The following is a 72089-nucleotide window of genomic DNA, read 5'->3' on the forward strand; positions in this document are numbered from 1 at the left end:
TGCCCTGATCGTGGTGAGATTTGGGAATGTGGGAAGAACTGCCGTGGTCCAGAGGTGCTATGCTGAACGGGTGGTCTCCTTGTTGTACTACTGGATTCCTTTGGGTTCCTTATGAGTGTATTACTTGTTTCATTCTTCTTATCTGGGGGATGTTTTAATCAGTAACTAGAGAAGAAAGATACTACTAAGACAAGGAGGAGATTGCAAGGTTGAGAGATAAGAAGAATAAGATTGGAGAGGACAAGGATGCTACTTTTCACCCAGTCACTGGGTCCTTGGGTGTTTATTTGCTGGAGTATTGATGTGAAAGCCATGTGCAGGTGAACCATGGAAAAACATACCTTTGTATAATTTAGGAAAGATAATTGAAGCAGCTATATTTACCTGCATTTCTTGGAAGTACCAGAATTAATTTATGAAGCTATTACTACAGACTGTGAAGCTTAACTTTCTTGATAGTTTGATTTAGAGGCAATGGTTTAGTGCTTCTGCATGGCAAATTAAATAAAGTCAGCCTAGCTCTGATCCGTTGTTTCTCAAGCTACATTATTTTCTTACCAGAGAAAATCATTTATTAAACTAATGGGAAATAATTGTCCAAGTATATTAGAAGAGACATAATTTCTCCCAGAGCTAATACTTTGTTTAGGATTCAGTTTCAGTTGGTAAGCCTAACTTCAAGCACTAAGTAGGGGATAGGTCAAAAGAGGAAGCTATTCACTAGAAAAAGTGGGTTTTGCAGAATAGAATCAATATGATGGTGATAATAGCATAGATAAACATAGTAATATATAACATCTTCACATCAGCTTTCTTGGAAAAGAATTATTTGGCTTTGGTAATACTTTAAGTAAGAATAATCACTCTTGTAGAGAAGGAAGTCTTTTTAACTCAACCAGTATGTAAGGAAAGTAAGCAAGAGCTGGAGAAAGACAATCATAAGTTGACATAGTACCTAGCATATCAATACACTCTCATATTGGAATCAATATACACATAGAATATATTAAATAAAAATTGAGCAAGGTATTGAATATACCTAGAATAAAGCCATAAGCATGGCTTTATTTCTCTGCATCTAATCCATAAGTTACTCTTTCCACTGTTTCCACACAGATACAAATTATGTCATTTGTTGTACAAAATGAAAAATTGTTCTTTATGGCTCTTACAAGAACGGTGCTAGTTTTAAAGAGCCGATAAATGTTGGTGACAAAAAAGAAATGCATGATGTAATTCAAGGTGAGTGAAAGACTAGAGACTTCACAGACTAAATTCTGGGCACACAGAGGGGGAATCAGACCTCACATTGATTTCCTGGTGTTTTCTTGTCAACAGAAAGCCCAGAATCAGACAAGGCTTCCCAGTCCCAGGAGGCTCCTTGCTGCTGCCCATACGTGCCCTGTGCTTGTCTGTGCAGCACTTGTAGTTTATGCTGTTCAATAGACTGAGAAGAGTTCTGGGCATTCAGTTTATTTAAATCTTGGCCAGCATTTAAGACAAAGATAAAAGAATACCTCTTCCATGGAATCTTCCCTGAGCACCCCAGCAAGAAGGAATTGTTTCATCCTTTGATTGATTACTTGTTTACACCGTTAGATTATTTACTGAATTTCATGTTATATTAAAGATACATGATTGTCCATATTGGGTCTTCAGCCTGAGTTTTCCGGAGTGACAGCCATAGTTTACTTGTCTTTGTATACACTAAAAATTCTTAGTGGTGTAATGTAAGTGTCATAGTCATTCAATAGGTGTTTATCGAATGAGATTCTAGTATGAGTGAACAGTGTCAATTATAAGAGAGCAAGAATTTGTTTTTGTGAATAAAAGAAAAAGTATTACTCAGTGTTGGCAAAGATATGGAGGACCAGATGCTCTCCTAGAATGTTGGTGATATCTAAATCATTGCATCCTTTTTGGAAGGCAATTTTGCATTAGTCATTCAAATTTGTAGCACATAAACATTTTGATCCAGTAACATAACTTTGTATGAATAAGAAGAGTAAGACTTATTAGAGTATGTATACACATGAAAATGTTTCTTCCTATAATGTTTATAATAAAAAACACAAACTACCTAACAAACAAAAAATAAATCAATATCTATTTGGGGACATGAATAAGACTTTAACTTTCTATGTATATATCTGCACCATTTGATTTTTAATAATGAACACATAAAAATATATGAAAATATAGAAAAAAAATCTCAGTTGTTTTGTTCTCACCAAAGGAGCTGCTATTCTTTGGGAAGAATCATTCTGAAATAGAGATGCATCTGCCTTCCATCTTATTCTCCCATTTTATTTTGACACGGAAGGCAAGAATAATCTCAGAATATTGTTTGTAGCATTTCTTTTCCTAAGTACTCTACATATCCACCCAGTGTTTTTCAAGAGTTACCCCCAAGTTAAAGCTGTCAATAGCCCTTTATTTCCCACAGGATAAAATTTGAACATATAGACTTTATGCACAAAGTCCCTCATGATTTATTCTATTCATCTTTCCTCTCTGCCTCTATTTTTTCTCTGGAGCTTCTCTCGTACATTTAAGGTTGGTGCAAAAGTCATTGCAGTTTTTGCCATTACTTTTAATTGAATAAGGCATTGCACCAACTGTTGTCTGAAACTCTCCTTCTATTTCAGCCTTTCGTGATTTTGACATTCTGTTCCTTTCTTTTAGAATACGTGCCTACCTGGTAGTTTCTTCCTTTTCTTCTGTGAAGCCTCTTCTCATGTGTCACCTTCCCTGTGATGGTCTCTCTGACTATTCAGGTGTCAGGAAATCCTCCATTCCTGTTGCTCTCACACCCCTATCCCCCATCTCCCTCTAATGCTATTGTTGCTCTCACACCCCATCCCCCATCTCCCTCTAATGCTATCACATGTTTATAGGTGTGTCTTATCCACTTGATGAATAACCACTGGGGACAAAGGCTTATTCATCTTTATATTCCCAGCTGGCGATGTTTGCACGAACTTTGTAGTTGATAACATGCAATCAGTGGAAATTATGTTTTGCTTTGAAATGATTATAAAATAGTGATCATGGGCTATTGTCTCATTAAATAACTTTTGCTTTACCATGATTTTAACCATTGTGGTGCAAAGGCAAAGACACGGTTCTCTCCCTTAGTTAGGAAGCTGATTCATCATATTTAGATATACGTCATGCCCTTTACTTTGAAGCACGTTCTTTCCTTACCCAGTGATTTTGAAATACAACATTAATCTTGTTTTAGCTCTTTTTCATGAAGACTTTTTCAGGCCATTCTCTAGACCATCACATCGTTTCTTTCATGCTCTCCTGGACACATCACCACTTGTTTTGCTCCAGGCAGTTCTTCACAATCTCCCACCCCTTGGCTAGCCCCATGGCATACAGGACTAGTTTAAAACCTTTAGAAAAGCTGAAAGAATCATTGTGTCCCTATATGTAATATCAATTAAAAAATTACTAAGTAGGGAAGGGAGTAGTGGCTCAAGCCTGTAATCCCAACACTTTGGGAGGCCGAGGCGGGCAGATCATGAGGTCAGGAGTTCGAGTCCAGCCTGGCCAACACGGTGAAACCCTGTCTCTACTAAAAAATACAAAAATTAGCTGGGCATCATGGCGCATGCCTGTAGTCCCAGCTACTCGGGAGGCTGAGGCAGGAGAATCACTTGAACCCAGGAGGTGGAGGTTGTGGTGAGCTGAGATCATGCCACTGTACTCCAGCCTGAGCGACTGAGCAAGACTCTGTCTCAAAAAAAAAAAAAAAATTACTAAGTAGTAAAGCTCAAACTTACATATATGCCAAAATGAAAACAACTTCTTCAAAATTCTCTGATCACAAAAATTAACGGAAGAGCAACTTATTTTTCTCCTATGGCTTTGCTTTCAAAAGTCCTAACACATATCCTAGTCTCCACAGTGATAGTCTTGTATCATTGGTAGAGTATCCTGTTGCAACAGAGGGTTTTGTGGAATTTCCTTTAATATTAGACATTTAAACATTTTCATAATTCTAGAAGAGGAGAGGGTCTATTAATATTCAATGGTTGCCATAGGTTTATATAATTTTGGTTTTGAAAGAGACCTTAATGATCATTATTTCAGCCCATGGATTACAAAGCTTCACTGAGGCAAAGAAATTTTTTTAAAAATTAAAAAATTAATTGACACATAATTGTACATATTTGTGGGGTTTATAGTGATATTTCAATACATATAATGTGTGGTTATCAAATCAAACTAATTAGTATATCCATCACCTCACACATTTATCATTTCTTTGTGTTGGGAACTTTCAAAATTGAGGTGAAATATTATACTTTAAACAAGCAATACAGAGCGTGGACCAGATGGAGCTGGAATTTAAATATTGGGTTAGTTTTGTTTCTATCACCCCACACTGTCTATGTTGTTCATTTCTGTTTTCTGGAGTGTAGGATTGCCAGATTTAGGAAATAAAAATGCATGCAACATTTGGGACCTACCCATGCTAAGAAATTATTTGTTGTTTTTCTGAAATTCAGATTTTACTGGGTGTCCTATATTTTAACAGGCAGACTTATCTGGGAGTAGAGAGAAAAAAATTCTAATATTTAATGAGCACTGAGCTAGTTGTTTTCACTAATATTTCCCTGAGTTCTAACCATACCTCTGCAATTTTTAAGATTGTTTTTATATTTTAATATAAATATCGATGTGTTTTTGTGTTTTTATAAAAGTGGACAAAGAAATTAAGCTTGGAGAGGTCACATTCTCTGTACCAAGAATAAAGCAGAGAAATTAAACTCTGGAGCCGGGAATAGATGAGTTCAAATGTGATTTTCTTTTTGATACTTTGGAATTCTCTTGGGTTTCTTTTATTGCAATATTTGTTTCATTTCCTCATCTTGAGGAGAAAAAAAATCCCCTCCTTTTTTGTGTGCCAAGTATCTTAAAGAAAATCTAGGTTTTAAGCAGGAACTACAGGAGGAAGGCAAAGCCCCTATAGTAAAACAGGGTAGAGTTTGCAAAGAAGTAGAGTGAGATGAGGAGGGTGGTCAGGCAGGAGGTGACTTAGAGGTTTCCTGGGCAGACCGTGAGGATGCTGAGTCAAATCTAGTAGTCCCTTCCTTTCTTATCTTCTCCTTTCAATGTCTAGTCTTTCCTGATTTTAGTAGATATTCCTCAATTTCCACCAGCCAGAGCAAATACAAGTCAAGTCATACTGGTCAGAATGGTAAAAAGAAATTGTTGTCACATCTTTCCTTCAAGGTATGGGGCAAGACATTTTTTGGAGTTTAAATAGACTCTTCTCATCTTTCTTCAGGGAAGATGATCTCTTTTTGTCTGCTTTTTAGGTGGTGAAGCTTCCTTCCTTTCACTCCATGCCCCATACTTGCTTCTTGGAATTGCCGACTGCTCATTCAATCCTCAAGAACTTTTTCATCTCACCCCTTTCTTGTGTTACTGTGTGTGTGTGTGTGTGTGTGTGTGTGTGTGTGGTATGGTTACGTGATTCTGCCCTTGGTAGTTACTGAGATGAGGCTTATTAACCTCCAGATGTCTCCAGGTATTTTTCTCTCTTTTTCTCATTACATGAATTATATCAAAGAAGGAAGGACTCCCCATCAAAGAAACAATATCCTTCTAACCAAACAATCGCAGCCCTACAGAACTGATTTCCAGCTCCCACCATGATGCTACAGATTTTGGGATGCTTCCAGGATATATTTGAATCTGCCCATTGTAGTTTGTTTTTCAGAGTCAGGGCCTTCTCTAAAAGTCATTGTTTGGAACTTGGGCTGCAGCTCTTAACTCTCCCTGTCCCCAAGTCTGTGGAAGACAGTACTTTCTGGTTTTGCTCCATTTTAAACTCAAGATTAAACTCTTAAGCACTTATCTTTGCAGAAGGACCTCCACCTCTGCCTTTTGAAATACTTACTCTCCTAGTTCTTACAGGGAAAATTTAAATCCCCAAGCTTTCAGTCTCTAGGCTTCTTGAGGATCATCTTGTAGGGGGCACAAATTATTAGTTTTCCACTTTTTCTCCTTCAGGGATGCCATATTCTAATTGCCGAGGCCTTGAAGTCATTACCTACAGACCCTGAAGCCTGGAAGTACAGACCTTGAAAGACAAGAGTTCTTACTCAGAAACTATTAAAGCTTAAAGTATGAGAATAGAGTGTTATGCAAATGATTTCAAGTGTGCATCTAATCAATTTTTTCTTCCACAAAGCACTTTTCAATTCTCTTGTACAAATTGAATTTTTCAGCTAAATAATCATTCCACAGACAGGCAGTTATGGTTATTTTCTTCTTTTCTAATAAAGTTTTCCAACTCAGAAAGTATTGTACATACTGCCTGAAATTGTATATTTCTTTCATTTTTACATTTAGAATAGAACAATCACCCCTCTATTTTTTTTTCTTCAATTGATGCAACTCAGTAATTTTTATTGCAACTGGAAGACAATACATCACAGAAACTTTATGGTAGGTCTGGGGAAAAGTGTTATTTACAATAAATGATGAAATAGTTTGTCTTTGGCAATATGATTACATACTAAGAGTGCAAAATGCAGCTATGGATGCCTTCCAAGCAACATCATCAAGTCCTTAGAGTTCGGCTGATCGCGCCTGCCTCCACATTGTTTCTTTAGGTTCACACGAACATAACAGAACATCATATTCTTTCTCCTTTATGGTTCTCCCTTTCTATTCATGATATTGGCAGTTTCATACAGAAAATACAGAAAAAAAAATTGGCTTTTGAAAAATTATTACTCTCTTAAATTAATTTGGCCATGTAGGTCTATTGGCCAGCCAAGGTCAGACGACCCTAAGCATCAATAGTAAACCTCTTGGTCTTCTGATTGCTTTATCACTTTTTTTTTCTGTAAAACAAAACAAAACTCACAAATGTTACAGAATCAGAGTATTAAAAAATGTACAAGTGTATATGCTTCCCAGACACAGAAGGATACATTTTTCCTCCACATTTTCACCTTGGCAGTATTAAGTAGTGAATGACACAGCATGAAACTGGTTACTGAATCAGCTATGAGCTCAGGTGGCCTCAATATACATACTCAAGAAATGTTGCAGTTTAAATAACTGAGAGTGTGCTAAATCTCATCTAAAAAAAGTAGGAGAGGAGCTGGGGAACTCAGGCCACAGTCATGAAAGGATGAATACAATTTCTAGGTTGAATAGATTCACCATATTAAAGTCTTTGAGAATCCAATATGGAATATATCAATTATTTTGCAAAAGGTAGAGAAAGCAGTTCTCAACTTTTGCAAATGAAATACAGTGGAAAAACACTGTTGTATCTATTCCAAAGAAATAGTCTTGATTTCAATTCTAACAAAACAACAGGAAAGGTACCCGTGAGCATCTCACGGTTAAGTCAGAAATGATCATTTACACAGGTCTGTATTTCAGAAGTACAACAGCAAGATGCCGCACCATAGACACATCGGTTTCGGCTGTTAAAAGATGGATCATTTTAAAAACTGTGTTTTCCTTCCTTAATTTTTGGTCATTGAAGCTAGCACTTGTTTGCTGAACTGTGGAAGAACTGCAAGGTCACACACATTATTCATGATAAAGCAACCGAGCTGACAAGTCTGTGCTTAATTCAAGAATAACCAGTAGGAGAGAGAGAAAACACAAGGAGTTGACCACCATCGCCGGTGCTCTCTCAAAGGAAGAGGGGTTAACAGATGAATTCGCAAAGGTAGGCAGATCTATAGAGAACACTGAATGCCATGTGTAAATCTTCATGAAACTCCAGAAACAGGAACACCACACAATGTATATACTTTGATTTACACATTCCGTTACAAAAGAAAAAAAGACACCATTACAACTTTGTAACTGCAATCACCCCCCTATTTAATACCTGTTGGGTATAATCAGCACTATATTTGGTCTGGGGAGTTTGGAAAACGGAAAAGCGATTTCAGCTTTCTTAAATGATTTAGGAGTGATGCAGAGTATAAAATCTCAAATTAAAAGTGAAGCTGAGTCATTCCTGGGTCTGGAGATGCCTACTCTCAGATTGAAGAAATCAAGAGTATTGCAGACCACTGGGACCTGCCTAGGTGGAACTCAGCACGACTCTGGTGCAGCTGGAAAGAAACATTTGGGAACATTCAGATTCATCGTTTTTGGGTGTAACTTGGAGGATATTTGAAAGCACTTCAACGGAATTGAACACTCAGGAGGTGGAGGACAGATGTTTACAGGCCAATGTTAGATGGAGGGGAAGTAAAAACCTGGGTTAGACTCTCTGGCCAGAACTTGAAATATTTTCCTGGTTATTGGCTTGTCCAGTACTTTCTGTTCAAATGTTCAAGGGTCAAACTTGATGTGTCCTCATGTCTTTTCCTGACTTTGGACTCATGTGGATGCAGGAGCCTTGTCCTTATTTCTTCTCTTCTGTCCCAGTGGTTGAAATCAGGCTTTGTAATTTTTAAAATTGGTTATATTAAAGAGATGGGCCAGCAACTTTTGGTCAAGTAAGTACTCTATTTGACTTTCAAACAACTTCTTTGAAACAGATTATCTCAGATCTCTCTTTTAATATAGTAAGTATTTTATGAACTAGGATTAATTCGATCAGGGTCAGTTAAAGTTTCATCACTTCTTTGAGGTTGCTTAATATTTGACTTTGTGTGATCCTACAAGATTATTTTTGCTTGAAAAAGGCTTATCTGAGTACTTGAAGCACAGAAGAAAATGAATAGTTTCTTAACATGGGCATACATATAAATTATATATCATAATTACAAAGAAACTTACATACCCAGGTGAGGGTGAACTTTGGTGGAGTAATTGCATATCTGCAATGCTAAAAGCAATATTTAATAAATATTTAATGAGTAGCTTATTTCTTAATTTCTTTTTCTTAAAGTGTCTTTTTGGAGACAGAGTCTTGCTCTGTTGCCCATGCTGGAGTGCAGTGGTGCAATCTTGGATCACTGCAACCTCCACTTCCCAGGTTCAAACAATTCTCCTGCCTCAGCCTCCCAAGTAGCTGAATTACAGGTGTGTGCCACCATGCCCAGCTTTTTTTTTTTTTTAATTTTAGTAGAGACAGGGTTTCACCACATTGGCCAGGTGGGTCTTGAACTCCTGAACTCAAGTGATCTGCCCGCCTTGGCCTCCCAAAGTGCTGGGATGAGGCATGAGACACCGTGCCAGGCTTTATTTCTTAAATTCATAAGGATGATGATTAACATTTTAGGCAGAACAAGTCTTAATTTTGAGAATATCACAGTTAGAAGCTCTTATTCCTAGGCACTAACATCTAAGCTTAATCAAAACCACTTGTATGTTTTTTTCCAAATGCTCCCTAAGGGGTAGATAAAGCCCCAGTGTGAGAGTGCAGGATTCTGCCTACAGGGTTATGATTGAGCTGGAATGCCAATTTAAATATTCCCACTACAAAGCCCATTTTCTTTTTATTATATGGTAATATGATTCTTCTTCCTAGAAGTCTGATAACCAGGTGACAGATGGAACCAAGCTGTCTGAAAATGACAAACAAATGAATAGATGAATGAATAAACACAGATAGACAGCCATGAAGTTCAGGTATCAATTTAAAGCTACAAAATTGAAAGGTAGAGCGGGTATTTGTCTATATTCTTTTTATAATATGCCATTTTCAATCTATTTTGAATGGCTGAAATTCTTTTGAAACAGTTGTATTTATTGCAGAGGTTATAATTTAGAATTAAGAAAAACTATAGATTTTATTTATTTGGTATTTATGTATTACTCTTTTGTGAAGGCATTTGTATAGAAATTGTCTGTAATACTACATAGAGAAAATAATAGCATAACACTAAACGTTGTTGTGTTAGGCTGTTCTCACACTGCTGTAAATAAATGCTTGAGACTGGCAATTTACGAAGAAAAGAGGCTTAAATGGCTCATGGTTTCACAGCCTGTACAGGAAGCATGATGCTGGCATCTGCTCAGCTTCTGGGGAGGCCTCAGGAAACTTTCAGTCATGGTGGAAGGCAAAGGCGAAGCAGGCAACCTCTTCTATGGCTGGAGCGGGAGGAAGAGAGAGAGGGAGACAGGTTCCAGACGCTTTTAAACAGCCAGATCTCATAAGGAGTGTGTCACGAGAACAGCACCAAAAAGATGGTGCTAAACTATTCGTGAGAACTCCACCCTTATGATCCAGTCACCTCCTAACAGGCTCCACCTCCAACAATGGGGATTACTATTTGACCTGAGGTTTGAGCAGGGACACAGATCCAAACCATATCAGCTGTCATGATTTTGCAATATTTGCCAACATTCTGAATTGCTTAATATGAAACCCTTAAAAATTAGATTGTTTATTATTTGTCATAATCCCATTGAGTCTGGGATAAACGCAGGATAGTTTCAAAGTACATTATTTATGAATATATATGTACAGTAAAGCGTTACTATAAACTATATGTGTATATACATATCTCCATTTGATAATAGCCATTTTTTGCTATTTAAATATATTGAATTCACAGCTTTGAAAATAGGTCTGTTTACATTTAGAACTAATGTAATAGAATTATAGTATTCAATAATATTAAGTAATGGCGAAATAGGGTAGCCTTTGATTAAATGGCAAATCAGGTAAATAAATATGCATTAGAAAAATGAGAAATGGAGGTAGGGAGGAAGAGAAGAACGGAGAGAGAGAGACTGACTCCTATAATGAGTTAGAATAGAGGGACTTGTTAATGACAATGCTAATGATGGTGTTGATGAAATGTTTAATAACAAGTAATTATTAGTGACAATTATTTTATAGTGCATGTTATTTAGCAAAATTATAAGAGAATTTGTTCTATTCCTGAAATTAAAAAAATTAAAATTTAGTGTATATTATAACTTGACATAAGATTCATTTAGTTTGCTTTTGTATTGAGCTTTAAAGAAATTTCCCTAAAATATAAAAACTCTAAATGTTTATTTATTAAGAAAATTATCAGTTCCAAAGGTAGTTTTTCAATGTTTCATTTTAAAAAAGTTAAAAGTACTTTCATTTCTCCTAAAATTTAACAACATTGATGGGAAATGAAGCAATAGAGAGAACTGGACCTCCAACATTTAGCAGAATGTAAATCATTTGAAGATCATTCAGTGGAATTTTTCTGTCAAGCCATACTTTCTTTCTTTGTTTTTAAAGACAGGATCTCACTCTGTTACCCAGACTAGAGTTTAGCGGTACAATCACAGCTCACTGCAGCCTTGAGCTCAAATAAGTCTCCCTCCTGAGCCTCCCAAGTAGCTGGGACTACAGGTGCACACCACCACACTCAGCAATTTTTTTTTTTCTTTTAGAGCCTGGATCTCGCTTTGTTGCCCCTGCCTGGTTTTGAACTCCTGACCTTAAGCAATCATCCCACCTTAGCCTCCCAAAGTGCTAGGATCATAGATGTGAGCCACTATGTCCAACCATACTTTCTCTTGAGAAGTGATTCATTATCAGTGATTTTAAAAAAGAGATAGTAATTAGGTATGACCAAAATTTTACTAAAGATTTAGAGTATTCTTTCTCTCTCTCCCCAACTCCTCATCTTTCTTTCGCTCTCATTCCTTTGTTTTCCTTTCTTTTTTTCTTTTTCTTTTTCCCTTTCTTTGAAAAAATATTCATCATGTGTGTTATACGTAGCAGTTATTGAATGAATGAAAACATGTAAAGGAGAAATAAATGTAGGTCAGAACTATTAAGTATTTTGTGGAAAATTATCTTGGGACTCATCAAAGATAATTTAGAAATGGTCATAAAAATCATTTTAAATTCTACTATTTTCTAGTCATTTTATTCTGTAAGTTGTTGAAAAACCAAAATCTTACAATTGGATTTCATGTGAAATTATCTTATGCTGTTGTCTCTCTTTCAAATGCAAAGTTTATGTGTCCTGTGCATGTTAATGCCAATTTTTCACCATCCCACCACGTTAAGAAATTTTCTGTCCCAAATATCTTTGTCATATGTACATATTTTAGACAGCTCTTCTGGCCAAGAACATGGATCATTTGCAGCATAGAGGCAAGTTGATATATATAGCATCATGACAGTGGAGCAAATTCCACAAAAACTGCTAATAGACAGAGAAATTTCATGGAGAAAAGCTAGCAGACAGAGCTGGAATAAAACAATGGGTAAGTCTGTAAGTGAAAGTTAACTGTTGGCATTTTATTTTCAAGACAGTTGTTCCAATACAGCCTTGTCAGTAATAAAATAATGTTTCATTTTGCTGTTCAAATTCTGATTCATCATGAACTGATTCTTTTTTTGCTTTAATCTCAGTAATGAATTTGAACAATATTAATTCAGCATCCTTCAGAGAATACTGTGTTTATGTACATTTTGTATTTCTGTCTTACTTTTGACAAGAGAAGTCGATTAAGTACTTAATTGTAGAGATCTTCCTTTTTTTGGTGAAATGGCACCAGTATCTGCTCAGCTGCCGAAACCTGAAAACAAAGGTCATACTGAATTATTCACTCTCTTTTATTAACACTTCCATTCATCCAATCATCTCTAGGCCAGGTTACCTACCTCTGAATTCCTCCATTCCTCATCTTTCCCTTACCCTGTCACTGTCACTATACCAGGGCAGGTTATCTTTATATCTATATCGATATCAATATCAATATCTTCTATATCTATATTGAGAGAAAGTGCAACGACCCCTTTGTTGACTTGCTAGCAATCAAGTCTTTGATTTGCCAACAAAGTATTCCTTTCAATGCGCAGATTTAATTCATATATCATTTTCCTATTCACATTTCTTCCACTGCTTGCTGTCACTGGATAAAATGTAAAGTTTCCTTGCATTGCAAAGGGGCCTCATGATCTGGCCCTTTTCACTTCAGCATCTGCTTCTTCCTATTCTCTGTCCCATCACCAGCTGAGCAGAACATCTCATGTTTCAGCCTTCCTCCAAGAAGCTCTCTTACCCACCTCCCCATCCAGGAAACATAAGCTTATCTTTCAAGTCAGGTTATTGTACTCAAGACTCCTCCACACACTTAAAGGCTACACTTTCTGTGACCCTAATGTACCCTGGACTTATTCATCTTATATTATTACTTTTTTGTCTCTACATCAGACATGAATTCATTGAAGCAAAAACATCTATCATTTCTGTCTTGAGTCCCCAGTTCTCTGCATTGTGAGGATTAAATAGTATATGTTCAATAAATATTTGTTGAATAAATGAATGAATCAACTCCTCTGTGATACATATATCTGCATGGATGACTGCAGACAACCTAAGATCTTCATGTTAAAAATTAGCTCATCGTTTCTTTTCTTGATTTTCTTGTCTTAGAGTTACGCATCCATTCTCTAAAGTGAAAAGACTGTGAGTAACCTGGTTTCTGTCTCTCTCTCCCTCCCTCCTACCTTTAATAAAAAAGAGATCAGAGTCATATGAACTTAAAATTTACCAAATTTCCCTCAAGTTAACTATATGGCTAATATTTAACTTGTATCTTTGTTCCAGGCTCTTTTCATTCCAATTCATTCTCCAAACTACTGCCAGATTTATCTTTTCTGAGATCCCATCTGCATCTCCTCTATTTGAAAATTTTCACTAATTCTCGTTGCCTGTAAGTATGGTAGCCTGAATTGTAAGACTCTGCCATATCACCGCAGCATGTCTTTTGTTTACCATTTGATGATAAAACCAATTCTATGTATACCCTATACAATAGTTACACCAAATATTTTGTCTTTCCCAAAATATGCTATATTCACAGGTATCTTAAGATATTTAAACATGCTCATCACTGCTTGGGTCAGTGAACTCCTATATTTAAGACTCAAAGTTGGATGAAAGTTGGATGAAAAGAAATGCATCAGACCTTACAATATCTTACTCTCTACCCTAATATTCCATTTATTTATTTATTTATTTATTCACTGATTTCTCAAACTTTATTTTTACACTAATTTTATGTTAGGCCTTATTTTAGGTACCAGAGTGTTAAAATATTAAAAATAAAAGTTAAATCCTGTTATTAATAATATTCACACACTTGAGGTAAAATAAATAGCATAATATAATTTTTTTGAAAAATGTACTAACAATTTGTTTGATTTTTCTTACAAAACTCTCTAATGATATGCTTTAGAGACTATAACATTACAGTTTTATAAATTTCCAGAAATATCCTCTTTTGACTCCCTGCCTTCCTTTACTTCTCATCATCAGTCTCTGAGACGTATCTTATTTTCTCTTCAGTTTCTCGATCATAATTCTCAATCTCCATTAAGATGGAAGTCTTTGAAATGTCCATAAATCTTGTATATTACTGTAGTGTTGGAGAGACTACTGGAAATGTACTGTTCTCTGAGGTGTTTTTAGTTGTCAATCATGCTCCTTGAATCCTACTTTTCAGGGACTGCATTTTAATCATGGTTCCCATGCACTGTTAACTATTTAGTTGACTATCTCTCCTGTCATTTGTGAATTTCTTGAGGGAAGGAGCTTATCTTTTTCATTTTTAGAATTCCAGCTCTGCACAAGGTTGGGTACATAATACTCAAACATTTTTTGAAAAAATAAGTGAATGAATGAATGAATGACTATTGCAATTTCACTCTTAGGAGATAGACCCCAAATATTTGTTGACAGGCAGTAGCATTGGTTGCTGACAGAGAATGTTCTTTTCTCTATTTGCTTTTTTCTCTATTTGCTTTTTTCTCTATTTGCTTCACAAATAGTTCAGAGACACTCCAAAAGTCCTTTTGGGGATGTAAATGCTACATTTTTATTCTTTGATATTAATGGCATAGATACTCTCTTCAGCAAACACCTCCTAAGGAATTCTTTAGATTAATTGACACTCCCCATCACCTGTCCAGAATGTGCTAGCTCCATTACATGCATTGTCTCATTTAATCCTCATTCACCCCATCTTTTAAAAAAATTGATGTGTAGTAGATGTACTTCGTTTTAGGATACATGTGATAATTTAATACATTCAACTTCTGGGCACCCCTTTAATAGGCCTGCAAACCTCTGCTTTTCTCACTTGACTTGTATGCTTGCTGACAGTCAGGTTCTGTTTGTTCCAAAACCTGTTAGTGCCAGGTGTAGTTAATATGGAAATTATGTCATTTAATTAAGATTATATAAACTTGCTAATGTTAAATATCAAAGGCAAGAAGGTTATTTTTTCTGGGAAAACTAAGTAGATTCTTTCAAAAGATGTAACGAAAAAGAATTGCTAGAAAACTGCTTTCAAATTAGCTTTGGGGAGGTCTCTATAAAAGACTGAGAGGAATATGTAATCATATAACTTCAGATATAGTCTTGGATTCTAGCTCCATTTATTTATTTATTTATTTAAAGATGGAGTCTCGCTCTGTTACCCAAGCTGGGGTGCAATGGCACGATCTTAGCTCACTGCAACTTCCACCTCCTGGGTTCAAGTGATTCTCCTCTCTCAGCCTCCCGAGTAGCTGGATTACAGGTGCATGCTGCCACACCTGGCTAATTTTTTGTATTTTAATAGAGTTGGGGTTTTACCATATTGCCCAGGCTGGTCTTTTACTCCATTTATTTTTTTAAAACAACCTTAAGCAAATGCATCATAAGTATAAAGATGAAGCAGAACCCAAGGATTCATATCCAGGCAAAGGCCTAGCTTTTTCTAAGTTAAAAGATCAGCAAATAAATGTACATTTAAATGTTCTAAGCTGAAATAAAATGTTGAAGGTAAATATATATCGTTTTAATGATTACCCACATTAACTTACTTTTTGATCATTTGATCATGGTTTTGGTTGCTTGGGTAAGATTGCTTCTTATGGATTTACAATCTTCTTTCTAAAATGCTGTATTTATTTTTATTTTTGATAGTAGTCACAATCACATCTAGTAAGAAATTAGTGTGTGGCAGGCTCTGTGCTAGGTCCATTAAATGCATTGTCTCATTTAATCCTCATTATCCCCATCTTTTTTATTGATACATACTAGATGTTCATAGTTTGGGAGTACATGTGATAACTTAATAACTTTGGATAATTTGTAAAGATCAAATCAGTGTACTTGGGCTATCTGTCACCTTAAACAGTTGTCTTTTGTTTATGCTAGAACAATTTGAATGCTTCTTTTCTAGCTATTTTGAAATATATGATAGAGTGTTGTAAACTATAGTCACCCTAGTTGTCTGTCTAATACTAGCTCTTATTTCTTCTATCAAACCATATATTTGTACCCATTAATCAACTTCTCATCCCACCTCCCTAGTACCCTTCCCAGGCTCTGGTAATCACTGATCTACTCTCTATCTTCATGAGATTCACTTTTTTTTAGCTCCCACATGTGAGTGAGAATGTGATATTTGACTTTCTATGCTTGACTTGACAGTGTGGTGATTCTTCAAGGATCTAGAACTAGAAATACCATTTGACCCAGCCATCCCATTATTGGGTATATACCCAAAGGATTATAAATCATTCTACTATAAAGACACATGCACACGTATGTTTGTTGCTGCACTATTCACAATAGCAAAGACTTGGAACCAACTCAAATGTCCATCAATGATAGACTGGATTAAGAAAATATGGCACATATACATCATGGAATACTATGCAGCCATAAAAAAGGATGAGTTCATGTCCTTTGTAGGGACATGGATGAACCTGGAAACCATCATTCTGAGCAAACTATCGCAAGGACAGAAAACCAAACACCGCATGTTCGCACTTATAGGTGGGAATTGAACAATGAGAACACTTGGACACAGGGTGGGGAACTTCACACACCAGGGCCTGTCATGGGGTGGTGGGAGGGGGGAGGGATAGCATTAGGAGAAATACCTAATGTAATTGACGAGTTAATGGGTACAGCACACCAACATGGCACATGTATACATATGTAACAAAGCTGCACGTTGTGCACATGTACCCTAAAACTGAAAGTATAAAAAAAAAACAAAAACAAAACAATTACTCCAGTTCCCTCCTAACACAAAAACAAAAACAAAAACAAAAACAAAAACCATGCACCTTGATCCAGTTAATTTTAGTCACTTTCTACTGAAACATTTGAGTAGATTTTGGTTTCCCAAAAATTATTTTACAGTATCCAAGGGGAAGTATCTCTTCTTCATTATAGCACAGGGCCCTAAGTTGTTGTTTTTTTCAGCATGTGACTATCTTTAGAAAGCCCTCAATTCTCATGGAAACCATTCATAATACAAGGATACTCATGGGCCCAGACAAATTAGTATAGAAAAGTGCCTTACCCTTCACTACAGAACAAGTTAGGAAGGTCAACTGTGGGCAGATGTGCAGGGTCTTGAATTAATGCTTCAAAAGCATAACTAAAATTTTACTTTTCTTTCCTGTCTCATCCAAACCAGTGATATAACGCTTCTGAGACTCATGATAGACAAAACAGTTCTCGTGTACCAGATTGCTTTGTATGGGACCATATGTCTAAATCCTTGACCAAAAGTCTGAGATTTAAGAAAAACATAATCCCCAGACACAGTTATTAGGGATTCCAAATCCTGTTAGGCTGTGAGTTTAACTGCTTATGCAAAGTGGATTTGGTCCCTCATACACTGTAGCATTGACATTGGAGAAAAAGAGGCACAACCAGAGAGGTGGAACAATAATGTGTTAATTTAATGTTCCACCAAGTTGTTGAGGGGTCAGTGATCTGAATAAACAATGAAGCAAGTTTATAAAATTAACTATGATACTCCAAAGAACAGATATTTTAAGTGTTTTGTTCACTTTATTTTTCACAAATGTTATTAAATTTTTATTTTAGTGCATGCATATGTTATGTACCAGAGCTCATAGTTGAACAAAGGAGGGAATAAATTAGCAATTTGGGGAATGTTGAAAATTAGAATGTTGGGTCTTGGCTGGGCACGGTGGCTCTCTTATGAACTTGAATACAGGTTCATAAAAGTAAAAGGGAAAACTGTGCCTGGGAGAGGCACCAGAGAAGAGAGGAGTCTGAGAGTCCGGAGATGAAGTTCTCTGAGAACTTCCACTGCAATTAGGTAAGAATCCACTCTCATGACCATGGTTTCTCAAACTGCTCAAAGTGCTGGTGCAATCCCAGCACTTTGGGAGGCAGAGGCGGGCAGATTACTTGAGGTCAAAAGTTCGAGACCAGCCTGGCCAACATGGTGAAACCCTGTCTCTACTAAAAATACATAAATTAACTGGGTGTGGTGATGCGCACCTGTAATCCCAGCTACTGGGGAAGCTGAGGCAGGAGAATCACTTGAACCTGGAGGCGGAGGTTGCAGTGAGCCGAGATTGTGCCGCTGCACTCCAGCCTGGGGTGACAGAGCGAGACTCTGTCTTTAAAAAAAAAAAGTTGGGTCTACAGAATGTCATTAAACTCAGTTTGCAAAGTAGAGCCCAGGATATAAAGAGAAAAATTAAGATAGGAGAGCACAACTTGAATACAGGTTCATAAAATTGCAAGGGAAAACTGCTGGGAGAGGCAACAGAGAAGAGAGGAGTCTGAGAGGCCGGAGATGAAGTTCTCTGAGAACTCCCACTGTAATTAGGTAAGAATCCACTCTCATGACCATGGTTTCTCAAACTGCTAGGTGCTGCCTCCTCTCTGGAATCTTGTACTTTCTAGTTCACCATTCCCAGCTATATCAGCAGCTATTTTTTTCTTATTTGACAACTCCCTCAGCTTTTCATCCTTGCTGTCCCATTTTTTTCCTTGGGGGTGGGGAATGCTCTCCCTGAATCCTCACATGAATGTCTCCTTCTTGCCACTTTTATCTTCCTTCAAATATTACTTGTGCCAACCCATGTTCCATGACCACCTGCCTAAGGTGGGCACCCACACTCCCATCCCTCTTGCCATCTTCTCTCATCTACCTGTTCTATTACCTTACAGCACCTACTGGTTTCGAAATTATTCTTACTCATTAGTTTACTTGTTTGTTTGTTTTTATTTGTATCTGTCCAGTTTGGTCAGAATATGACCTCTTTGAGGTTAGACATTTGTTTGTTATGGTATTCTCCGTGTTCATAGTAGTGAAGGTAGGCTGAGCATGGTGGCTTACGCCTGTAATCTCAGCACTTTGGGAGGCCAAAGTGGGTGGATCACTGGAGGCCAGGAGTTTGAGACCAGCTTGGGCAAGATCGCAAGACCTCATCTCTACCCAAAATAAAAATTAGCTGAGTGTGGTGGCACAAATCTGTAGTCCTAGTTATTCAGGAGGCTGAGGTGGGAGCATTTTTTGAGCCCAGGAGTCCTAGCCTGCAGTGAGCTGTGATCATGCCACTCCCATCTGGATGATAGGGCAAGATCCTATTTAAAAAAAAAATGAAAGAAAGAAAAAAAAGAACACACACACACATATACATACACACACACACACACGTACACACACACACACTCACATATAGGATAGTGAAGGTGCTTAATAAATAATCGTTAAATAAATAAATGTGTATTGACATAAAAAACACTAACAAGAGATATATGCTATGTTTCCAGTGGTTAAAACAGAAACAGTCTATATACGGTTTTAAAAAAGCCTCTATTTGCACAGGAAAAAGTCTCCTGAAATAAATGTATTAAAATATTAATATGTTTTTTTCATCTTGTGGGGGGAAAATTTTACTACAGTCTCTATATTAATATAATAAGTAACAATTAGCAATTTTATATGCTTATGATTACTTACATGATAAAGTGAAAATATAAGAGAAAAAGAAATGTTCGAAAAAGTTGACATCAGTAGAAATTGTGCAAGCAGCACTTTCAAGATGGAGTAGAATGGTTAGCCAACAGCTCTCCTTTGTGTTTCGGCATTTAAAAATAAAGCAAGAAGTTTTATTTTTTTCCTGATTTGATTAAGTGGAGAGAAAAAAAGAAGGGCAGCTAGCATATGGAGCCACAGAACTTCTGGCCAATAAGGAGTGTAGAACAACAACAACCAAAAATATAAACTCTTTACTTGTCTAATTGTTTAATTAAGGAGAGTAGTTTGCAGGTAGATGATGGAGAGTAGGTTCTGAAAGTCAGATGGATGAGGATAAAAACCTCCAAAAGAGCATTTGAGTGTAAACTGGCCTTATCTCCAGCAGGACATTCAAAGTAAATCTACCCACTCAGAGCCCTCAGAAGAAGGCTATCTTTGGGACTCTGTTCATATTATCCCACAACCAGATGTGATTCTTATTCTACTTCCATCTCTACCTCACTCTAGTGGCACTTTTTGTATGCATGACTTCTGCTGATATGTTTCTTTGAGGATTGCATGTTTGATATACTTTTGAGTATCCCCTCCAAACCAATACACTGCTTAAGCCCTGATATACACCAAATAATTGTTTGTTGCATAAATAAATTCAAAGTATGCAAATTAGGCCAGAATTGACTGACTGTGCATGATCAGTTGAGTGTTTATTAGTAGTAATACAAATGCTACATCATATATCAACATCCATTTCTCAAAAAGTATATTCTTAGTTTGGAAGTGCTAATAAAAACAGTATTTGTTAAACATTTGCCAGATCTTCTTGAGGAGAAACTAACTGCATTGCTTTTACAGCCCTGATCTCTACAGTTCTTAGAACAATGACCATAGCATTCTGAGTCCTTCAAGATTTTCAGGTCAATGAAGGATTTAGACATAGGCAGTGAGTGTATGGATTTTTTTCTGAGAAATTTCTTTGGATACTTAGATGGAAAGAATTTGTTGCGTCCTTAAGTTAGGTCTCCCAAGCTCAGCAACTAGGAAGTAAATAGAACTTGCAAAGTTAAAATCCCATTACATGGAATTCTGTAGTTAAATAGGCATGGCAGTATGAGAGAAAAAATGTTAAATAAGTGTGACCATGCTTATTTGAGGTTTTGACTATTACTGACACGTGTAATGGTTCTTAATAATAATAGGTCTCTTCTGAAAAAAACTTCAGAAAAAAGGAAAAACAGGAAAAATAAAAATCTTTATTAGAAACAATTCATAGTCATCTAAATCTCACAGACTATTATATACATTGGGATAAGTTAGAATAGAATATAAAAATGCTGTATAGTAATCCATAAGCTAAAACCTTAACAAAATGGAAATGAAGAAATATAAAATAACTCAAGTTTCATAATCTCTACAATGGACTTTCTTAGCATTTTTGGGTTGATGGTCTAATATATCCTTTTCCTGAATGTTATGATCAATGTATTCACGATAAATGTTTTCAGTGAAGATTTTGATCTTTAAGTTATAAAATGTTTGTTAGGAAACCATTAGCGCTACCCATTAGATCTACGAGGTTGGAGGAAGAGGGCTTGACTGGGTGTACACAGCTTTCTTCTCATGGCTCTATTTGGGGAAGAAGAGATGTCCTGCTCCCCATTGGCACCAGACCCTTCTCATTACATCCTGGGCAGTGCACACAGGAGAAAGAGAAGCCCAGAGCTGATACAGGTGCAAAGGTGGTGAAATCATTGATGCTATGCTGTGAGAACTCTACCATCAATCAACTAGCACCAGTGGGAAGCTCATCAGAGGAAAAAACCTTTTCTTGTTCATAAGTCGGGACACATGTCCTCTAACGAAACTGTCAGTGTGTAGCTATTGCCGTTACAGCCATTTTCCTTTTCCTACTATGTAGAAAAAGCCCAGAGGGAAAGAAAGTATCCCAGAGAAGGCAAGACCCTACAGGGCTGTGAATCGCCTCTCCAAGGTCTGGTGGGAGAATGCTGTCAGTCACATTGCTTCCCAGAGATTAAGTCTATGGTCACTTTGATAATGGCTTGCTCAATTTAAAAACTGTTACTTGAGAGAAAAACACAGCTAGAACATAGTACACCCAACCTCAACTGGCTTTTCTACTATCTCAGGATCAAAATGTACCCTGTCTTCACTCTGCTAATCAAGTATTTGTATGAAAATGCACTGTATTCATAAACCCAGTCTACTACTTACCAGATACATTGATGGAGGGTTTGCCTGTCCTTCTCATTTACCGAAGGGCAGAATGTCCCATTTATTTCTCTTGAGCTAAAAGCTCCATTTACCCTTATAAGACAAGAAATTAGCTCAAGCTTCAGCTGGTGATTCCTAGCTAAGTTTTTGAATACAAAATAAAATAATGCCATAATGGAGCTCTTCCTCTAGTTCTCAAGTTTTTGCTTTTTTTTTTTTCAAAGCCTAATTCAAGAGAGCCAAAATGCTGCATTTCTATGAATCAATCTTTGAACAGTTTAATTTCCTGCTTCCTTGGAAAAGTAAGTTTGTAAAATAAGTTATCTGGTAGATCTCAAAGACTAAAATATCATCATTACTTTGCTTTATTAATGACAGGTTCTTGACAATGTGTCCCTGGACTACGATGCTGGGGGTAAGAGTCATCCAAACACCCCCAAAACTGTATGGAAAGTGTTTGGTCTGTGCACATTTGTGCTTCTTTTAGAAAAATTATTAGAATAGGCTGCATTGCCTTCATTATAGTCTCAAGATATCCTCAATACCAAAAAAGGTTAAGAAGAACTGATTTGTCAGACATTGTAGAAGTAATATTAGAATATACTCTTTGAAGGGCCAGGCGCAGTGGCTCACGCCTGTAATCCCAGCACTTTGGGAGGCCGAGGGGGGCGGATCACAAGGTCAGGAGATCGAGACCATCCTGGCTAACACAGTGAAACCCCGTCTCTACTAAAAATGCAAACAAAATTAGCCAGGCATGGTGGTGGGCACCTGTAGTCCCAGCTACTTGGGAGGCTGAGGCAGGAGAATGGTGTGAACCCGGGAAGCGGAACTTGCAGTGAGCCGAGATTGCACCACTGTACTCCAGCCTGGGGGACAGAGTGAGACTCCATCTCAAAAAAACAAAACAAAACAAAACAAGAATATACTCTTTGAGACAACAGAAAATATCTTGGACGGCTACCAATTCAAACTATTCCCTGCTGATGTCACTTTTTAAACCAGGATACAGAAATTAATTCAAAGGAAACTAAAATGGATTGATAATTATTTTTAAAGTGTGATATTTAGCCTTTGTAGTGTTGAATATGGGATATTCTCTTTGGCAAACTCCATGAATGAAAATACCCCAGTAAGACAGGCTACATTTAGTTTTACCTTCAAGGGTGCTTTCCTATGGAAATAGATGTTTTTTAATAGTAGCCAACTTCTGAGCATATAATGGGCAACTCATATGAGTTGTCAGTAGTTTTCTTTAAGTTGAAACTGTTTTCCTGAGAAAAATGAGAGACACATTAAAGAATTAATTTTTTTTGAGACAATATCTTGCTTTGTTGCCCAGGCTGAAGTGCCTTGGCGTGACTACGGCTCACTGCAGCCTTGACCTCCCAAGTTCAAATGATCCTGCCACCTCAGCCTCCCAAGTAGCTGAGACTACAAGCATGTGCCACCACACTCAGCTAATTTTTGTATTTTTTGTAGAGACGGGGGTCTCACTATGTTGCCAGGGCTGGTCTCAAACTCCTGAACTCAAGATATCCTCCCACTTTGGTCTCTCAACGTGCTGGAATTACAGGTGTGAGCCATCACGCTCAGTCAAGGAATTTAATTTTTTTTTTTTTTTTGAGGCAGAGTCTCACTCTGTCTCCCAGGCTGGAGTGCAGTGGCCTGGTCTCGGCTCACTACAACCTCCGCCTCCCGGGTTCAAGCAATTCTGCTGCCTCAGTCTCCTGAGTAGCTGGGACTACAGGCATCCGCCACCACTCCTGGCTAATTTTTGTATTTTTAGTAGAGATGGGGTTTCACCATATTGGCCAGGCTGGTCTCGAACTCTTGACCTTGTGATCCGCCTGCCTCGGCCTCCCAAAGTGCTGAGATTACAGGCGTGAGCCACCACACCTGGCCAAGGAATTTAATTTTAACATAATCCTTAAACTTGTGTCTGTGTTCATTTTGTATTAGATAAACTGTTGGTAACAATTACCTTGGCTATCCTTTTAGCTAAACAATTTAAAGATTAAGATATATAAAAATAATATGATAAAAATTGGAGGATATTTGGTAGGTGGGTTCATCTCATTTTCAAAATGTATTTTAAACATTAAATTGCAAATTTATTTTTCTGATACAAATTTCAAGCAGTTATTCACCAAATTTTGTTAAGCACACACTACACACCAGGCACTTGTCTAGATGATGAGGACACAGCAGTGAGCAAAAAAGACAAAGTTCCTGTTGTTATGGAGTTTATATTCTAGGCGAAGAAATACAATAAATGAATAAGCACATGAAGTTCAACACCAGATAGACAAGATTTGCATGAAGAAAAATAAAATAGGATAAGCACACAAAAGCTATTTAGCAAGTGTAGATGAGAAAGTGGAGGAATTGGAACGTTTGTACACAGTAGGAATGAAAAATGGTGCAGCCTCTATGGAAAGCAATATGGAGGTTCCTTAAAAAATTAGAAATAGAATTACCTACTTCTGGGCATTTATCTAAAAGAATCAAAAGTAGGATCTCAAACAATATTTATATCCCATGTTCATTACAGCATTATTAACAATAGCCAAGATGGACAAACAATCTAAATATCCATCAGTGAATGAATGGATAAAGAAAATGTGGTATATATTGGTATATATAGTGGTATTTATAAATATGGAATATTTTTCAGCCTTAAAAAAGCAGGATATCCTGACATGTGTGACAACATAGATGAACCTGGAGGACATTATGCTAAGTGAAATAACCCAGTGATCGAAGGGCAAATACTACACAAATACCACTTATGTGAGGTACATAAAATAGTCAAACACATAGAACCAGGAAGTAGAATGGTGGTTTCCAGGAGCTGAGGGAAGGGGAAAATGGGAAGCTGCTATTCAACAGGTATAAAGTTTCAGTTATACAAAATGACCAAGTTCCAGAAATCTATTGCAAAACATTGTGCCTATAAGTTAGCATTACTGTACTTTACACCTAAAATTTTGTTGAGGGTAAATCTCATGTTGTGTTCTTACTGCAATTGAAAAGCCACAAACAAACCAAAACAAAAGATAATTCCTCCTTGGTTTTTGCTCTAGAACCAGGAAACTTCAATAAGTTGAAATCATATGAACAAAAGTATGTGGACAGCCGTATTAGTAGCTTTTATAATGTTTTAAAGAGTATTCATTCTTCCTTTTTTCTAAGAAAAATTTTCGTAAACACATGTAAGAACAAGTGTGATTAATAGTTTTGTACTGTCCTTTATATTTCATATTTTATTTACATTAGAAGTCACAAATTATTTCTCACTAAGGCTAAAACCTCTACGAGCTATGCCAGTTGTGACCACTTTTTCTGAGGTTCTCTCAACTGTTGGTAAATCTCCTTCGCTAGGTCAGATACTTCTTCCTCTTCTTGGAGTTATCTCTTGGGTCTCTCTTTTCCCTCCTCATAATCTTGCATCTGTCAGCCATACCAATGGTAGGACTACAGATTTGGCAGAGCTTGCAGTGAGCTGAGATCATGCCACTGCACTCCAGCCTGGGCGACAGAGCGAGACTCCATCTCCAAAAAAAAAAAAAAAAAAAGCTTTACTTCATCTTCCTTAGTTACTATGGCAACAGTTAGAAGAAAAATAACCCCAAAACTCATCAAACATGGTCATCGGAACTCTTTCTTAGCTGCCCATCTTCCCATAGGCATTACATGAATCCTGTGCCCTGGTAGCAGACCTTTATTACTGACTCTCAGCAAGTGATTACTCTGCAAAATAAAATGAAAAAAAAAAAAAAGACAAAGAATGAAATTGATTAGTTACAACATATTTCTAGGCTTCAGCATTTTCCATGGAAAAAATAAAAAAAGTATGATAGTGTTCTAATGCCTTGAAGTCAACAACTTCCAAATTTGGGTGAAATGAGTCATTTTGTGAAATTATTTAATACAAATTACGTAAAATTTGGACATTTATAAAAATCAACTTTTAAATATATGAGCTGGGAGGAGGCTATGGTTTAGAAACGATTGTAAAGTATTTGGCTGTTTGTATGTTATTTTTTCCTACCTTCTCTTAGGTATTTCCATGCTGTTTTGTGGTAATAGTGAGGAACACCAGGTGTTAACTGTCAGTCTATTCCAAGTCATTTTGCCTTTTTGATTTAAATAAAACAATTTAACTCTCACCCTACAAAAAGCAGAAACCCGAGTCTCTTCCAAAAGTCGTGGGGGCTCTGGAAGTGATACTTTTCCTCACTGCCTCCAGCCATGTCTTCCCTTTGCCTGAGGTCTTGTCTATTGCAGGTATTTTCCCCTTAGTGCCGTCCACCATTGACTGACATCCAGATTCTTTCGTCATCCAAATGACCACACGCATGCTGAGAGTCTGTAATGGATTTTAATAAAATTTAGGGCTTAGGTGGGTGATGTATTACACAGCATTATGCAACGAGTGAGTTAAAATTAAATAACAGAACTGGGCTGGGTGTGGTGTATCACGCCTGTAATCCCAGCACTTTTGGAGGCCGAGGTGGGTGAATCACCTGAGGTCAGGAGTTTGAGACCAGCCTGGCCAACATGGTGAAACCCTCTCTCTACTAAAAATGCAAAAATTAGCCAGGCGTGGTGGCGCACGTCTTTGATCCCAGCTACTTGAGAGGCTGAGGCAGGGGATTCACTTGAACTTGGGAGGCGGAGGTTGCAGTGAGCTGAGATCGCACTACAGCACTCCAGCCTGGGCAACAGAGCAAGACTCCATCTCAAAATAAATAAATAAATAAATAAATAAATAAATAAATAAAATAAAATAAAATATAAAATAAAATGAAAAACAGGGCCGGGCATGGTGGCTCATGCCTATAATCCCAGCACTTTGGGAGGCTGATCCGGGCGGATCACTCACACTGCACTCCAGCCTGGGCAACAGAGTGAGACTCTGTCTCAAAAAATAAAATAAAATAAGTAACATAACTTGCCTACTAAAGTCACTTGGCCATTTTCCCTGAACATCTCACCGTGTAGAGCCCTGGCTCCTGGCCATCTTGCTGGGCCCCTCCTTCTTTTCTCTGCAGGTCCTCGAATTCCCTGTGTCTCTCTCTTAAGCTGTTGGAGAACCTCCAAATTCCTTTTAATGTAGTGTATTGTACAAATTTATTTCTCTTTATTTCATTTTTTCCCTTGCAGATTATCATTTTTACATTTCCTTTTCAAATCTAAAACTACTGTTAATAGTTTTGCTTAAATAAAGAGCCACTTATCCTAGAGAGAAATAACGTCGCTTACATAGGAAGTACAATTCCTCTAGTCAGTTTTGGCCCTGAATAACAGTTTAATTTTCTTTCACGGAGAATTTAGGGTAGAAATGTATATTTGTACAAGATACTAATTTTACATGGATTATGCTGCACATTTCAATAATTGTAACTAATTGATTGGTTTTAGTGATAAATTATCTTCTCAGTTTTAAAGGTGAGAAAGATGAGGGGCATGGATATTGTCACTTATTTAAAATCACAAAGCCAGCAAGTGAACAGAAGCAGAATTTGGTCCCAGGCCTTTGAATTTCTATGCCAGGATTCTTTACATTATACCAGTTGACACCAGTATACATTAATATGAAGGCTGCATATAGAAACCCCAACATAATACTTGAAAATTGCCCTCTCACAGTAGTGTCTGAGGTGCTGGCTTAAACTAAGGAAATGGAAAATGTTATAGAAAGGTCAGAGAAGAGCCACTGACTATTAAGCAATGGGAAATTGGACTTTGTGGAGAAGACTAGAAAATGTGATCAGATTAATAGTCTGCCACGCTATGATTATGCCATGACAGTGTCTTCAAGGCAGGTTTTATGAAAGGACATGTTTGTGTTCTGTGACATTGACTTCAAAAGGTTATGGTTGTAGCTGAAAAAATTTCTAACTTCCCTTAGTTGATTTGTGGAATCATGTGTGAATTCAACTAAACTCTTCAAAGACCTACTTTTTGTTCTTTTTTTTTTTTATCTACAATGTTTGGATTTCATAAATATACTCTATAAAGTAATATTTTTGTATATTAAAACACCCTTTAAAAACTTCCTGATGGGATAAATGTATCCTGTCATCGTGGCATACTAAATAATGAAGTACAAACTTAACACATAAGTGTTGGGTCAAAATGTACACACTACAGTCAGGCAAAAAATAGTTACTATCTACCTATAGCTGATCTCATCTTGTTCAGGAGTCTCCATTTATACTGAAGCTGGACTGAGGCTGTCCAGCAGTGGAATTAAACATGCCAATTAAAGAACAATAACCCAGTTCTTTTTCCACTTAAGACAATTTCTTTCAGATTAATTCAGTATTATTTGAGTAAATAGACAATTCAGGGCTTAATTCTCTGCTAGGTAAGTTTCTACCCTCTCTTGCAGGCCTCTCTCTTCCCTCTTCCTTGTTAAGAATGGATCGGGTGCTGGAAGATCCCAGATATCCCCCTGGCGTTCATGGCAATAGTGCTTAACTCCAGTGGAGCTGTCTTATCCTGCTGTCTCTGTATAGAGGCCTTTGACCTCACTGCTGTGTCTTGTGCTCTGTTCTCAGGGCATGGGCAATACATGGTGATCGCTCCAGGGTTTTAAACCAGGCTCGCTCCTCTGTTCTCAGCTGGGACTCCCAGGTGATTTCTTGTCTGATTTTCCTTCACTACATTACCCAGCTAGTGGCTCACTTTACCCTGTTGGGAGACAATTTCCCATGGCTATCTGACATTTCTGCATGTTTTGTGAGCAATGAATGGATAGCTCTTTGTTTTGGACTGTCATTTCGAGGATCTCAACAGTCTTAGGAGGTAGAGATACTGTCTTCTTTGGAGCACAGAGCAGGGATGTTTACTGCCCGTATGAAAGAGCTGGGTTCCTTAACACGCGTGCAGCCGTCATTCAGTCTTCTTTCTGTTTCCCTGTGGGACTGGGGCTTGCAGAAGCAGCATGAGAGGTACTGATAGCCAGACCATGATGGTTACTCTGACTCATCAACCTGACCTTCATCTCTGTCCCAGGGGTCTGATGATTTCTTCCAGGATCTATGAAACAGTGGCAGTCTAACTTATTAGCTGGCAAGTAGGGTAAAGTTGCAGACCCTTCTCAGTTTTCAGCACACCCCTCAAGAACATAGCCAGCACCTTCACCTTTCTCCTGAGTTTCACATGGTTCGAGGGACACTTGGGAAATTCACAATCTCTTCTGCACCGTTCACAGGCCATGAAGAACTGGAGAGTGCAGTCTCAAGGTCCCTCCCTGCCTAAAGATGCTACACCTCCCTTTCCATGCTACCATGAGTGACTCCCCTGTGCTGGCGCCCCATGACAGGGCCTCCTGAGACAGAGCCAATGGGAAGTAAGGCTTCTGGCTCACTCACTAATCTTGATTCTTGATCTATAAAAAGAAGTTCTGTTGTTTATAAACCCTCTTTTTCCTTTCCACAAAGTCTCCTTTTCAAGGTTGTAGCATGACTTTGTGTCTCAAGGTACCAAGTTGTAAGTCAAAAGCTGTAACTGACTCATTTTATGTGTATTCTTGCTCAAAAGATCCTAATTCTCCTTTCAGCCATGTGTGACCTTGGCTAGACAGAGGACAAATAATTTTGATATGATTCCAAATATTATTCCTGTAGCACCTAGACATATTTGCAAATATGGATAATGAATAGACACATACAGGCTTCTTTAACTTGCCTTGGAACATGAGAGTAAATAACAAAAAATCAATTCAAAAGTATGCATTTGCAAACCTTTCAGGCTATAATTACTTTAGTCCATTCTGTTGATTTATATTAGTCAATGGAGTCGGGAATCTATTGATTCAACAGTATTTAATATAAATGCTGCTAATCTTTTTCTTCATTTGAAACCAGATATGAAAACGAAACAAAGCAGTCCTGGAGTAGAATTGTTTTTATTTCCCTGGAAAAGAAAATTCTCAGGGATGAGCTATTATATTTTTTCAAATACAGTTCAGCTTTAAGAGAAAACAGGTTTAAACTGTCACATAACCGCAGCACATGTACTGTGGGTTTGCAAAGCCACTTGAAGTCAGGGGCCATTCCTCATGGTGTTCTCAGAGGCTTCTTGAGATGTATGCTCAAGGGGGTGCTGAGGAAGTAAAGAAACGTTTTTTCACAGTTTCGGCATGGAAGCCAGCTAAAATGAGCTTGCAGAGTTTTTTACCTGGAATATCAACATCTGTATCTATGCCTATCCCTGTATTTGTCTATATTATTCACTCAACTGATGCTTTAATAATTTAAAACTTACTTTAAGCTGGAAAATGATTGTACTTGAGAAGTTGATAGATTAGATTTATTTTATTATTTTTAAAATGTATATAAACTCAACGGGTACAAGTGCAGGTTTGTTACATGGATATGTTGTGTAATGGTGAAGTTTGGGTGTTTAGTGTAACTATCACACAAATTGTGTGTATTGTACCCATTAAGTAATTTACCATCCCTCAACCCACTTTCGCTGTCCCACCTTCTGAGTCTCCAATGACTATTTCAGCCCATATCCATGTGTACACATTATTAGCTCCCACCTATACATGAGTACATAAGGTATTTGAGTTTCTGTTTCTCAGTTGTTTCCCTGAAGATAATGACCTGCAGTTCCATCAATCATTTTAAAATAATAAAGTCTACCCTTCTAAAGGCACTGTAATGTTATCTTAATAATGATCTTAAGTAACTCTCTTAAATTAATAATAACAATTTTCTTAAAATAGGATTTTCAGTAATGTTAAATAAATGCTTGAAATGAGGGAGTTAAGCTAATCTCATAGTTTGCCTCCAGCTCTGACGAGCTGTGAATCCACAGTGCTGCAAAATATAGATAATATTTCAGAACCTCTTTACTGGGTGACATTGTTCTAAGTGTCATTCATAATTAATTTCATTTAAAATTTGGTGCCCACAGTTTCAGAATTTTGCCCAAATGTTTGGATTAAAAACAAAGTACCTTTGCAATTTTTTATTATATCAGTACTATTAAATTCATTTTGAAATAGCATATGAATCTAAAATATAGAAGGTTCAAAATATCTATGATTTACCTAGTGTAACTTTTAACTCAAAGATAGGACTATTGATTCATCTGTCACTCATATTGGGCTGGCACTAAGCTAAGGGGCAACATTGAGACATTTTGGCCTCTTTTTTCTAAATTGTTCACCTCACTTTTTGGCTTCTCTCTGTCTTTCCATTTCCTTTTCTCTGAAGGTAGGGATGGATATTTTCTGTTTTTTTCAGGATTTTCCATTGTCTGCTTGGGCTTCCATAATAAGATAACACAGACTGGGTGGCTTAAACAACAGACATTTATTTGGCCACACTTTGGGAGGCTATACATCCGAGATCAAGTTGCTGCAGGGTTAGTGAGGCCTCCATTTCTGTGGTGTTGATAGCCACCTTCTTGCTGTGTCTGCACATGGCCTTTCCCCTGAACTCACGTACTCAGGGCTGGTGTCGGGGCTGAGAAGGGGTGAGCTCTGATGTCTATCCTCTTCTTGTAAGGGCACTAGTCCTATTGGATTAGGGCCCCACTGTTATGACCTCATTTAACTGTAATTACCTTCCTAAAAGCTCTGTCTTCAAATACAGTCACATTGAAGATTAGGGTTTCAATATGTGAATTTTGGTAAGACACATTTAGTCCCTAACAGCTGTCATCAGGCTCTTCTCATGCTGTGAAGTTTTTTGTCATCCTCTGCCTTTAGCTCTCCTCAAAGTGTATCTGTCTTCACTCTCAGGATTCTTTCTTTGCTCATCAAATGAAATAGTTTTTAGTGACTGCTAATGAGCCCAGACATTAACTAGAGTGCAAGATGATATATTTGTATTTTAAAAGAAAAATTCCACAAAAACTACCTTACTGCAAGTTACAGAAGATAAAGATACACAGTTGCTACAGGTGACAATTTTAGCCACACATAAGTAGAAAACATAAAGGCTTTTAGCATTGCACCCTTAGGTCATTCTGTTAGAACTCTGCTTTGCCTGTGGATAGAGGCAACTGTAGGCTCCTGGCAGGTTGCCCATATTAAAAAGGGAAATTACAGACTTCTGCCCTTTTGGCTCTCTGACCAGCACCATGGTGGTGGGCAAGAACAAGCACCTTACGAAAGGCGGCAAAAAGGGAGCCAAGAAGAAAGTGGTTGATCCATTTTCTAAGAAAGATTGGTTTGATGCGAAAGCACCTACTATATTCAATATAAGAAATATTGGAAAGACGCTCATCACCAGGACCCAGGGAACCAAAATTGCATCTGATGGTCTCAAGGGTCGTGTGTTTGAAGTGAGTCTTGCTGATTTGCAGAATGACGACGTTGCATTTAGAAAATTCAGCTGATTACTGAAGATGTTCAGGGCAAAAACTGCCTGACTAACTTCCATGGCATGGATCTTACCCATGACAAAATGTGTTCCATGGTCAAAAAATGGCAGACAATGTTTGAAGCTCATGTTGATGTCAAGACTACCGATGGTTACTTGCTTCGTCTGTTCTGTGTTGCTTTTACTAAAAAACGCAGCAATCAGATACGGAAGACCTCTTATGCTCAGCAACAACAGGTCTGCCAAATCCGGAAGAAGATGATGGAAATCATGACTCCAGAGGTGCAGACAAATGACTTGAAAGAAGTGGTCAATAAATTGATTCCAGACAGCATTGGAAAAGACATAGAAAAGACTTGCCAATCTATTTATCCTTTCTATGATGTCTTCGTTAGAAAAGTAAAAATGTTGAAGAAGCCCAAGTTTGAACTGGGAAAGCTCACGGAGCTTCATGGTGAAGGCAGTAGTTCTGGAAAAGCTGCTGGGGACGAGACAGGTGCTAAAGTTGAACGAGCTGATGGATATGAACCACCAGTCCAAGAATCTGTTTAAAGTTCAGACTTCAAATAGTGGCAAATAAAAAGTGCTATTTGTAAAAAAAAATAAAAATAAAAAGGGAAATTACAAACAAAATATCTCCAGTTAATCAGCCCTAATAAAAAATGAACAGCACTTTGGTTATTCTAATGTACTATCAAATACCAGTAAAAAATGCTACAAGATAGATGAATTGGAGGATTAAATAAACATTCAAAACCAATGTAAGGAAAGACTTTTCTTGACCTAGTGACCTTGGAGAATGGATCTTGAAAAGCTACTTCCATCAAAATAAGGATTGTTGTCATGAACATATCCACTTCAGTGGAAGACTTTAAGGAATTTCCTGGCACCCAGCATCCCAGGATGCTTTGAATTTTTGTTCTTCTAGCTGCTGATTTGCAGAGACCTTGTTTGAAATAATGTTTCTGGTTTCCTTGATACAACGATAATCCTACTAACTCTCTATAGTTAGGCTTTGTTAAAAAATAATATGAACTGGCTTCCAGCTCTGCCTGTGGATTTACTCCTAATGGAAGAGCATTATATTAAGCTTATAATTTTGAACTCGCCAAATTTTTCAAAAGGGCTATTTTTTGTCTTAGTATCCAGAAACACACTCACAATTGAGGAATCTTGCTTTTCAAAAACAACTTATCTGGTGAGTAAAAATACCTGTGACTGCAGAAAAGGCAATATATCTCTCACAACACTAATAACATGATGTTTGGAAGAAAAGCATTATGGCTGCTATTTACATGTGGAGAGATCTATTTGTGCACCCCATCTTTCTATTCATTATAAGCACATTACAGTCTCCTGTTCACCTTAATTATTGTTTCAGAACCCAATAGTTGTTGTTGAAATTTGTGTGTCTCATGAGCTAGATGGAAATAGATAATTCTTGGACAAATGGAGGATTTCAATGCAACAGATTTGGCCTCTGACATTCAGAGGCCTTGATAATTTGGTTAAAGTCACTGGGTAGATTTTAGGCAGACAATATTTGCCCAGTGGCTCAGACAGCTGGATTGTGTTGGGGCTAAAGGAAAGCAAGAGAAGTCTTTGTGTGATCTTAGAGCATGCTTAGGGGATTCTGTTTTACTGATCATCAGTAGGACATCACGCTAGTTGACAAAGAAATCATCACAAGAATATATTTGCATTAAGTGCGGATCTTGAACATCAAATAAGGTCAGGCTAACAGCTTTTATGAGAACTTTTTCTTTGTTTGCTGACTCTGAGATCATAGGTCAGTATGAGTAATACTCACCAATTTTTTAAGTACCCATAGATAGTGCCTTGCTAATTTTGTAGGTTGTAAGAATAAAGAAGATGTTTAGGAAGGAAAAGCAATCTTCCTAAGTATCCTTGGAAGTTGCAGACTTCTACTATTACTCTAAAAGAGTTTAATTGTGTGGAAAGTTGAAAGAGAATGTTTGTTTTATGCATTGTTTTCCTGGATGATAACTGCCAAATGGAGGCACAGGCTCTGATAATGTCCATTAACTTGATTTCTTTCTATGTTCATTTTTTTTTTCTTTTTGTGGAGATGAAGGTCTCACTATGTTGCTAAGGCTGGTCTCAAACTCCTGGGCTCAAGTGATCCTCCTGCCTTGGCCTTCCAAAATGCTGGGATTACAGGCATGAGACACCGTGCTTGGCCTCTATGTTCATTTTAATTCTGGCCTAATGGTCTGATTTGCTGCTATCTCTGAGAACATTATTATAGAAATTTATACTGTTGATTGTTGAAAGACGCTACATCTAAAATTTAAAAACCAAACAATCTGGCTTCAAACCTGAAGTTAAGGCACAGGGAGGAGTCTGTTTGTATATTCTAATCTGTTCTTCTGACACGCTTTGTTCTTTTTCTGTGGAAGCTCAACAACAGATATGTGCAGAGCTTATTAGTTTGTTGTGTTTCAGCTCAAATCTTTCCTGGAATCATTAATCTTAAACTTGACCATGATAGATACTTCAGGCTGTATGCTTCAACTGCTTTTGTCAAAATAGGCATTTGCATTATAATAGGAAAGTATATGAAATTGCCCTGTTTGTTAGACATTTTGCACAGTCTGATTTTTTTTCCAGAAGTAGCACTGTGGCTTCTGTTCAGAGCAGGTATGTTTACTCTATTTATGTTTAAATAGCATTGCTTAGGCCTTGAGTATGTTGGGTTAGCAGGTAGAATGCTCCACTGCAAGTAACAGAATAGCTTACTGAAATAGAATTAAATGATATGGCTTGATTCTTTTTTCATGTAACAAAAAGTCCAGACGTTAGTGTGTTCCAGTTTGTTTTAGGCATTCAATAATAGTACACAAGACCCAATTTCCTTCCATCTGTAAGCTCTGTCATCCTCAATATGTCAGTGATGTCATGTCTATATCTACGGACTCAAGATAGTTGTAAAAGATTGTAGGATCATGTCCTCATAACACTCTTTTGAAGTCAGGAGAAAGGGCAGGGTTAAAAGCGATGCAGTGGAAAATTGCAGCAAAGAGTGTTCCTCATGTTGGTTTCTTTTTATTCCTAGTTGAATAAAAGCAAGCAAAACAACTATCAGGCATTTTAGCCTGTCTCTAGAATCTGGCCCTTCCTATATGGAGGAAGGGTGGCGGGCATAGCTGTGGGATAGTGAGCCAGTGCCGCCTCGCTCTCGGGCAGTTGCCCCACTATCTCTGGTGCTATCCTTCCTCTTCTTGGTGTTTCCCATAAGGAGACCCAGGCCACAAATCCCCGCCTACCATCTGGAGGAGAAAAGGACATGTCCCAGAAAAACTTTCGGCCCACTTTCCGTAGATAAAGCAAGACCATATATGAAACTCATTCGCTCTGCTATGTTCAGTAATCTTAGAGAAGAAACTTAGGTTTTTGTGTCTTCTAAAATGCTATAAGATTTGTCATTGTTTACTAATAGCTACCTTCTTGTTGAAAGCCAGTTGAGGAGAGTTTTGGGGCAACATTTTCTGTTGGTTTTCTTCTGATTTCTTTTGTTATTTCTTCCAGCTTTTTCCTCCTATATGTCTGGGGTTCACTGGGTTCCTGACATACATCTCTGCATGCTACTCCTCTTCATTGTGCAATCTTATGTGCTCCTTTGGCAGCAAGTATAGCCTAAATGAGTTGATGACTTCCAAGCCTGGATCTCCAGCTTGCATTTCTTTATTGCGCTCCAGTTCCATACACCCAGTTATTACTGCGTAAACATTTTTATTGGCTGTCTCGTTGGTATTTTGAACTCAGATATTACAGACTGAATTAAACTTTTTTCCTCTTTGCACTGACCCCTCCCCTGGCTTGCTTCACTTCCTTCATTTCTATATCACTGAATGGCCCCTCAGATATACCCGGTGGTCCAAGTCCTCTTTCTCTTCTCTTGAATTTTTCAAAAATACCTCCTAGATATTTTTGTAATCAGTCTCCTTTTGTCCACTTCTACTGACACTGCCTGAGTTCAGTCGCTTCTCTTGTTTTACCTTGATTATTCATTGCAGACCCTCATAACAGCTGTCAGCATCCCTCCTTTCTGACCCACAGCTTTCCTTTCTGTAACCCCAAATCAGGCTGATTGTACTTGAAACTCACATCTGAATAAAAGATTTCCCCTGTTTAAAATCTTTAGATAGCTTCACATAACCTTCAGGATAAAAATCCAGACTCATAACATGTCAACATGAAATCTTCAGTGGACTTTAACATTTTTTGGTTCACAGACATCTTTTTTTTTATTGAAGTGTTTTTTTTTTAAATTTTTGGTTTTTTATTTTACTTTAAGTTCTGGGATACATGTGCAGAATGTGCAGGTTTGTTACATAGGTATACATGTGCCATGGTGGTTTGCTGCACCTATCAACCCGTCATCTAGGTTTTAAGCCCCGCATGCATTAGGTATTTGTCCTAATGCTCTCCCTCTCCTTGCCCCCAACTCTCCAACAGGCCCCAGTGTGTGATGTTCCCCTCCCTGTGTCCATGTGTTCTCGTTGTTAAACTCCCACTTATAAGTGAGAATATGCAGCGTTTGGGTTTGTGTTCCTGTGTTAGTTTGCTGAGAACGATGGCTTCTAGCTTCATCAATGTCCCTGCAAACGACATGAACTCATTCTTTTTTATGGCTGCATAGTATTCCATGGTGTATATGTGCCACATTTTCTTCATCCAGTCTATCATTGTTGGATATTTGGGTTGGTTCCACATCTTTGCTATTGTAAATGGTGCTGAAATAAACATGTGTGCATGTGTCTTTATAGTAGAATGATTTATAATCCTTTGGGTATATACCCAGTAATGGGCTTGTTGGGTCAAATGGTATTTCTGGTTCTAGATCCTTGAGGAATCGCCATACTGCCATACTGTCTTCATTTATGAGGAAAAGTATGAAACCTTTCTGCCTGCTTTAGTGTTAAATGCTAAGTTTCTGTTCACAGGCCTGTCTCTGCATTTTTTGGGCAAGAACTTTAAAAGCATGGTCTAGTCCTTTGTAGCTGTAGTTTATAACGTGTCTGATACATTGCTGCCATTTAAAAAGTGATGAATTATTAATAGAAAACGTCTTTCTCTTTAAATGTGTCTGTTTATGGTCAATAGTGTAAGCAATCTGAATACGTATATTACTTTAGGGACTATGTCTGTTTCTGTATTTCAATGGTGCCCCATTTTTTTCATTTAATTGGGATTCTCATTATCTTATTTTTCCCTTCAGTGGAATTATCTGACAATCTGACATGATTGTAGGCTGACTCCAGTCCTCAAAATTTCTATTACAAAATCTATTCAGAATGGAATAATAATTACTTGGTATTGGCAGAGTAAGTACCCAGAAGAGGATCACTAATACTCTCAGTTCTTGATAATGTTTCATAAAAAGGGATAAGTTAACCTCCATCCCAATTCTATTTCTTTAAGATATTGAGGCACAGAGGCACAGGATGTAGGTTGTGTCACTTCTCTTTTCTTTTTAACCATTTTCTTTATTAACATGTCTCCAGAAATCCTCTTTCTCTCTTGACAATGCATTCACTGATTAACATTTTACCCTCTGAAGCCAACTCCATGGTTTAAATCATTTTAGGCTATCAAGAAAATTACACAGACAAATTCAGTATCAAGCCGAACTAGATACTTAAATGAAAATAGTTGGAATGATATTCAGAAAACATCCTGTGTAAACAAATGGCAAATACAGTTTTAAGAAAGATTATAAATGCACTGCATTTAAATAATTACATGAAAATGTGTATTTTGAACATGACAGAATAAAACATAAATGGATGTTGAATAAAAGCTCAAAAGCATAGGCAACAAAAGCAAAAATAGACAAATGGGACACATCACATTGAAAAGCTTCTGCACAGCAAATGAAACAATCAATAGAGTGAAGAGACAACCTACAGAATGGGAGAGAGTATTTGTAAACTATGCAGTTGACAAAGGGTTAATATCAGGACTATCTAAGGAACTCAAACAACCCAGTGCCAATACAAACAAATAATCCAATTTAAAAATGGGCAAATGACCCGAATAAACATTTCCTTAAAAAGACATACAAATAGGCTGGGTGTGGTGGCTCACGCCTGTAATCCCAGCACTTTGGGAGGCCGAGGCGGGTGGATCACGAGGTCAGGAGTTCGAGACCAGCCTGACCAATATGGTGAAACCCCGTCTCTACTAAAATTACAAAAATTAGCCAGGCGTGGTGGTGCACACCTGTAATCCTAGCTAATCTGGAGTCTGAGGCAGGAGAATCACTTGAACCCGGGAGGCAGGCAAAGGTTGCAGTGAGCTGAGATTGCACCACTCCACTCCAGCCTGGGTGACAGAGTGAGATTCCATCTCAAAAAAAAAAAAAAGACAAAGACATACAAATAGCAAATATGAAAAAATGCTCAACATCACGAATCATTAGAGAAATGCAAATCAAAACCACAACGAGGTATCACTTCACCCCCGTTAGAATAGTTATTACCAAAAAGACAAAAACCAACAAATACTGGTGATGTTGTGGCTAAGGGGGAACTCTAATGCACTGTTGGTAGGAATGTAAATCAGTACAGCCACTATGGAAACAGTGTGGAAGTTTCTCAAAAAACTAAAAATAGAACCACTGTATGATCCAGCAACCCCATTACTGGGTTTATATCCAACGACAATGAAATCATTGGTCAGGTGTGGTGGCTTATGCCTGTAATCTCAGCATTTTGGGAGGCCGAGGCGGGTGGACCACTTGGGGCTGGGAGTTCAAGACCAGCCTGGCCAATATGGTGAAACCCTGTCTCTACTAAAAATACAAAAATTAGCCAGACATGGTAGCACATGCCTGTAATCCCAGTTACTCAGGAGGCCGAGGCAGGAGAATTGCTTGAACCCGGGAGGTGGATGTTGCAGTGAGCCGAAATCATGCCACTGCACTCAAGCCTGGGCAACAAAGCAAGACTCCATTTCAAAAAACAAAAAAAACAAAAAAAACGAAATCAGCATGGTGACAAGATACTTGCACTCCTATGTTTATTGCAGCACTATTCACAATAGCCAAGATATGAAACCAACATAAATGTCCATCTACAGATGAATGGATAAAGAAAATGTTGTATACATATATAATCACATTTAATAATAGTATTCTATTACATATACGTGTATGTACACATACATATATGTATATTACATACGTGTTTTAGATATACATACATAATATACATGTCTATTACATATATGTATGTATACGTATACGTATACGTATGTATACGTATACGTATATGTATACGTATGTATACGTATACGTATACGTATACACACATATGTAATAGAATACCATTCAGCCATAAAGCAGGATAAGATCCTGCCTGTCATTTGCAGCAACATGGATGAACCGGAAAGTTATTATGTTAAGTGAAATAAGCCAGGCACAATAAAACAATCTCCACATGATCTCACTCATATGTGGAATCTAAAAGAGTTGATTTCATAGAAATAGAGAGTAGAATGGTTACCAGAGACTGAGAAGGGAAGGGGAGAGAGCACAGGACATGGAGAGGTTGGTCAACAGACACAGAGTTACGGTTAGACAGGAAGAATAAGTTCTACTGTTTTATTACACAGTAGGGTGACTATAGCAAATAACAATGTGGTGTATATTTCAAGATAGCAAGAAGAGATTTTGAATGTTACCACCACAAAGAAATAAATGATCAGTGTTTAAAGTATGGATATGATAACTACCCTGATTTAATCATCATACAACATACACAAGCATTGAAACATCGCACTGTACCCTATAAATATGCACAATTATGTATCAATACAAATAATTAAAAAATAGATATTCACAAGTGAAAAGGCAGCTGTGGAGGCCTTTTCTAATCACAGAAAATTGTGCCTTTTAAAAAACTTTCTTGCAGAAGTAACAGCCGTAATTTCTTCAGAATACTTACCATGCATGTTGATTTAATCTAATAGGACAGGCATACTTCTTCTGTATATGGTAGAGTGACCTGGTTTTAAAAACTGTCACATGAATGGCTAGAGTGAAATTATAAAGAGCATGCATTGTAGTGCTTGAGTGCCTGCCTCCAAATTCCAGTTCTGCAATTTACCTGCCGTGTAAATCTTGGCAAGTCACTCAATCATTTTGTACCCCAGCTTCCTCTTATGTAAGCTGGGAATAATAATAGTGCTTGAAAGGGGTAACATGAGAATTCAATGAGTATATTTGTCATGTGCTCAGAACCACATCTGGTACTCTGTACATGACGTCTAAAAGGCGGGGGGGGGGGGTGGCCATTATTGTCAAGGACACCCAGTCTTCATTGAGCCCATTAAAGATGCCAGCACAATCTGTCTACCTTGTATGCATCGTATCATTTAATCTTAAAATACCTCTTTAAGGTAGGTTTTTTAAACCTGCATTTTACAAATGAGGAAACTGAGGCTTAGTGGTTAAACACTTGCCCCAGCTTAGTAAATGACCATGCTGGGATCCAGTTCACTGTCCTACCATAATAGGGCTCTAAGGAATTTGCTTAAGAAAATGGCTCATTTTAACATCTGATATCAAATTGAAAAAATAAAGTTATCCAGATTATCATAAAGATGTCTTTTCAGAAATCATGGTAAGATGATAAGAGAAGGTATTTACTTTTACTCAGGTATATTTCTTGTGTTGTTGCCTGCCCTAGTTTATTAGACCCTTGATATGACAAAAAATATGCATGTAAAATCTAATTAGAAAGTACCCCTTGACTTTGAAACCAGCACATACACAGTTTTCTGAGTCCAATAAAAGAAAATAAGAGGGCTTATTGTGAGGCAACTACAAGTGAAATGACCTTCAATAGGTGCTACTGTACAGAAAAAATGTATCAGTAATTATTCTGAATTTGAGATAATAGAAAACAATGAAAGATAAATGATCTAAACTTTAGTCTCTTCAATATTACATTAAATATCACTATAATATTTGTGTCATATTTTAACATATTTGAAAATCATTCATAATGATATGTCTCTAATTGGAGCTAACAATTCCTCATGATAAGCACTGCCCTAGTACTTTGTAAGTCATGCTCATAGCATCGATAGTCTATTCATATGTGTATATATCCCACAGTGTGTGAGGTCCTACTGTATGTGGGACCCTGTGCTATGTGGGCTGAGAAGACCAAGATGAGTAAAACAGACTGCTATGACTCTTGCCAACACAGAGCACATAGTGTAATGAGGAAGAATAATTAAAAGAGTAAAATAGTACATTTTCATTCTAAATCATCTGCTTTTCAGTTAATGGTGACTTTATTCCCCCATAAGAATGTGTGAATATTTATTTTATATTTGTTCACCTAAGGAGGTTACTTGAATTGTTTTGTTAAAATTAAGGCCTATTTTAAAGGTAAATTAAATTTTTCCCGAAAGAAAAAAAAAAAAGACTTTCCACCTGCAATATGTAATGTTTCCAAACTGTGCTCCTAGATTTAGGTCTTGCAAGGGTTACCCCATTTCACAGTGACACTGACTTGGTTTGCTTTCTAATATTATCTTCGATAGAAATTTTACGATCTTCAAGTTTCTTGAGGTACTCTCTTTCTTTTTAAGATCTTGTATTTTCTTATTTTAAAAATAATTACATTTAGACTGCATCACGCTTCACATCAGTTTTGTTTTCCCTTAAAGCACCATTATGCTTAGCCATTTATTTACCCAAGCCAGCTTAAGGCTCCAAGGGAAGGGCGGCCACAGTGTTGAGTACTGACTCGCTCTCCTCTGTTGTGATTGTACCCAGAGAACTAAGAGCATGCTGAGAACCCAGAGAATTAACAGCATGCTTCCCTCTATAATGAGGAGGAAGAGGAGACTAGAGTTAGCTGAGAGGTGGAGTGGTGGTGGAGACTGGGGACAGCGGGTGGAAAGGGAGAATGCAAGCAGGTAGCAGGCAAACTTCTTGGGGAGTAGCACTGAGTGTTTCAGCCTTCTCCTGATGACAAACAGCAGTGGTCATGAAGCTGTAAGAATGGCTGAGTCCTACTTCTTGGATATGAAGCAGATGCAGGAATGCCATGGAGCATCCTTTATCTCTACAATATCAGAAATATATATTTGTAATTGGAGCAAAAAAAGCGCAACATTTACCAAAGGTAATTATATCGCTGCCTGACACAATGAAGGATTCTTAGTAAGTGTTTTTATGAGTCAATACTCAGATCAAATGTCTTGAGCCTGTGCAGTTATCAAAAATTTAGTTACATGTCATGCCACTTCCTGAAGAAGATTGTCATATAACAAAAGAGCCATTTAATAATGGTTGCTCTCTTTACATTGTTTATCTGATTAGTTATGGTTAGTTATGGTGCCTCTCTATATTGAATGCAACTTGCTCCATTTATTCCTCTTCCTCCAAGCTAGAAGTATCACCTTCAACAACATTTCTCCAGGATATTTGACCGGGGGACACTGTTGTACATTATAATGAACCAAGGGCACACCAGTGGGAGCTGCTGAGCTATAATACACACTTGCAATGAGGTTATCGAAAAATATCCAATATTGGAAATACATATTGTAATTGGAGCAAAAAAAGCACATTCACCAAAGGTAACTATATTGCTGCCTGACAAAATGAAGGATTCTTAGTAAGTGTTTTTGATGAGTCAATACTCAGATCAAATGTCTTGAGCTGTGCAATTATCAAAAATTTAGTTACATGCCATACCACTTCCTGAAGAGGCAGATTGTCATGTAACAAAATAAACATTTATTAATTATATATTTACATATACACCCACATATAATTGTAAATATGAATTACATGTATTTAAATATTTATACATTGGTAGCATTAATTTTTTTTACAAGCAATTCCTATTCGCATCTCATAGAATACCACCTTCTCAGGAAACACATCTTCAGCCATGCTGATACTAAGAAATAGGCAATTGTATTTATGCTGCTTTCTTGTCTCTGTGATATTAGCTAAACTTATAGTTGAATAAAATTACATGTTGGGGTGAGAATTTGGAAAATTACTTGGTTAAGATGGCCTCAGTTCTAGGCATGGCTCTGCCAGAGGTCAGTGAGAAATTCTACAGACTATGTCAATGTACTTGCTTGTCCTCCTGACTTTCCTTTCTGGTATAAATTTGCCTAGCAGTGTTCCTTGCTCAAAGAAGCAGTCCCAGGCCGTTCTTTGCCCAGGGATATCTTCCCAAGATGACCAGAAATGGCTTCATGACCTAAGGGTGGACAGCAGTGTTCTATTGTACCCACAATATCATGGTCTCACACGGAAGAGATGAGGCCTGTCATCAATCCATCAGATTACTCTTTTGATAGTGCAGATTGGAATTACAGAAAGGTTTCTTTTTGGAGAAGGGCCGAAAGAAACAAATATGCAGAATGTAGGTAGGTATATCTTGAGTAAGATAGAATTTGTCTTGAGTGATTTTTACTGGCTTCCTTTTAGGAATCTTATCTTAGTCTATTTTTAAAAATAATCAAATGAAATAGTTCTTACCTTTCTTCATTATTGCTGTGTGAATTTTTAAAAAATACTTTTTCTTAATAGCTGCATGTTTGTCTCGGATATTTTGTATGTTGTGATTATTTTAAGGGAGACAATTTAGACACTTACTATAAAATTATTGGGTAAAAAAAGCCACCATAAAACTGGAAACTTTAAACTGTCCCCAGTCTTTTTTTCTAAAAAATGGAAACCAATAGTCTATAAATGTACATTGTGGTTATTATTCTTTTATAGTTTTCCACTGACTTTTCTTATTGATTCAAAAATATTTCAAGAAGTTATTTTTTAGAGCTACTTTTTGGAGTGATCACCAAAGAAATTGAAGAGATCACCTGTCAGCCATCAACACCCTACTGGCCATGGATAGGTCTCCCTGCCATTATGTAATTCCCTTGAGGGAGGGAACCTGGAGGAGGATGAGAAGAAAAATAATCAAAGAAACAAAACAAGCATGGATTTAAAAGAAAAGCCTTCTGTCAGCTTTCTTCTTATTTTTCTTCTTCTTTTTCAAACACAGGAGTGATTGAGTCACAGCCTGCCCTAATGGTATTTTATTGAGTTTCTAACTGCCAAGTCATGTCTGAGCTGCCAGTTTAAGTTTCAAACTTTTAGAAAAAGAACTGTTCCATATCAAGTCGTTTGTTCCTATTCAATTTTGCAAAATAAAGAGATCACTTAAAGAACTCTGGGGAAGAGGATATTTGAGTTTTAGGGCCCAAACCCCTTGGCTTAACTTTCTACCATGTTGTCCATTAAAATAACTGAAGAAGGGGAAATTTTTCACCAAAAATTTACATTAAGAATTGAGCAGATGTGGGGTTCAGATAGGAGTTTTTATGGACAACAATACAGGAAACAGGATTAAGAAACAGCATTGGCCTATTTCCTTATTCTACAGTTCCGAGTCTGAAGTGGCACAGCTTTGATGTTCTGTTTGTCATTCTGTGCTGTGGCACTTTAAAAGTAAGAAAAAGCATTGATGTATTACGGCAGTGATTCCTAAACCTTTGCGTGCATCTGAATCACCTGAAGGACTTGTTAAAACACAATTGTTGGGTCCTACTTCCAGAGTTTCTAATGCAGTGGGGTGGGACCTGAGAATTGGCATCTAACAAGTTCTCAAATAATTTTGTTGCTGCTGGTTTGGGGACCAAGTTTTGAGAACTACTTTATTACAAGGTCTCTCTTCTCCATGGCAGCTGAGAGGAAATTAAGAGTGTTATTCTGAACTACCTAAAATTAGGAAGTTAACTGTGGTTAGTGGTTCTCAGTCTTGGGTATTTTTTTATGAATCACTTGAGGAGAATTGTAAAAAATACTGATGTCATTATCTTTGTGATAGAAGTAGGACGTTGACAATTTTTGAAAGATCCCTAGGTGTTTCCAATATGCACACAGAGTTGAGAATTCTTCGTCGTTTCCTAATTAGATATCAAGGATTTTCACCTACTCTAAATGAACAGTGTTGGTAGTACCTGGGCAAACTCTGAGAGGCAGAAGAGGAGAATTAGTGACAAATCCTCTCACAGTAACTTCTAGTGCAAGGCTTAGAGTAAGGCATGACTTGATAAATCATGAGTCTCTAACACACACAAACCAATAAAAGATTTTTTTCAACATATGAAACTTTGATGGAGTCTTTTCTTATTCTGAGTGAAAAGATGGGGTCGTACACCTAAAAGGAAGCCAAATTTTTCTAAGGCCTTCTATTTTTTGGGGGGAATATGGTAGGCATTCTACCTTATAGCATATCCTCCAGCATGTGAACTGAGAGGTTGACTTGTCCACAAGGAGAGAAATTTGAAAACTCACGCTATATTCTAATACTAAGCTTGGCCAAATTGCATTCTGCTCAAGAATGAGTCAACTGAGAAAATCGGATCAAAGCTCATAAAACAGTCTGCAGCCCAAGAGAAGAACATTTCTCTAAGTGTTCAATAGAACATCTTTCTTGCCAAATAGAATTACTAAATGACAAGGAAAGAAAAAACATTTAAAATACCTGCCTGATGGCCTAATTTGTTTTAGGAAAACATTATTTGTTACAATAAATAGGTCAAGATAAATAGAGACTAGCTTGTGATAAGAAGAAAATAGAAGGAATCAAATGGTTCCAGAAGCAGTAATAGAAAAGACATATTGCAGGAAATTGAATTATTTACACCATATCTGTATTTTAATAAATTAGCACTAGAAGAATAATAAAAATAAGTTAGTTTAAGCTTTGTGCAGTGGCACTATTGTAGCTACTGAGGTTCCTCCAGGGTGCGATTATTGCTAATTAAAAACATTTCCCAATACCACGATGTGATGACTTGCATTAGAATGGGCATTGGCAATTTTTGACAGTCTCTACAGAGACAGAATTTTAAAAAAGAAAAAAGAGGATTCATTTTTAACCATAATGTGCAAATACTGTATTTGATGTATCCTGTACTCTGTCACTTGTCTTTGAGTGCCAAGCCTGGGTGCTTGGGACCACAAGGGAAGTGCTGTGGTTGGGAGACACTTGATTATTAACCAGGTCACCTGTCTCAAGTCCTTGCTTGAGTTTCTGCTTTCTTGGCAAGAGGGAAATCTCCAGATTTTTTTTTGGCCTTATTCCTGGGGAATCTCGACATAGAGTCCATTCAAATCTGCTGGCTACTTGCTGTGAACCCTAACCGCTAATCCAGTCCCTCTTAGCTTTGAGGGATCCCACAGTCACCAAGAGAAATAGAAGTTTCCAAAATGAGACAGTCAAATTAACAATTACCACAAATGATTCCAAAGTGGAGAGAAATGTTTACTTGGGTGAGTCAATGGTCTTTCTCTCTGTCCCACAAAAGAGAAGGTGCCCATACTACACTGCTGGGATAGGGGAGCCAACAAAGAAAAGAGCTCTGGAGTCTTACTGCCAGTGAATTACACACATGCAGATCTGTGGCCTCTTCTCCTTATGATTGGTGGGGTGGGGGTGGGACCCCAGCAGCCCTATTTCAACAGGAAGCAGGTAGGCACCGATCTTCCTAAGAACCATTAGAACGTCACCCCCCACTGAAAATATAGGCAGATTTCCATGGTGATTTAAGCACTTGAAGGGTAAGTACATATTAAAATGTGCCCCCACAAGATACAGGCCTTTGGAAGTGCTGTGTGTGGATGTACCCTCACTTTTTAACATCAACTCCTAATTTTCTCTCCTACTCTGCCTTAGTATTCCATTTCCTGGAATACTCATCTACGTAAGAGATGGAGATTCTGGCCATCTTTTTATCCCTGTGCCCTGCAAACTCTATCATCTTTGGCTTAGAACAAATGTTGTGGTAGGCTTTCTTTGGACCATGCTTCTACTGGTTGTCAAATCAGAGGGCTCTTGTATCATGAGGTGGAAGAATATAGTACCAATTCCATTCAATTTCCTCCTCCAGGGACGGCATCAGAAACTTTTCCCTTTGATTAGGGCAAACACAGCTTATCAACTTGAATATGTTAAGTTTCTTTTATTTTATTTTATTTTATTATTATTATACTTTAAGTTTTAGGGTACATGTGCACAATGTGCAGGTTAGTTACATATGTATACATGTGCCATGCTGGTGTGCTGCACCCATTAACTCGTCATTTAGCATTAGGTATATCTCCTAAAGCTATCCCTCCCCCCTCCCCCCACCCCACAACTTTGGTTTAAAGCAAGTGACACCAATCAGGCTTGGAAGAGATAGAAACCGGGCAACTCTAAGTCACCTTTTTGAAAGAAACTTCTAGATTGTCTCACCTACTTTCACAGAATAAATGATCTCTAAACATTTTCTCTCATTGTTGTGTCACCTCTCGGAGGGTTGAAACTGCCTTTGCAAAAACTATAACTGAGACAATTATTACAGTGAAAGAGATCTGACCTAACTGACTCCATCTTGCTTCCTTGTTCATTTTTGCAGGGAGGCTGAACTAACTCTGGGATGAACTTACTTTATGGTTTAGCTTTGAAACAGTGATGGTAACAGCCCTTTCCCAAAACAAACCCCATTCCTACCTAGGGACTAGACTGCCTTTGCAGGACTAACAAATTAGCCACAAGATTAGAAATTATGGTTTAGGAGTCATGCAGCTGGAGGCTGTAAGATTCTAAACTTCCTCAAATTGCTCGTGGGGATAACATCACTATTGTAAAACATAATACCAGCACTTGAGACATTTTGCAGACCCTGCATTCGAAGGATCAGTTGGTACCACCTAAATTGATAAACTGGCTCATTTGGTCTTTTGGCCCCACCCCACCGCCCCCCCACCCAGGAAATGACTTTGCAAGAGGACAGCTTCAACTCCCTGTGATTTCATCTCTGACATGACCAATCAGAATTCCCAATTCACTGGCCCCCTACCCACCAAATTATCCTTAAAAAATCTGATCCCCAAATGCTCGGGAAGACTGATTTCAGTAATAATAAAACTCCGGTCTCCCACACAGCCAGCTCTGCATGAATTACCCTTTCTCTACTGCAATTCTCTGGTCTTGATAAATCGGCTCTGTCTAGGCAACAGGCAAGATAAACCCATTGGGTGGTTATAGGGTCCACACCTAAGGAAAGAAACAGTGATCAATTGGCTGAACTTGGATCATGTGGCTACTGTCGATCTAGGCAGCAAGAGAAAGGATCTTGTAGAAAGAGCTCTAAGACCACTTTAGCCTTATAATGGTAGCTCAAGGCTCTTTGAATATAGAATTTTATCAAGCTTCTGCATGATAAAAATACTTCAGTCTTCATATAGAAAAATGAAGAGCCTTTGGGAAAAAGTAATGGATGCAGTGTAGCCCTAAATTGACAATTGTTCTGTACAAGAACAACTAATTTTATTCCAAAGAGAGCGCAGCTTATGTTCATCTGAAAATAGTATATTGATTTTATTGTGTAACATTGATTCTACTTCTTATAAAACATAACTCTTTTTTATTGTGCTAAAGAAGTTTTCTCCTTCTTCTTGGCTCCTCTTTCATCACAAAGAGCCTCTTTTCAACCCTTTTATTATCATCTCAGATCGCTTGCAAAATTTCTCAACTCCTAATCCTTTGATGTTCTCACAGGGAGAGAAAATAGGAAAAGGACAAGAGTGCCAGTGACCTCCTTTGTCCTCAGAGTGAGGTGATGTTCTGCTTAAGGACTGAACTATTCATGTCAATGGTGTCCTTTTATTGCTTATAGGGATGTACGGATTCATTTCTCAACCATCTCAAAGGTTTTCTCTCCTGTGAACTCCAGTAGCCCTCTGTCTATACTTGTGGTCTTTCCCACCCATCTTCAGACTACTTTATTCTCTGAATTGTTAGTATTTTAGAACCACAGTCAGTCTGATGACAAAGGGCTTTCAAAAAATGGTCCACCTTCCATGAGACCACATATCATCAATTTAAGTATAAAGAGTAAGCATATAATTTATTGCCCAAATTAGAACACTTTTGAAAGTAAAAGGAAACAATAGAAATCACATTATGTGATTGGCTTTAAGCTAGGATTTATCACAAAATGTTGAATTTTTTTTGACTTGTGGATATATAACTTACAAGGTTAAGAAAATTTGATATATCTTTCATGAAGCCATAGGTTCTCTCAATTTCTCCTGCACATTGAACCTTGCCATATCTGATTGTAGTCCTCTATTTTTAGTTGCTTTCTACTTCTTGAATCTGGTTTAGATATACATATATTTCAAGCTTGTTATTTTTTCAGCTGTATCCCTCTATCCACCCTTTCACATCTGTACTTCCCCATCATTTTAATCCTTCACCTACATGAGGGTAGATGGAAAGGTGCATTGAAACGTACATGAAAAGACATGGGCTGGGCATGGTGGCTCACACCTGTAATCCATGAACTTTGGTAGGCCACAGTGGGAGAATCATTTGAGGCCAGGAGTTCAAGATCAGCCTGGGAAACAGTGAGACTCTGTCTCTACGAAAAAATTAAAAATTAGCTGGGTATGTCAACATTCACTTGCAGTCCTAGGTTCTTGGGGTTAGGGGAGTGATGAGGTGGGAGAATCACCTGGGCCCAGGAGTTCAAGGCTGTAGTGAGCTACGATGGCACTATTCACTCCATCTTGGGTGACAGAGTGAGACCTAGTCTTAAAAAAAGAAGACACAGATGTATTTAACTGTGAATTTATTTAACCTCATTGGCCTCAATTTCTTCATTTGTTAAAGGAGATGACAGTAGTTGCTTAGCCTACCTATTTAAAATAACAACACACTGCAAAAAAAAAATCATCATCATGTAGTTCATATTATGATCATAGCATATATCATAATAACTAATGTTTGTTGAACACTTACGATGTTCCAGGGCAGATCTGGTATTTAACCATATATTAAATTATAAAACTCACCTACTGATTGGTAGGTAGCCAATGTCCTCTACTTACATGGCCATCCTTGTTCCTTCTCCAGGGCCAAGGGGGAAGGGATTCTAGACCTCCTCTCTAGTCCAGCAACAAAAGAAGTAATGCCTGGCACCTCAGCAGATCTCTAGCACCCCATTCCAGTATTACTTTCAGATTGGTTATTGCCAGACAAATTGGTGCCCCCAAAGTCTTGAATTTTTGGCCTCTTTTTTTTTTTTTTTTTTGATTTCCTCTTCCTCTTTTCTTAGAGGGCTGGCCTATATCTTGAACATGGATTTGGCCTGTCCTTGAAGAGGCCCATTGGGCACTGTCTAGGGACTCTTCTACCTGCCAAACCACCAGGTAGGCCATTGGGGCTCTTGTGTGTGGCCCCCACCCTTGAGGGTCCCTGGACCACGACAGTAGATCCGGCACCCAGTAGGCAAACATCTGGTGCCCACCTGGCTCTCTGAGGTTGTGGCTGTCTGCTGCTGGCCAGTACTTCCCCTCTTAAGGCTGTCTGTGGGAACTTCACCCATCATTGGATTTAGTCTGTAGGATCCTGGAGGAGACACCTAGTGAACTGGTGAGGAGGCCACAATGGAGTCTCTCTCAGACATAGACAAGGTGCTGCTGGCTCTGCTGACATAGTAGGTATCCCTGCGGCAGGAGTGTCTTAGTCCATTTCTTCTGCTGTAATAAAATACGATCATGAGATGCATAATGTTTTGGTCAACAACGGACTGCATATGTGACTGTAGTCCTATAAGATTATAATGGAACTGAAAAATTCCTATCACCTAGCGATGTCATAGCCATCATAATGTCGTAGTGCAATTACTTGGTTTTTATAAAAATAAATTCAGTGTAGCCTAAGTGTAGCATGTTTACAAAGCCTACAGTGTGTACAAAGTCTACAGTAGTGTGCAGTAATGTCCTAGGCCTTCACCTTCGCTCACCACTCACTCACTGTCTCACCCAGAGCAACTTCCAGGCCTGCAAGCTCCATTCATGGTAAGTGCCTGTACACCTGTAAAGGTGTACTATTTTTTTCTCTTTCATACCTCAGTTTTACTGTATCTTTTCTGTGTTTAGATACACAAATACTTACCATTGTGGTACAGTTGCCTGCGGTACTCAGTATAGTAAGATACTGTCCAGGTTTGTAGCCCAGGAGGAATAGGCTTTGCCATTGAGCCCAGGTGTGTAGTAGGTTACAGCATTTAGGTTTGTGTAAGTGCACTCTGTGATGTTCACAGAACAAGGAAATCACCTAACAACCCATTTCTCAGAATGTATCCCCACACTGTCTTTTTTTTTTTTTTTTTTTTTTTTTGAGACAGAGTCTCACTCTGTTGCCGAGGCTGGAGTGCAGTGGTGCGATCTTGGCTCACTGCAACCTCCTCCTCCCATGTTCAAGTGATTCTCCTGCCTCAGCCTGAGTAGCTGGGGTTACAGGCATGTGCCACCAGCCCGGCCAATTGTATTTTCATATTTTTAGTAGAGATGGAGTTTCGCCATGTTGGCAAGGCTGGTCTTGAACTCTGACCTCAGGTGATCTGCCCGCCTTGGCCTCCCAAAGTGCTGGGCTATCACAGGCATGAGCCACCATGCCCGGCCATCCCTACATTGTTAAGTGACACGTGATTGTACCTTAGACCAGGTAATTTACAAAGACCACAGTTTTATTTTTCACAGTTCTAGACACTGAGAAGTTCAAGATCAAGGTGTCTGCAGGTGTGGTTGTCTGGTGAGGGCTGCTCTCTGCTTTTGAGATTGTCCCTTGTGGCTGCATGCTATCCCCTTTTTCATCTTCTTCTTAGTGGGATGAACGCTGTGTCCTTGTGTGTGGCAGAAGTCAGAGGACAAGAGAGTCAAACACTGTGTATCAGGGCCTTCATCCTGTTCATGAGAGAGGAGTTCTCACGGCCTAATCACCTCAAATAAAGGCCCCCCTTCTTAATACTCCCACATTGACCATTAAGTGTCAACAATTTTGGAGGGAACACATTTAAACCATAGTGAAGAGGGAGGACAGGGATAAGTGTGGCCTGTGGGACAACTTTAGGGCTAAAAGATACCCAGGATGCGGGGGACCTTTTCACTATCTTTTGAAGTGTGATTCCATTCAATGGCACAAGTCCTTTAAAACACACTGAATGCCTGCTTATACCAACATTCAATACTAACGTTATTAGTAAGTTATCAATAGTAAATTATCAAATACATAATTCCCATACACATTTCTGTGTTATATAAAGAGAAGTAATTTCTTGTGAGATCATGTCCAATAGTAAGCATTATCAGCTCATAAAGCGACCCTTTAGCCCTTTAACTTAGTGTTTAAAGAAACTGATTTTTATGGAGCAGAGGAATTATTAATAAGATTTTAACATACCTGTTATAGTTAGAGCAGTCTCTGGAATATCTCAAGGATGCTAGCATAATTGAAGCACTGATTTTTTTTTCATGTCCCTAATTTATTCTTTAGGGGAAAAAGGGACTTCAGAATATTAGGATAGGTATTCTACTAAAAGCATGATTATTGATCACTGTCGTTGAAAATGCACTGTATTAGTAGTAGACATGCACCTGGTTGTGATCTGTTTCTAGTGCTTTCACAACCACTCACTAGTTATGTAACTAGGAAAATGTATGACTAGAAAGCAGTGATACTAGCATTTTCTCTGCTAGTAAAAAATATTAGAATCTCTCTAAACCCTTTTAGTTCCAACATGTATGATTAGATCACATTGTTGTAACTGGAAAGAAAGTTTTAAATACTAGTGAAGGTTTGACTTAAACTTCTCTACCTGATATTGCTTTTGGTCAACAAGGTGTATAGCAGGCTGTCATCTTTGAGATAGACGAAAGAATCACCAGTATAACATGAACTCTAAAAGAAATAAAATGAATATATTCACCAAAGAAACGTTATCTCAATTTTAAAAATTTTCTTTGTGTTGAAAAATTTTTGACACAGCTGAGAACCAAAGTCGCTGTGACTTATTTTACACAGAACCATTGCAGTGCTAAAACTTGTTATTATTCCCATAAATTAAATGGCAATGTATTGTCTTTTAGGTTAAATACTGTGTGCGCTTGCATTGTGACTATTCCATGTGATTTTCATCGTGGCAAATAAGTCACATACTTGCTTGTAAGTTTTACTTACTACTACTAATAAACATTTGGATGCTCAAATGTGAGTGAATATTATATATATATAATATTCCTTGGTTATTTCAATGTATATCACACTCCAAATTAACCACTAAAATATACTTTACCACATAAAATGCAGTACTTACAAAAAGGTAGTACAAGTTGACATGTGCTACCTTTATTAGTCCAAATTTCAAATGGCTGGATATCTACATGCAAAGTAATGAATTTGAACCCTTGCTTATATCATTTACAGAAATTAACTGAGAATGGCTTAAAGATCTAAATAATGGAGGTAAAACTCTTAGAAGAAAGCATATAGGAATAAATCATCATAACCTTGGATTTGGCAATGGTTTCTTGGGTATGACACCAAAAACATAAGCAACAAAAGAAAAAAATAGATAAATTGGACTCGAGTATGAAACTTTTTACATCAAAGGACACTACCAAGAAATTAAAACAGAATTGGAGCAAATCTTTGCAAGTCGTTTAGCTGATAAGGATCTAGTATTCAGACTACATAAAGAGTTCCTAGAACTCAAAAACAAAGAGAAAATCGAATGCAATAATGGCCCAAGGATTTGAGTACACATTTTCCCAAAGAATATTTACAAATGGCCAAGAAACCCATGAAAATACACTCAACATCATTAGTCATTAGGGAAATACAAATCAAAACCACAATGAGATACCTTTTCATACCCACAAAGATGGCTATAATCAAAAACGGAAAATAAACATTGGTGAGGACATGGACTGGAACCCTTGACCATTTCCAGCGGGAATGTAAAATGTGCAGCCATTGTGGGAAACAGTTTGTTGGTTCCTCAAAAAGCTAAACATAGAGTTACTATATAACCCAGCAATTCCACTTCTGGGAATATACCTAAAAGATTGAAAACAGGAGCTCAAAAAAAAAATAACTCGTACATGAATGTTCATAGCAATAATGTTCATAATGGTCAAAAGGTGAAAACAATACAGATATTCATCAACTGATTAAGGGGTAAACAAAATGTGGTCTATCCATAGAATGAAATATTCTTCAGCCATAAAAGAATGAAGTACTGATATACGTTACAGCTTGAATGAGCTTTGATAGTAATAAACTAAATGAAAAAAGCCAGACACAAAAAGCCATGTATTGTATGTTTCTATTTATATGAAATATCCAGAACAGACAAATTCATAATGATATAAAACAGATTACTGATTGCCAGGGGCTGGGGGTGAGGCTGGAGGGAATGGTGAGTGATTGCTTAATGGGTATAAAGTTTCCTTTTGGAGTGATAAAAATGTTCTGGAACTAAATAGTGGTGATGGTTACAAAACACTGTGAATGTATTGTGTGCCACTGAATTATATAAACTTTAAGATGATTACAACAGTGATCTTATGTTTTGTGAATTTTATCGCAATAAAAAAGAAGAAATGAAAGGACTGTTTTAAAAAATAAAGTCTATTTTATAAGTTCAAAATGATCAAGTTAAAAGTCTGAAATTTGAGTTGCAGCTTTAAGTGACCTATGACCCGATGTTTGTGTAAAATTTATCCGTAAGTCTCATCTATCCAATTTCTTCTTATTTGGCATCGTGGTAATCCAGATTTAAATGAAATGAGAAAAGATTATGGAATCCATTGACCTGTAGTGGTATATGAAAAAGTAATTTAATCTTCATATAATTGAATCAAGGAGGCTCAGATATGATGTTTCACTTAGTGAAAATCCCCTCTTGCTAAATTATAAATAGTCAGAGTTTCCACTGTATTTTCTTGTGAACTTCCTGAAAAGCTCTTAGAAGCTACATGGTGGTGGTAGTGGTGATGGTGGTGGTGGTCTGTGTATTTTATTATATTTTTTAGAAGAATTTTCCTAGGTCTATGTAAGGCACCTGAAATTTAACTTTACCATAGAATTTTCAGATCATTACTGGAAGAATGATGCTACTTCCCATGTTGTTTAAATTATGGAAATGACTATGTTGTCTTAAATATAATTCTAATATTTATTTTACCTCATTCATTCTTTGATTAGTGGATTAGTCCATTCTCATGCTGCTAATAAAGACATACCCAAGACTGAGTAATTTATAAAGGAAAGAGGTTTAATTTACTCACAGTTCTGCAGGGCTGGGGAGGCCTCAGAAAACTTACAATTATGGGGGAAGGGGAAGCAAACATGTCCTTCTTCATAGGGCAGCAGCAAGGAGAAGTGCTGAGCAAAGGGGGAAAAGCCCCTTATAAGACGGTCAGATCTCATGAGAACTCACTATCATGAGAACAGCATAAGGGTAACTGCCCCCATGATTAAATTACCTCCCACCAGGTCCCTCCTGTGACATGTGGGGATTATGGGAACTATAATTCAAGATGTGATTTGGGTGGGGACACAGCCAAACCATATCAGTTAGGTAATAGGGCACATTGTACAAATACAAGAGTTGTGAGAGGCCTTACTACGAGGACATTCTCCCTCCTGCCACGAGCTCTCATTCATTCAGTTCTCTTCCCCAGATTCTTGAGGACTCTTCTGGAGATTTCAGTGCACCTACAATAAAATAAGTATGTTTTACACAAATGACATCTATTACGTAACAATCTTCTGAACTTTAAACAAATTTAATATATGTTACATATATTAACATATATGTTGTTACATACCTGCTTTTATAGATCTCACGAAAAAAAGGGAAGGAATGGCCATGTTATGCTTGAATATTTGTTAAATCTCAAAACATTTCATTTGACTTCAGATATAACTTTTGCTACTGAGTTGTTAAGAACAAAGGTCATTATGCTATCCCTGTAATGTTGTCTAACATTTTGGCACCTTTTGCTCTTAAACATTTGTGTTTCTGAATAATTTTTGTGTGATTGTAGTTTGAGATTCGGGCTTTGTCTATATAAAGTCAAAATAAGCACTCAGTTAACAAATGCTCTTTTTTCTGTGATGCTAGCTAGGTAACCCTACCTTTTATTTTAAATGATGGACTTTTATTGCCATTGTCTAGCCCTGGCCTTATATATTTGTTCAAACACTTTTTCCAGGTTTTCATCCTTCCCCTAAGTACACTCTATTTTGCCCTAAATACTCATTTTTGAAAATTTTCATTATAAGTGACATAACTGCTAAAAGAGTCATGCTTTTACTTGAATCCAAATGTTTAATTTTAAGAATATTGGTCAGTAGCCAAAAACCTGTGAAATAGAAAAGTGGCAAAATAACGTGAGCCATTTTTCTCTAAAGAAATTATGCTGAAAGTCAAGGATGACTTAAATTCTTCACAAGGCTCCTAACACACTCTGTAGTTTTATTCCCATGTATAAAAAACAAAGCAAAAGAATTATACTTTCTAAGAAAAACCTGACAAAATAACAAAATGCCTGATATTAGTATAATAAATTGATATAAATTAGTATTCAAGAGTTTGCACTTCTTCAAGGTATAAATTGACTCCCACAAATAAGAGCCAAAGAGTTGTCTTCAGGCTCTTTTGTTGATTTACATATTAATCTTCCTGTAACTGAATATAATTTAATTTAGCATCATTTCATTTAAAAACATATGCAAAATGGCATACTTTATAACTAAATGATTATTTTAAAATGTTTTATTCCAATTGACATAATTCTATGACACTCTTTTGAATGTAGAGAAATCATTTAGTCTTGGTAAAATGCACCAACTTTCTAGTTTCATAGTTTAGTTTTTCCCATTTATTACAGTTATTGCTACTGTGCAGAGTCATGCAAATAAAAACAAAAATGAAAGACATAATTTTAAACAATAGTAATAGTTAACTTTTATTGAGCATTTGTTATGTGCATGCTATTATAAGGTAAATTTACTATAAGGTAAATTCTGAGATACTGGGCATTAGGACTTTGGCATAGAAATATTGGGCAAATACAACTCCACACATAATAATTGTTAAAGTAAATTAAAATGGAGCTCAGTCCTGAACACTCCTGAGCCCACAAATCCAGTTAGGTAGGCCTCAGAAGTGACCTTAACCTTGCTTAATTTGCAAACGTAAGCAAAACTTAAGGTATTTCTCATAAATGCCTATGTAAAAGAAAAATAAAACTTAAGGATAACCAATCCAAAGTTACCAAATAGTTCATATAAGTAGGAATTTTCCAGCAGGATAGACTAAATAAGGCAACTATGTGACTATAACCAATCAAATATTTTCTTTGCTTTACATCCATGTTCATCCAATAAAAGCCTTCCCCTTGTGTTCCTTTGCAGAGTCCAAAACCAAGTTTGGTTTAGTGCTTCCTGATTCATGAGTCACTGTTTGCTCAAACAAACTAAAATTGATTGTGCCTCAGTGTGCCTATTAACACAACAGTCAACCCAACTATATAAGACAGCATCTTAGTCTTTCTGGGCTGCCATAACAAACCATAAACTGGTGGGTGGCTTATAAACAACAGAAATTTATTTTTCATAGTTAGGAATGCTGGAAGTCCAAGATCAAGAAAGATTAGGTGTCTGGTGAGGGCCCGCTTTCTGGTTCACAGATGGCACCTTCTTGCTGTGTCCTTACATACTGGAGGGAGCAAGGAAGCTCTTTAGGGTCACTTTTATAAGGGCACTAGTAGATTAAATAAGGTAGCCATGTGACTATAACCAATCAAAGTGGTTACAGCCTATCTCTTCCCAACACTCACTATCCCCTACCAATACTATCACGCTGGGGGTTAGGATTTCAGCGTGTGAATTTTTTTGGAGGGGGGTTGGTGCACAAACATTCAGGCTATAGCAGGGAGGTATATTTGTTTTCTCCAATAATTAGACGGGAAAACTAAGGTAGAGAGAGGCTCAGTCACTTGCCCAAGCTAGAGGAAAAAGCAACAGTGCTGGAATTTGAATACAGGCAGTCGAGCTTCAGAGCCTACAGTGTCTCTATTTTATTATTCTTTTAAAGTGCTTCAGGATTTATTTTAATATTTTTTACTTTTGCATTAATACTCAAATGAGTTTATTCTATCTAAGATCAATTTTCCACTTGATCACTTGATTTTTTTTAACCTCAAAGTCTTTTGGAGTTTACTTTTTACCACTAACTACATGTTCCTCTTAATGCTATCAAAAATTCATGGCAGTCTTGCTTTGCTTATGATCTTGGTAAGAATTTATGACTTTATTTTAGAAGCCTAATTGACTAACTCATCTAAAATATCAAATCAAGTTGATCTAAATTGAATCAAATGTATGAAGTTGCATCAAACCAGTACTCTAGGTCACATCCTACTTGTGCTGTTCTTGAAGACATTTTGAAAAGAAACAAAGAGCAAACACTATACATCTTCTGCTCCTCTACTTGATATGTGAATGAGAATTCACATTATTCTTCCAAGAAGGCAAAAGCTGCTGAGACACACTCTACAAACAGGCAGGACTTTGTGCATGCTGTAGAAATAAACTTCCTCACTCTTGGGAGTTTCAATTTAAAAACTGTCAGGGGATTGGATGGTAGAGTTGGCAGTCGGTCAAAGGATACAAAATTTCAGTTAAGGGGAAAGAATTCAAAAGACCTATTGTTCCACTATTGTGGCTATAGTTAATAACAATGTATTGTATGCTTGGAAATTGCTAAGAGAGTAGATCGTAAGAGTTCTCACACACAAAAAACAAAACAAAACAAAACAAGACAAAAAACCCCAAACGCCCAACCTGTCAAAAGTACAGAGGGGAAGTAATTGATGGAGTTGCTGTTTCAAACACCAGCAGAATATATTAGATAATGAACAGTGGTTTTGTCAGGCAAAGAGGCCACCCCTGCATCCTAAGTTAGAGCTATTGGCTACAACCTCCACATTCCAACCTGCAGAAAGCGGGATGGGAAGGGTTAACGCAACCTGGAAGTTGCACAGTTTCCTTTTGCTCACATCTCATTAGCAAAAGCTTTGTCATATGGCTACACCTAGTTGCAGGAGAAGGCAGGAGAATTCTAAGTTGAAAATTTTATTAATGGGAAAGAAGAGAACACGAATATTGAGAGGTGAATAGCAACGTCTACCGTAAATATGATCAAAATAGGCCCTGTGGCAATACAATTTCACAATAAAGGAGTGCTGTACTTTGAATGGAAACAGATTCAATCTGTCATTTGTAATAAAACGTAGTAAACCTTTCAAGTACACACACCATTTTTTAAAAATGATATAATACATTCAAGTACCCGTTACTCATCTTTAAAAATTATTAGTTCTGACATAAGTTCATCTTTCCCCCACTCAAATGTAAGCCCCTTCTCTCCATTGTTTTGGAGCAAGTTCCTGGCATTGTATAATTTTATCCATAAATAGATAAGTGTATATTTCCATAAGACTGGTATATTTTAAAAAACACAATCACAATACCATTGTTGTGTTTCTAAAATATTAAAGATAATAATTTAATAAAATCAAATATCTATTCAGTGGTCAAATTTCCCTGATTCGTTTCATAAATGTTTTCTTATTTTTATAGTTATTTGTTCAAATTAGGATCTAAATGAAGTATGCAGTTTGGTGGACATAGCTTACCTTTTAACCTGCAAATCGTGCTTTCATTTCTTTTTCTTTTCTCTCAGTTTCTTTTGTTGAAAAATGTTATTTGATATAGAATTTCTTATATTCTGGACTTTTCTGATAGCATTCCTGCAGTGTTTCTCAACGTATTTCTCCCTCCCTTATTTCCATAGATTAGTAGTATATAATATGTAGTTGTTTCTTCATGTATTATTAGCAGTCATTGACAATCATCACCTAGATCCACTAAGCATTTGATATCGCACAGGAGCAATATTCTAATTTTTTTTTAAATTAGAGACAGGGTCTCACTGTGTCACCCAGGCTGAAGTACAGTGATGTGATCACAGTGTGTCCAGAATTAGTTCCTTCCGGTGGGTTCTTGGTCTCACTGACTTCAAGAATGACGCTGTGGACCCTTGCGGTGAGTGTTAAAGTTCTTAAAGATGGTGTGTCCGGAGTTTGTTCCTTCATCTGAAGGTGCGTTTACAAACCTTTAGCTAGACACAGAGCGCTGATTGGTGCATTTACAATCCTTTAACTAGACAGAAAAGTTCTCCAAGTCCCCAGCTGACCCAGAAGCCCAGCGGGCTTCACCTTTCAACAGCTCACTACCTTCTTGACCTCTTGGGCTCAAATGATACTTCCATCTCAGCCTTCCAAGTAGCTGGACCTACAAGCGTGTGCCGCCATGCCTGGCTAATTTTTTTTACTTTTTATAGGGTCAGGGTTTTTCTATGTTGCATAGGTTGATTTCAAACTCCTGAGCTCAAGTGATTCTCCTGCCTCGGCCTACCAAAGTGTTGAGATTACAGGCGTGAGCCACGGTGCCTGGCTTGGTAACCTAATTCTATCACTCTTCATTTGTTAGCCATAGTGCTTCTATAAAAATACTTCTCTATGTGCTTATATATTCTATATTTAAAATTTATTTAAATATATATATTCTACATATTTAAATAAATACAAATATACATAACATATAAATGTATAAATATAAATATATTTATATATTTAAATACATTTTAACTTTATATATTTAAGTATATTAATCTTTTGATTACCCCAAATTATATTCTATATAGAAAAGAGAATAAATTCTTAATTTCCCTTATGTGCCAGCTCAGAAAATAATCAGTTGGTTTCCTAATATTGTCCAAAGGTAATCAATGAGTTTCATTTTTCTTTTGGAGTATTACGGACATAGATGTAAATATATTTGATATTTTTAAGTCCATTGTAGATATGCTTATAGATACCCAAATTTTAAACTTTTGCAGGGAAAGAGTCTCTTGTAGAATTACTTCAGAGTCCTATAAAGACCTTCATAATGTGCAGATGCTTCTTGGCTTTTTGATATGACAAAAGGTTTCAGGCTTATCTTGTACATTTTCTGTTCTCCATTTAAAAATAAATGAATGAATGGGATCAAACTTTTGTATGTTACTTGCTGAAATGTTCTACACATTTCTTATTAAATATCTCATAATGTATTTTTTCTAGAACATTATTTTAATATTTGCATAGTAGCCCTATTGTATGATATAATTTATTTAAATAACTCTATTGTTTATTTCCAGTTCAGAATTATAAATAACACTGAGTGAATACCCATGTGTTAAATATTTGCATATATCAATACTGATACGATTGCTAAGGCAAACAGTATGAACAGCTGAAAGGTTTTTGATACATATTGCCAAAGTATTTTCCAGAATATTTGTGTTAATTTGCATTTCAACCATCGTTAAAAATCTTTGAAAAAATTAAATGTTGGCATACCATTTTATTACACCACATGGATAATTTTCATTTAAAAATTCTGGCCAATGCAATAAACACAAATTTTATTCCTTTTATTACCAATCAGATGAAATGTTTTCATTATCTTTTGAATAATCAATTTATTCTTTTGTGAATTGTCAATTTATACCTCTCTAGGGTTTTTTTGTACTAGGTTTTTTTATTTCAGTAGTTATTTATGAGCCCTAAATTTATTAACTCTTGGTCCATTTTGTGGTTTGCTAACATTTTTCCCAGTTTTTAATTTGATTTTTAATTTTACTTTTCATAATTTTGACATCCAATAGCTTTAAATGTTCATATATTTATCAATTTTTATCTTTATTATATTAGTCTTTTGTTTGGAACTTAAAAAGATCTCAACCCAGCACAATTCCTGGTAATTCTTAAACAACTCACTTCAAAGTAACATACTTTCAGTGACATTTACCTTATATTGTCATTGCTTGAAGGCAGCTGTACAAATTTTTCTTCATACTCGATATATTCTTCAACTCAGGTTAAAAACCACTCAGACATGTATAACCCAGATATTTTATGGACAGTTCTAAACAAACTTTCCTTCAAGGCCTGACAAATTGCACAGAATACCAGTTTCTCTTAATATTTTCTACTGGAATATTTCAAAAGCAAAGGAAAGTGATTGTATACATCCAGCATAAGTGTCAGCAGAGCCTTAGCCAAGTATAACAAGCAAAATGATTCTTTGAATTTTTATTTTAAAGCATAAACACTTATGAAAAGTTTACCTTTCACTTCCAAAGACATCTGTTTGTTTGTCTTTTAATTAAAAGTCGGGTTTATTGTGGTATAATTTATATACAGAAGAAATTATCCTTTTTAGTTGTATAGTTTCATGAATTTTGACTAACGTATATAGTCATACACATTCACCATAATCCAGACATAGAATATTTTTTAATCATCCCTGGAAGTTCCTTTACACCCTTTTTAAACGGTAACCTATCCTCACCTCCAGCCCTCGGCAACCAGTGGTCTGATTTCTCTCTCTGTGGCTTTGCCTTTATCTGAATGTCACACAGGGACACAAAGAGGGGAACAACAGACACTGGAGCCTACTTGAGGGTGGAAGGTGGGAGGAAGGAGAGGATCAGAAAAAACAACTACTGGGTACTAGGCTTTGTACCTAAGTACTAATAATCTGTACAACAAGCCCCGTGACATGAGTTCACCTATATAACAAAACTGTACATGTGCCTCTGAACATAAAAGTTTAAAGAACAAAACTAAAAAATTTAAAAAAATAAAATCGTTACTCATTTAAAAAAAAAATGAAATCCTGTAGTATGTAGCTTTTCATCCAGCTTTTTTCCCCTTAGCATAAATGGTTTTGAGAGTCATCCAGGCTGTTGTGTGTATCAGCTGCTTGTTCATTTTTATTGCTGAGTAGCACTCCATTACATAGCTGGTATATCTGCTCCCCATTGACATTTGACTTGTTTCCTGTTTTTAGCAATTATAAACAAAAATACTGTGAGCATTTGTGTACAGGTCTATGATCGGACATATATTTTCATGTGTCTTGGCTAAATGGTAGGGATAACATTATGATTAGTATGACAATAGTATGTTTAACTTTATACAAAATTGTCAACATATTTTCCAAGTTCCTTCACCATTTTTCATCTCTGTGAGCAATGTGTGAAAGTTTTATTTGTTCCATATTCTTGCCTGTCAGTCAGATTTAGGAGTTTTAGCCATTCCAATAGGTGTGTAGTACCATCTCATCGTGGTTTTAATTTGTACTTTCCCAATAACTAATGATATTGAACATCCTTTTTTTTGTGTTTATATGTCATCTGTATCTGTTCTTTGTTTAAATATTCTGTCTATTTCTTTTGGGTTGTTTTCTTATTAATAACTTCTGAGGGTTTTTATACATTTAGATATAACTTCTTTATTATATGTATGTTTTGCAAATATTTTATCACATTCTGTGGCTTATATTTCTATTTCCATAATTGTTTCGTTCAAAGTGCAGGAGTTGTAAATTTTTTTCAATATACTTCTGATTTTGGAGAACATTCGGATTTACAGAAAAGTTACAGAGAGTTCCTCACCCAGTTTTTACCTGTTGTTAGAACTTTATATTGTCAGGGGACATTTGTTAAACTAGGCAACCAACGCTGGCACATTATTGTTAACTAAAGTTCAGGCTTTATTTGGAGTACCTCAATAACTTTATTTAACGTTTGTTGTTTACACAATACACTGGTAACAAAGACTCTTAGAACTTACTTGTCTGAAAATGCTTTATTTTACCTTTAATTCAGAAATTTATTTTCTCTCTCAATATAAAATTATTGGTTAACTATTTCTTTCGGATATTGTTCCATTGTCTTCTAGCTGGCAAAGTTTCTAAAAATAAGTTTCTGATAATTCTTTTATTTCTTCCTTTAGGTGATGTAAACTTTTTTCCCCTATTTTTTCAGACTGTATCTTAAAAGAATTTCTCTTTATGATGCCAGTAGGGGCAGGACCTGCTGCTAGGGAGGTTTCACCAGCTCCAATTGTGTAGATGCCCCAGATTGTGGGGTTGGCCAGTGTCTTGATAAATGAGATAAAGGGCGGGGGCTGGCAATATTAATCTGTTTACTTCTGTTTTAGAAAAGTGAAGAGTGGCTCTGGGATTGCTCAGATGTGGATAATAAATAATTTGTTTCCTGTATTGTTTTTGTCAGTTCTCTAGGTTTCACTTTTAATCTGAGAAAATTTTGTCTTTATGAGGATTGCTAAAGAATCTAAGTTCAAATAAACATTTTACTTTTTCACCTTAAGCTATTCTGTGCTTTTCTACACATTTGATTTTTACTGAGCTGTTGTTCGTCAAGAAAAGGAAAACTTATTTAGCTGATGCATGACATTCACCACTAAAATTTTGTTTTCATAATAAAATAATCATTAAGTTTAATTTACCAGTTTTATTTGTCAAAATCTCTTTGTTAATTTGTAAGTCTGATGTTTGAATTGCAATGTTAAAACCATTTAAATATTGGTGAGCTTTACTTCATTCATGTTTTCTTTTAAAGCTCATTTTTTGGGTATATTTTGGAGATTCTTATTGATTTCTTCTTTAGTGAGCATTTCTTATGTTCATTAATATTTACTTTAAAATAGTTTTTTCATGATTGCTTTTTATTATCCTAGGACAGTGACATAATTACCTCTGTAAGATCATCTCAGTATGTCAGTGGGTGACTTCAAAAACTATTTATAAATTATGATCATAGAGGTTCATTCAATATAGGGCATTAGAAAGGCTCAAGAAATTTAGGAAAATACTGTATGTAGAGTTTTAATTCACCATAATTTTGTTACAATGTGGAAATAATAATAACATATATCTATAATAGCTAAAATAAATAATGCATTTACTATATATTTATCCATTCACTAATTCTTACCCATATCATAGCACTCACGATGATGAGAAATAAGAAGACATGTATTAAAAAATTATTCTATCCTCAAAGGGCTTATAGTTTTGACTATGAGATTAAAAAATTATGGTCAATAAGTATTATCATGAAATCGAAAGTGATGAGTTGCATCCGAGACTCACATAGATTTTATATATGTCAGGAAAGGTTAGCTTGTGCTAAGATAACAAACAGCCCCCAAGTCATAATGGCCTGTAATGGCATGTGTTTATTTTTCATGCATATTATGTGCCTGTTCTGGGGCCACTGGAGGCTCTGCTCTGTGTCTCTTTACACTTGCACCCAGCCTAAGGGAGACTCCACCACCTGGAATGTTACTGTTGTGTGCCAGAGGAAACAGCAGGGATAGGGGAAACATGAAAATCCACCGGCTTTTCTAGTCTTCTCCACATGCTATTGGTTTAAGACAAGTCAGGTGGGTTACTGATTTTAAGGGCATAAGCAAGTTCTACCTACCATGTTCTTGGAAGCAGGAAAGCCAGAATATATGTGAGCATCTTTAATGACTATAACATTATAGAAGTTTAAAGCAGGAGAGATTGTATCCTGATGGAAATGACAGGAAAAGCTTCAGGGGGAAGGTGACATTTAAGTTGGAATATTATTGAGGAGTATCATTTTAGCATCTGGGATTGAGGTAGCTTTGTGAAAATCATGTATCTTGTAAAACTAACTAAATTTTGAAAACAAATGTTACTTGAATATAGTTGACTCTTTTTGTGAACCTGTCTCAGCATGATATTACCATTCAAAGAATCATTAGTCCTACATGGAAAAAATATTAAAGACTTTTGTGTGGTGCAAGTATGGGAGATTCTTTTCAGAGAACACATTTTAAAAACTTAGCAATTTTTCTTGTTTTCTCTCTCTCACTCAAAAAGCACAGAAGCTGCCTCCAGAAGGTCATTTGCCTCCCCCTCACGAAACTTATTCCGCTCCTCTTTCGGCTGACTCCATGCTGCATCAGGGTGATTCCACATTGTGTTGATTACTCCGCACCTCCCCTCCTCTTTCAGGATTCCAATCTGTTTTCCTGAGCCTGTCTCCCTATTTCAGTGTAAATAAGTTAAGCCTTTCTGGATCTTTTTCAATTCTCCTGGCTATTGGTTTTGTAGATAGTCTCACCAAAACATGCCAAGCCGAGTAGTTCTCAAACAAACACTCCTTTCTTTTGGAAGGTGGGGAGGGGACAAGGACGCGAACACACCTATATTGATATCTTGATGTGTTTTACACAATGTTATGTGTGTGGCTGTGCTGTTTTCACAGAAATATGCCTCCTAAGGCTGGATAGAATCTTAGGTTATCAGCTGGTCCTGCTCTTTGCTTTCAAATCATTGAGGCATTATCACTGTCACATTACTGTGAGACCTGAAGAGGTGGTTTGATAGGCTAAGGGTCATGGATTTATGTAATGAATCATGGATAAACTCCCAGTCACTGACATCCTGATGTTTTTACCACACTGCACTATCTGAAATTTTACGCTTTCTGTTTTTTCAGATTGTCATTCTTCAATAATTAAATTTCAATATACATCAATTAATATCTAACTAGCAAACAGCCTGCCAAATTCTGAATCTCTTACTTAAGAGCTAGGGATGAAAAGAGCTGATTTCTATATGGTCATGGTCCCGACCTTCAAGGCATTCACAGTCTAGCAAAGAGGCAAATCTTCACTCCTGTTCTCATACGATTTAGTGAACAGATGATTAGAAGAATAAAGAAAATGGAACAGGAAAACCAAGGACAAGATTCTATCTGAACATGGAGCAATAATAGTCATAAAGGTGGTCTGTCACATTTCTGATATATACAAATAGAGCCCTTGGAGTAGCAATTGGAAGGTCCACTTTCAAGTCATTGTAATGCCACTGTCTCAGCAATGGCACTCTATTTTGTAATCTTAAGCATATCTCATTATTTTTCCATTGTTTAGTTTCTTTATCAGTAAAATGGGAGAGTGTGAAGGTCCTTCCTGAAAGGCCTTCTATGACATTTTAAATAAAAAGCAATCTATGAGTTTGAATTTGAGATTCTGAGAGATAAGATTGATTTCAGCGACACCCCACAGTTTGTTGACAGCCAGACTAAGAAGTCTTCTCTTTACTCAGGTGCTGCTTCTGAAAAATAATATGATTTTATTAATCAAAAAAGGACTTTATGAAAGCATGTAGTCAAAAACTCTATTAACTGAGTTTAGGATAATTTTTCTTTCTGAAAATATTGCAAATGCATTCTTTAAAAAATATAATAGCTAATGTAGTCAGGCAAAAAAGAAATAAAAGGCACTCAAATTGGAAAAAGATAAACAAAAATGGCTCTGATATGATAGACAATGCAGAAAAGCCAAAACATGTCCGATAAAAGCTCTGGATCAATAAATGAGCTTAGCAAGATCACACGATACATGGTTAATATACGAATGTCAACTGTATTTCTATATGCTAGCAATGAATAAGTAGAATTTCAAATGTTAAGAAATGCATTTAACAACAGCACAAAAATAGTAATGAATCCAGCAAAATACATGTGTAACCTATATGTTGACATACTGCAATGTGCTGATAAAGGAAATCAAACAAGGCTAAAGAAATGGAAAGATAAGCTGTGTTCATGAATTGAAAGACTCAATATTGTTAAGATGTCAATTCTTAACAAAACTGACAAGCGATATTGGTAGAAAAACTGGTGAAATCTGAATAAAGTCCCTTGTTTAGTTACAAAGAGAGCAAAACAAAAATTGGCTCATTTCTTCTAGTTAGAGGAAGTGTACATAATATCAGAATACACATCAAATAATAAGTAAACTGCATGATATTTGCTTCAATTATTTAATTGAGAGAATAAATTATATAAAGTAAATAGAGATATGTTGTGCTGTGCTTTGTCCCTGATACAGATTCAGCATTCCCATCAAGGCAAATTAATTTCTTGAAAAATCACAGTTAAATTGACTTGTATGAAGCACTAAGTATGCCCAAATTACAAATAAAATACTGAAAACTTATGTAAAAGATGGCATTTTACACCAATAAATAATTGTTGATCTGCAATTCATGTTAAAATGCAATGGTCAAAATATTTAACCTCAGGTACAGTACAATTTGGTGGTTTCATTTTTCCCTTAAGTAATGCATTTAATTGCTCATGGTATATGAAATATTTGTGCAATCAGAAAAAATCAAATAAAAAACAGGACTTCAAATGACTTAGTTTTCTAATAAAGCAACAAACATAAAAGGTATCGTGTTTCCCTACTGGGTGTTAGAAGCAATGCTTGGCACCTATAGGAGATTAAAAAGTGAGGAGGGTAATTTACAGTCCATTGCCCCCTTCCCCAAATCAAATAGTTATATTTCATATTCTTGCTGAAGGAATAAAGCACGTATATATGAACAAGTAGGAAATGGTCATAAAAACAGATACTAAATACGGTTTCCACTGTACAGATACTTTCTGATAATGATAATACCTACCTTGAGAGTTAATCATGAAAGTTAATTAAATGACATTTATATTAAATCACTACATAAATTGCTATGAGTGTTGCAAATGTTATGTTATTTCATTATTATTAGGAATATTATTATATGACGGAGTAGCGTAATGGAGAAAGAGCATGGACTTTGATGTTACACACACTTGGCAAAGTTTGGCTCTAATGCATGCTAGATGGGTGATTAAAGTTACTTTATTTCTTTGAGCCTCAATTTCCCCCTATGTGAAATGGAATAACTTTTTACCTAATAGGGTTGTACAGATGATGACATGATATGCTCTACGTTTGGTGCTTGTCACTGAATCTTGCATATCGTAATAGAAGTTCAAGGAATGTTAACCTCCTTTCTCTTTCTTGTTGTTATAAGTGATTCATTACTAATTTGTTATGAAGACATTGCCATTCCCCTTGTCTGCTTTATTTTTAACCCATTTTCTCAGAGGGTAAACAGGCTAGCTAAGCCTAAAGAATCATTAGGGAAATAACCTCAAAATCTTTTTTTCTTTTTTGGACATGAGAAGGATATTTTAAAAAGTAGCCTCTGGGATTTACCCAGCCCCTGCATTTCTATTTATCTCTCTACCCTCCTTAGAGTTGTCCCATCCCAGGCTGATGGTGGCTCAGCTACCTTGGCCTTTTCAATGGTGTCTTAGCTGCTGAGGTCCTGCAAATGGTGCTTCCTCATTTTGAGCCTATGGAAACATTTTTAAACTTCTCATTGTAATGATTGCACATTGGGATTAGGGGATAAGGAAAGCAAAAACATATATAAGCCTGCATAAAGAAATTTCTGAAGAATTTTGTCCTGGATAGCAATAGCAAGCCTAGGATTAGGTATGGTGCATGCTTTGTTTGTAAATGTAAAATAAATGAGAAATGAAATTATGCTAGCCAGCGAGTCCTGGCTACAAGAAGACTTTTAATTTCTAAATGTTAGTTAATTCTTCTTCTCTCTAAGAGAAAATATTTAAACTAGTGATAATTGGAACTTCACTTCTCTGGCCATGTCTTAGGAACCAATGAAAGATAAGTCAGTTCTTTTGGGAGGCTGAGGCAGGTGGATCACCTGAGATCAGGAGTTTGAGCCAGCCTGGCCAAGGTGGCAAAACCTCGTCTCTACTAAAAATACAAAAAAATTGAGCTGGGTGTGGTGGCACCTGTAGTCCCAGCTACTTGGGAGGCTGAGGCAGGAGAATCGCTGGAACCTGGGAGGTGGAGTTTGCAGTGAGCCAAGATCGCACCACTGCACTCCAGCCTGGGTGACAGAGCAAGACTCTGTCTCAAAGAAAACCAAACCAAACAAAACAAAACAAAACAAAACACAAAAAAGGGTAAGTCAGTTCTGATATAACTACTTTTGGATGAGGTGATACAGCTGGGAGCTGGCTTTGCTCCCGTAGATGGGAGCCACAGGATGGTGAGGGATTGCAGTGGGAAGTGGGGAAGAGGGGTTAGAGAGCATGGCTTTCTAAAAGGAGTGAGCCCTGGTCACAAACTGGGGTGGTTGCAATTATTGGTACAAACATCCCCTTTCAGATGATGGCCTGAATATTTTTCCTACTGTTCTCAATCCTCCTCTGAATAAAAATGTTGAATAAAAATCAGGTTTTGTTTTTCCTTAACCTCTAATCCCAGTATGCAATCATTATGATATGGTTTGGCTGTTTCCTTACTCAACTCTCACCTTTAATTGTAATAGTCTCCAGGTGTGATGGGTGGGGCCAGGTGGAGATAATTGAATCACGAGGCAGCTTCCTTCATACTGTTCTTGTGGCAGTGAATAAGTCTCACGAGATCTGATGGTTATATAAATGGGGCTTCCCTTTTACAAGCTCCCTCGGGACCTGCAGCTACGTGAGGCATGGCTTTGTTCCTCCTTCTCCTTCTGCCATGATTGTGAGGCCTCCCCAGCCATGTGGAACTGTGAGTCAATGAAACATTTTTCCTTTATAAGTTACCCAGTCTCAGGTATGTCTTCATTAGCAGCATGAGAACAGACTAATACATACTACAATGAGAAATTAAACATTTTTTTACATAGGTTCAAAACAAGGAAGCACTGTGCAGGACCTCAGCAGCTAGAACACCCTTGAAAAGGCCAAGATAGCTGAGCCACATCAGCCTGGGGCAAGACCACTGTTCCCCTCTAAGGAGCGTAGAGAGAGAAATAGAAATGCAGGGGCTGGGTACATCCCAGGGGTGATTTTAAAAAATATCCTGCTTATGTCCAAAAAAAAAATATATGTCCCCCCCAAAAAACCAATGACTATTTAGTCTTAGCTAGCCTGTTTACCCTCTGAGAAAATTGGCTAGAAATAAAACTTCAAACTTCCCTAGAGGTCTCGAAGGAGTCATTAATATTGCATTTTCAGAGTTACATCCATGCCAGGGGAAAGTGTGCCAGGACACTTGGCTAGCTATGCTCTGGGCCAAGGTCAGAGAATGAGAATGGGGTTAATCCTTTGTTTCCCAGACCAGTGAGGAGAATCTCTTTTTAAAGCACCCTATGCAGAAAGGGTGCAGCTAAATTAGGAAAAACTGAAACGTACGATTTTTCTATATTTCAAATAAGCTGTTTTACATCAATTTAGGTCAGAAACCCCTCTTCAACACTGAATAACATTCATGTCTAACTGCATGTATGTGCTGTCTCTTGGTTTTGGTGTTTCTCAAAGAATCACAGGCAGATGGGAAGCAGGTAGAACATGAGAGAAGCAGACAAGCAAGAATAGAGGTAGAATGTGTGGCTGCCACGCTGCATTTGTGACTTCTAATTTTCTGATTTAATGAAATATATCAGTGTCCATTTGTTTCATTTGCGTGTCAAAACTGTAACCCCTCTTCCCATGTCAAGGCATCTAAGGGCAAGGAATGTGACTACTTCTGAAATCAGACATCACAAGAACTAGCCTCAACCTTTAAAGCTGAAAGAAACTTTCAGCATTTTCACAAATATCTCTATCAACTTTTTTCTGTAACTAAACTGTGTTTTTCTTAAGCAGCAGCATTTAGTTTTAAAAAGAAACTCATACAGTTCTATTAATTTTTTTTTAAGGTTTGCATTGGGCCTGACAATACAGCAAAAACCTGCTTATTTTCTTTAAAAGGGCGTGCTTGCATTCATTTGTGTAGCACCACTGCCAGCGGGGAGAATTCCAGATGTTTTCCACTTTATTGGTTAAGTGGGTCTGTGAGAGGCAGACACAAATCTACCATTGTTTCTATAGAAAATTGTGCTTCATGTTCCCAACAGCTGATCTGCTGGCAAACTTTTGATGCCAACAAAATATTGAATTAAAAGGTTTTGTTTATAGTTAAATACTGTATTACTCCATATAGATATGAGAGATGACATGAGAATGACTAGGAATTCATGCAGGCTGGAATGTCAGCAGAAGTCTTTATGGAGTGTGATGGTTTCATGTGATCCTTGAAGGATA

At 37.0% G+C, this 72089-nt stretch overlaps 1 long non-coding RNA gene, 1 other non-coding gene and 1 pseudogene across 2 annotated transcripts; all 3 read left to right on the plus strand.

Moving 5' to 3' along the window:
• The first annotated feature begins 7524 nt into the window (after positions 1–7524).
• LOC134808683 (uncharacterized) lies at positions 7525–43686 on the plus strand. Its single transcript, XR_010152103.1, has 3 exons — positions 7525–7714; positions 11995–12150; positions 43462–43686. It is a non-coding gene; the product is annotated as an uncharacterized LOC134808683 (long non-coding RNA).
• LOC738822 (small ribosomal subunit protein eS1-like) lies at positions 32018–32886 on the plus strand (annotated as a pseudogene).
• Positions 43687–46056: 2370 nt separating the features above from the next.
• LOC112206327 (U4 spliceosomal RNA) lies at positions 46057–46197 on the plus strand. The gene has a single exon (XR_002940551.1). It is a non-coding gene; the product is annotated as a U4 spliceosomal RNA (small nuclear RNA).
• The last annotated feature ends 25892 nt before the right edge of the window (positions 46198–72089 follow it).

Source organism: Pan troglodytes, chromosome 17 (genome assembly GCF_028858775.2).
Source record: "Pan troglodytes isolate AG18354 chromosome 17, NHGRI_mPanTro3-v2.0_pri, whole genome shotgun sequence".
Taxonomy (NCBI): Eukaryota; Metazoa; Chordata; class Mammalia; order Primates; family Hominidae; genus Pan; species Pan troglodytes.